This window comes from Mercenaria mercenaria, chromosome 6, assembly GCF_021730395.1.
Source record: "Mercenaria mercenaria strain notata chromosome 6, MADL_Memer_1, whole genome shotgun sequence".
Taxonomy (NCBI): domain Eukaryota; kingdom Metazoa; phylum Mollusca; class Bivalvia; order Venerida; family Veneridae; genus Mercenaria; species Mercenaria mercenaria.
This window is the reverse complement of record NC_069366.1, coordinates 22,291,191-22,355,341: the sequence shown is the minus strand read 5'-3', so window position 1 is coordinate 22,355,341 and position 64,151 is coordinate 22,291,191. Positions and strand designations below refer to the sequence as shown.

The 64,151-nt window shown below is 34.9% G+C and overlaps 2 protein-coding genes across 5 annotated transcripts; one reads left to right on the top strand and one right to left on the bottom strand.

Annotated features, from left to right (window-relative positions):
- Positions 1-14,120: 14,120 nt before the first annotated feature.
- On the bottom strand, positions 14,121-16,523 carry LOC123549432 (acyl-coenzyme A diphosphatase FITM2-like). Its single transcript, XM_053545382.1, has one exon. It carries the CDS (start codon positions 16,514-16,516, stop codon positions 15,587-15,589), a length of 930 nt encoding a protein of 309 aa, XP_053401357.1. The 5' UTR covers positions 16,517-16,523; the 3' UTR covers positions 14,121-15,586.
- A 4,520-nt stretch (positions 16,524-21,043) lies between these two features.
- Positions 21,044-49,056, top strand: LOC123549433 (uncharacterized aarF domain-containing protein kinase 5-like). Of its 4 annotated transcripts, none has more exons than XM_053545380.1 (13): positions 21,044-21,095; positions 23,180-23,544; positions 23,874-24,138; positions 24,887-25,027; positions 26,487-26,600; positions 27,024-27,155; positions 27,782-27,865; positions 28,293-28,374; positions 29,200-29,370; positions 36,002-36,185; positions 38,856-38,930; positions 39,329-39,541; positions 45,816-49,056. In XM_053545380.1, exons 2-13 carry the CDS (start codon positions 23,249-23,251, stop codon positions 45,829-45,831), a joined length of 1,773 nt encoding a protein of 590 aa, XP_053401355.1. In that variant the 5' UTR covers positions 21,044-21,095; positions 23,180-23,248; the 3' UTR covers positions 45,832-49,056. The 4 variants fall into 4 exon arrangements, with proteins under 4 accessions (XP_053401355.1, XP_045193468.2, XP_053401356.1 ...); XM_045337533.2 differs by lacking the exon at positions 36,002-36,185 and adding an exon at positions 30,879-31,089; XM_045337532.2 differs by lacking the exon at positions 36,002-36,185 and adding an exon at positions 30,879-31,089 and having other exon boundaries at positions 21,081-21,218.
- Positions 49,057-64,151: the final 15,095 nt, after the last annotated feature.

Here is a 64,151-nt window from a genome sequence, read left to right as displayed (position 1 = left end):
GAGTTAGAACAGTTGTCGAGTATAATATATTTTTGAACTGTACATATACTGTGTTGTAACTTTAAATGTTTTTGAATTGCAAATGCCTTTGAATTGTAACTGTATAATTTGACAGTGCTAAGAATGGTATTCCTGTATACTGGAATATTATATTAATATGTTTTCATGTAGATTATATAGATATATATTATTTTGTTATATTTTATAAGAATGGGAGTTATGATACACTTACGAAATGGCTTGCTGATCATTAGTCAAAACTATTGACTGAAGTCGAAAGTTTTTGACTGATTGACCGGCAAGCCATTCAACAAGCGGTTTATTACATTTTATCAGATTCTTAATAAGTCATGGAATAAAGTAAAAATAGGGGTTTTTTTGGCTGACAGATTAATGTTGTTTTGATTACTTGAAATCTGCAAACCAGTTGCAGTAAAACCTGCAGAAACTGATCAGCTGTCAAATGTAAGATTTTAACTCTATAAACTGGACTGTTGACTTTTTGATGGCCAAACAAAATTGAAAGCAGGCACTGCTGTGACATTGTTTCGAAGGTTTGATTTCAGAAGCATTTAACACAGTCTACCTCATGAATAAAATGTACAGTCATCAGGAGAGTTAAAGATCTCTTGTCTGAATTGCTTAATATGACATGACCATATTGTTACGTTTTTCTAGTCAGCTGCTTCTGTAGTCTTTACTTTATGAATATAGATCTATTGGATGAATTCTGGATTCAGAAACTGCTTGTTTCTACTTCTGTTAGCACCTATTAAAGCTTTTTTTCACAAAACAATCGGTGACACCACATTTGTGTGTTCGGGTTTAACGTCTTTTTCAACAATTTTTCAGTCATATAAACGATGGTGTCTACTTGTAGCAGTGAGCACAATGCCCAACTTTATAGTGCTGCCTCACTGACACGTGGCATGATACCCCACCCAGTCAAATTATACTGACACCGGGCTGACCAGTCCTAGCACTATCCCCTTAATGCTGAGCACCAAGCGAGGAAGCTGCTAGTACCATTTTTAGCTCACCAGTCACAAAGTGACAAGGTGAGCTTTTGTGATCGTGTGGCATTCGTCGTCAATCCGTCCATAAACTTTTGCTTGTGACCACTCTAGAGGTCACATTTTTTAAGGGATCTTTTTGAAAGTTGGTCAGAATGTTCATCTTGATGATATCTAGGTCAGTTTCAAAACTGGGTCATGTGCGGTCCAAAACTAGGTCAGTAGGTCTAAAAATAGAAAAACCTTGTAACCTCCCTAGAGGCCATTATTTTCAATGGATCTTCATGAAAATTGGTCAGAATGTTCATCTTGATGATATCTAGGTCAAGTTCGAAACTGGGTCATGTGCAGTCTAAAACTAGGTCAGTAGGTCTAAAAATAGAAAATCCTTGTGACCTCCCTAGAGGCCATATTTTTCAATGGATCTTCATGAAAATTAGTCAGAATGTTCATCTTGATGATATCTAGGTCAAGTTTGAAACTGGGTCACGTGCGGTCCAAAACTAGGTCAGTAGGTCTAAAAATAGAAAATCCTTGTGACCTCTCTAGAGGCCATAATTTTCAATGGATCTTCATGAAAATTGGTCAGAATGTTCATCTTGATGATATCTAGGTCAAGTTCGAAACTGGGTCACTTGCGGTCAAAAAATAGGTCAGTAGGTCTGAAAATAGAAAAACATTGTGACCTCTCTAGAGGCCATATTTTTCAATGGATCTTCATGAAAGTTGGTCTGAATGTTCACCTTGATGATATCTAGGTCAAGTTTGAAAGTTGGTCACGTGTGGTCAAAAACTAGGTCAGTAGGTCTAAAAAATGAGAAACCTTGTGACCTCTCTTGAGGCCACAAATTCAATGGATCTTCATGAAAATTGGTCAGAATGTTCATCTTGATGATATCTAGGTCAAGTTTGAAACTGGGTCACGTGCGGTCAAAAACTAGGTCAGTAGGTCTAAAAATAGAAAAACCTTGTGACCTCTTTAGAGGCCATACTTTTCATGAGATCTTCATGAAAATTGTTGAGAATGTTCACCTTGATGATGTCTAGGTCACTTTCGAAACTGGGTCACGTGCCTTCAAAAACTAGGTCATTAGGTCAAATAATAGAAAAACCTTGTGACCTCTGTAGAAGCCATACTTTTCATGAGATCTGCATGAAAATTGGTGAGAATGTTCACCTTGATGATATCTAGGTCAAGTTTGAAACTGATTCACGTGCCTTAAAAAACTAGGTCATTAGGTCAAATAATAGAAAAACCTTGTGACCCCTCTAGAGGCCTTATTTTTCAATGGACCTTCATGAAAATTGGTCAGAATTTTTATCTTGATGATATCTAGGTCAGGTTCAAATCTGGGTCACATGAGCTCAAAAACTAGGTCACTATGTCAAATAATAGAAAAAAACGACGTTATACTTGAAAACTGGGTCATGTTGGGACAGGTGAGCGATTCAGGACCATGATGGTCCTCTTGTTTATGTCTTTGGTATGACGCGGCCGAGGATCGAACCCACAACCTCCTGCACTCGAAGCGGACGCTCTACACTAGGCTACCGAGGCATGTATGTATGTTTTAAGCTCAACAGAGCACAAAGTGCTCAGGGTCACAGAGTCAATGTGATCACTCAGCAACCATCTGTCTGTCCATCCATATTCGTCTGTCTGTTGATGTTTTGTCCAGCTTTTCTTAAAACAACATCTCTAAAACTATGTTTTGGAAATTGATGAAACTTGGCCTGGATGTTCTGTGGGTAGTCCTTTTTCAAAATTGTTCAAGTGGTTCTGCTTGGTTGCTTATAGGGGCAGCTAGACCTACTTCAAACAATATCTCCTAAACCGTTAGTAAGATTTCAGAATAATTTCACACAAGTGGCCCTTCTGTTATCCTGTACCAAGATTATTCATATACTTCTGATTTGTCAAAAAACATGGTCACTTTTCCCTATATGTATGCAGTTGAAACTTACAAAATCTTGTGTGAACTGTAAGCTGGAGTTTATTTGATGGTTGTATTATAAATTCGGCAACATTTTGAAATGCACTTAAGTGCACATTGACTCATTTGCCATTCCATATGTTTAATAGCTTATGAAATATGTTATAATTGACTTGAAAGCAATAAAGGCAAACATTATTTATAATTCACTTTTCAGAATAGATAAGCAGCCCCTTCCCCGCCCACACACCTAGCCAGAAGTATGTGCAATAAATGGATGTGTATCTCTTAAAATGAGCCGTGCCATGAGAAAACCAACATTGGGTTTGCGACCAGCATGGATCCAGACCAGCCTGCGCATCCGCGCAGTCTGGTCAGGATCCATGCGTTCGCTATCAAAGTGGATGCGCAGGCTGGTCTGGATCCATGCTGGTCGCAAACCCACTATGTTGGTTTTCTCATGGCGCGGCTCAAATGTATTATTTTCATACTGTTCCTGATTAATTAAGAATGAAATTTAAGCCAAAAAAGTTGTAACACATACCTCATACATGCAGTTAGTAGATGGGATACGAATTAGACTCCATAATATGATGTAGTCTTTGTTAAGATTAGAATGTATATATCATGTTTTGAATAATTGTTCCGTGTTGATTGTTAAAATTTTAAATATTTAAAATGTGTTATTTTTATTTTACCTGGTCATCAAGGGAATCTAGTGTTCCAGTCCACCTTTCTTTGTTGCCCAACAATTTCCATTTTTTGGTTTGATAAGACGTTTCACTATCCTAATGGTGTGTAATACACATGAAGATTATACGTTTTCTAACACACTATAAGTTAGATCATTAGCTTGTCTGATTTTTAAAAACAAGAGGGTCATGATGACCCTGAATCGCTCACCTGAGTAATATGAGCTACATGTTTCAAAAGCTAAATTGATGCTAAAATATTAAGAAAGTAGGTCATTGGGTCACATTAAAAATTTTATGGTCACTGAAAGTCAGTTTTAAGATCGGTGTGCAAAACTGTACATGTCATCCAAATTTCAAGGCTGTATTTTAAAAAGCAAGAAAGTAGGTCAGTAGGTCAAGGTCATAGTTAAGTGACCCTTATCACTTGGGGTCATCAGGTAATTATAATTAAACAGTCTAGGAAATTTGATCTGATAACTTTTGAAGTATTTTTTCCTATATAACTCGTATAACAAGTGACCCTCAGGGTGGGGCCTCTTTTCACCCCAGGGGCAAAATTTGAACAATCTTGTTAGAAATCAACTAGGCAATGCTACATACCAAATATCAAAGTCCTAGACCTTGAACTTTTTTTCCCCTAAAGTCTATGTAAAACTAGGGACCCCCAGGGCAGGGCCTCTTTTCACTCCAGGGGAATAATTGTACCCCCCCGACAACAAAGTTGTAAGAGGGGGTATACTGGTTTCAGGTTGTCTGTCTGTCTGTCCATCCGTCTGTCTGTCTGTCTGTAGACACAATCTTGTGCGCACCATCTCTCCTCATCCCCTTGACACAGTTCAATGAAACTTCACACAAGTGATCAGTAGCAACAGTAGTTGTGCATGGGGCATGTTAGGTTCTTTCAGAAAAAAAATTTGCAGAGTTACGGGACTTTGTTTTTTGTTACTATACTATATACATAGACACAATCTTGTGCGCACCATCTCTCCTCATCCCCTTGACACAATTTAATGAAACTTCACACAAGTGATCAGTAACAACAGTAGTTGTGCATGGGGCATGTTAGGTTCTTTCAGAAAAAAAAATTGCAGAGTTACGGGACTTTGTTTTTTGTTACTATACTATATACATAGACACAATCTTGTGCGCACCATCTCTTCTCATCCCCTTGACACAATATAATGAAACTTCACACAAGTGATCAGTAACAACAGTACTTGTGCATGGGGCATGTTAGGTTGTTTCAACGACAAAAATGGCAGAGTTATGGGACTTTGTTTCTTGTTCACATACTATGTACATACAGTCTGCATATGCAATCTTGTGCGCGCCTGATCTTCCGAAGCCTTGCACACAATTTAATGAAACTTCACACAAGTGATCAGTACCAACCCTTAGGTTGTGCATGGTGCATGTTACGTTCTTTTAGATAAATATTCTGCATAGTTATGGGACTTTGTTTTTTGTTACTATACTGTATACATACAGTCCACATAATTATGCAATCTTGTGTGCGTCAAATTGCAATGTACTGTGTCAGTGCATGTGGGGGGTACATTCATCACCTTTAGTGATAGCTCTAGTTTGAACAATTTTGGTAGAGAATCACTAGGCAATGCAACATACCAAATATCAAAAGCCTATGCCTTGCAGTTTCAGGCAAGATTTTTAAAAATAATTCCTATATATGTCTATGTAAAACTAGGAATCCCCGGGCTGGGGCCTCTTTTAACCCCAAGATTACAATTTGAACAATCTTGGTAGAGGACCACAAGGCAATGCTACCTACCAAATATCAAAGGCCTAGGTCTAGTGGTTTCAGACAAGAAGATTTTTAAAGTTTTTTCCTATATAAAGTCTATGTAAAACTTGGGGCCCCCAGGGTGGGGCCTCTTTTCACCCCAGGGGCATAATTTGAACAGTTTTCATAGAGGACCATTAGATAATGCCACATGCCAAATATCAAGGCTCTATGCCTTGCGGTTTTGGACAAGATTTTTAAAGTTTTTCCTTTCAGTTGCCATGGCAACTAGAGTTCTGTGTGGAATTCAATTTTTTGAAAAATTTTCAAAGGGGGCCACCCAAGGATTATTCCTGTGAAGTTTGGTGTAAATCTGTCCAGTGGTGTCCAAAAAGAAGATTTTTATGCCCCCCTTCGAAGAAGGAGGGGTATATTGTTTTGCAGATGTTGGTTGGTTGGTATGTAGACCAATCCATTTCCGGATAACTCAAGAACACTTGGGCCTAGGATCATAAAAGTTGATAAGGAGATTGGTCATAACCAGCAGATGACCCCTCCTGATTTTTCAAGGTCACAGTGACCCAGAACAGTTAAACTGTTTCCGGATGATAACTCAAGAATGCTTTGGCCTAGGATCGTGAAAGTTGACAGGAAGGTTGGTCATGACCAGCAGATGACCACTGTTGTCAGTAGATCAAAGGTCAAGGTCACATTGACCCAGAACATTTAAATGGTTTCTGAATGTTAACTTAAGAACGCTTGGGTCTAGGATCATGAAAATTGATAGGGAGGTTGGTCATGACCAGCAGATGACCCCTATTGATTTTGAGATCAGTAGTTCAAAGGTCAAGGTCACAGTGACCCGGAACAGTTAAACGGTTTCCGGATGATAACTTAAGAACGCTTGGGCCTTGGATAACGAAACTTGGTAATGAGGTTGATTATGATCAGCAGATGAATCCTATTGATGTTGAGGTCAGTAGGTCAAAGTCACAGTGACCCAGAACAGTGAAATGGTTTCCGGATGATAACTCAAGGATCATGATGTTGATATAGAGGTTGGTCATGACCAAAAGATAACCCTTATTGATTTTGAGGTCAGTAGGCCAAAAGTCAAGGTCACAGTGACCTGGAACAGTTAAACCATTTGAGAATGCTTGGGACTAGGATCAAGAAACTTAATAGGGAGGTTGATCATGACCAGCAGATGACCTCTATTTATTTTAAGGTCAAAAGGTCAAAGGTCACATTTACCAAGAACAGTAGAACTTTTGTGTACAGTGACCAAATAATTTCTGTTCCTTGTGCAATTACTGAATGCATCAAGAGGGCATTTGGTGTTCTACGAGCTCTTGTTTTAGAAAATGTTGACAGACAGATGACGGACGATGGACATTGAGCGGTCACAAAAGCTCTACATGAGCCTTTGGCTCAAGTAAGCTAAAAATCTACGAGGTATTGCCGTCACTTGATAGTCGGTGTCGGTAATTTTTTTTGTTTAGATCCACCTTTTCTCAAAAACTAGAAAAACAAAGCTGCAGCTTTGAAACTTTGCACACTTGTTTATCATCATTAGGTGACTGTGTAGGCCAAGAACCATAACTCTGATATGTACTTTGTCAAATAATGGCCCTGAGTTTTTTACTTAGAAAATTTGTATTCTTGGTTAAATTTTTGTTTAGGTCCACCTTTTCTCAAAAATGTAAGAGATACAGCTTTGATACTTTACACACTTGTTTATCGTCATTTGTTGACTATATGGGCCAAGAACCATAACTCTGAATTAATACCCTTTTTGTACTTAGAAAATCTGAACTATTAAACTATTTTATTACATATTGTCCAGCACTTGCAGGCAAGCGAAAGCACCTGTAGGCGGTACTCCTTGTTTTGGTCTTGCTTCAGCTTATGCTGTTGTGTTTAAAGTAACACAGTCACCAGTTTTAGTCTAATAACAACTTGCCAAATTCAGTGTCATCATTTAGGGACATAAAAACTAGTAGGCAGAAAAAGCACAAAGTTGAATGGTTTCCTTATATGGGAAAAATGCCTCAACTAGCCTTAAATTGTTATCTGTACTTCTGGTTGAAATTGCTGTTAATGAAACTAGTAACAATTATACCTAATTGGTACTGCAATGCCCTAATCATATCATATGAAGCCAGCAAACTTAACATGTTAATTAGTCTGTATTGTAGAGCACTAACAAAATTTATATGAACCCAGCAATCTTAGGCAGTCGTTATTGCAATGCTCTGATGAAATAGTATGAAGTAAGCAACTGTAAGCACCTAATGGAACTATTATGCCCTCCTTCGAAGGAGAGGGGGAGTATTGCTTTGCTCCTGTCGGTCCCATTGGTCTGTCAGTTGGTAGAATGAATGGTTTCCGCACAATAACTTGAGAACCACTTGAACCAGAACCTTTAAACTTGGTAGCTTGATTGGGTTTATGAGGTAAATGAACCCAACTGTCTTGGGCTCCAGAATGCCAAAGGTCAAGGTCACAGGGACTTGAACCTTGAAGCTGTTTCCGCTCAGTAACTTGAGAACCAACTGACCAAGAATCTTTAAACTTTATAGCATGATTGGGCTTTCAAGGCAGTAAAAAGTCCTGGAGCAAACAGGGTTTTGCAACAGATAGATTGGCAGAACCAAAAACTTTTTTTCCCCCGCCAAATTATGAAGAGATATAAATATGACCAATCATGATCTCCTGTCAGTATAATTTATACTTATAATTTTGTCTTGCAGAAGCATAACAGAAAAGACAACTAAACTTTTCTAGAATAATGCATTTATTGTATAGAGAACAACACAGAAGTGAGCCACAAAATAAAAACATGCCTGAGGAGGACACACAACAATGGATGACTTTAAATAAAAAATTTGGATAACACGCAAACACAAACACTAAACAATAAATCATAAGAAAATCCCAAGCTGAAGTCAAATGATTCACAAACATCAAATATTTCAAAAACAACCACAAATTTCAAATAGACACAATGCTGATCTATGTAAAGTGTTAAAACCCACAAATAAACGAAATAAAAGTAATCTGCACATGATTTTCTTGTAAAGTTATGAGAATTATTTGTACTATTCCCTAACGATGATGCACAGACATTAAGATGCTTCAATTTAATAATAATTGATAAAACAACAATACAAATTATATGTACATTAGTTGGCGAGTAAACATCAGCACTACTTTCATTTAAACTGCCCAATGTGTATATGGCAGAATAGTTCAGTTGGGTAAAGTGCGGATTCCAACTTCTTTTGTATGAGTCTGAGTCCTGAATTTTTTCTTATCATTTTTGTTTGTTTTTCCTTCATTGATAATTTGTGCTTTAATATATTATGTTTTTAGTTAACATATTTTCATTATCCGCTTCCTAGATAACTCTTAGCCTGCTAATTTTCTAAGATGGACTGGTCCATCAATTTGGGCCTTCAATTTGGGCAATACCATTTATCATTCGAAGGGGTATTAACTGACAATTTACTGACTTGATAGCGAACAGTGCAGACCATGATCAGCCTGCACAGATGTCTGCACTGGTTGCAAAGGCAGAATCACTTGCCGCCAGCAGGCAAAAGGTTAAATGTTTACTACATGCATTTAACTAGTACCATATTTGATTTGATACTAAACTTTTTCTCATCTTCCATATTGGCTACATAAATTTCACTACCGTTGTGTTAAAGAAAAAATGTTAAACATTCTAACTACCGGTAATCAAATATTTTTGATACAAAAATAAAAGAAATTAACTGCTGTTGCTAAGTCATGAACCCAAAGCACAAATCTTTTAAACATAATCAGTATGCTATACCTCTCAGCTAATTTATTATTTGTGTGAAAACTAGGAATATTCAGGTTTTGACAAGTAACAAAAAATGTTTCACTCCCTATGCTTATTTACAGACAATGCCTGACTTTGCCTGTATACATCACATTATCATTGGGGAATAGTAGATACAAATAATACCATGAAAGAAACAAGCAGTTCAATACAACAAATAAAAGCATAGTAAACTTTCATACAAAAACAGATACAGTTTATATATTAAATAGTACCTAAATTTCAAATTATGTAATGCTTATAATATGTGACATTTACATGTAAGTCTGAGTGTTGATTTAAGATTTTCTGCAACTTCTTATTCAATTTCCATGTATTCAACCTTGCAGATAGTCCTACCTACCAAGTCATTGATAAATATTTAATCCCCACTTATAACTGGATTATTGCCAGAAGAGCTTATCTCAATGCAGAAATATTGTTAAATACATGCATATTGTATGACATCAGAAAGTCTTTTAAGTTCAAAATTTCACTATTTAAGCTAAAATTTAAATATAATGATATAACAAGAAAAAATCTCTTCAGTATTTATCATGAAAATTGCATTACAATGAAATGACTTATCACTAAAGTTTTTAACTATACAGTTACTCTATTGTTCCTTTTAACTTGTGTCATACAGGTGTATAGATAAATGCAAGGTACTGGTAGGATTATTATTTGTGTCCTTGATTGATCTCTTAGTACTATATCTACTGAGTTTATCTTTAGCCTGCTGGTGGCAACTGATTCTGCCTTTGCAACCAGTGCAGACCAAGATCAGATCACATCTGTGCAGGCTGATCATGGTCTGCACCGTTTGCTATTCAGTCAGTAAATTTTCTGTGTGTGAACACCCCTTCCAATGATAAATGGTACTGCCCAAATTAAATGATGGGCCAGTCCATTTTAGAGCAGGCTAAAGGTTATTGTTTAATCTAGACACTTGTGCAGTAGTCTGGTGTACATCAAAAAGATTCACAGCAAAGAAAAACGTCTATCATAAAATTATAAAATCATTGTGTAAAATACATCTATAGTGCTTCTGTCACGTACTCACAAAGCCTTGATGCTACATAAAGCAAGCAATGATTCTACACAAAGCAAGCCTTGTTGCTACACAAAGCACAGACAGCAACATTTATATTATCCCATCTTTGAGACAATCTCTTAACAGTTCAAGCTGAAACAAAAATATAAAAAACTGTGTGATCAACACTGTTGTGCAAAAAAAACCCTACTTACTATGGTTTCCTGTTTAGAGGCAGAGATGAGAGCCATAAAGCCTCATTACTACATGCAAGTATATAAAGATTTGCTATGTATAAACAGTCAACATGTCAAGAGGGATTTCAAAAGCAATTAAATAGAAGAATGTTACTGGATTAAATTCAATTTTTTTCATTTTACTTTGTCATGGCACACTTTGATATCTGCATGTTTAATGTGTGTACGTCAATAGTTATTGCATGATTATGCTAAAACACATTACACAAAATCTGATATAATTTAAAAAAAAGAAGTTTAAGTCCTGAAGCAATTTAATATTATACTGAAAAAAATACACTGAATTACAATTTAATCTCATATCAAAGGTAAATATACTTTCATTCATAAAGACCCTACATATAACTAGAACATCACTATTTATCGGCATTAATTTTACTAATGAAAAATACAAAAATATTCAAACAGATACTGTAACCCACTCAGACCCCCAAACCCCTGGTGCTGCGCAAAGTGGCACAAACTTCTCTATGCCCAGTCTGGGCCTTGAATATTTAGTCAAATCAGGACAAAATAGATGAACAGAAATATTATGTTGTACACGACTTTAAAGAAGTAAATTAAGAGTATAGCCTTTAACAGCAGCTGGCAGTTTTAATTAGTAGTAAATTATAAAAGAAGGTAACAGAAACATGCACATTCCAGGCCTTGTTTTACAATACCCTGAGGTAGATTTATAGCATCAAATGTTTTCTAATTTAATGTTTCCTTAGAAGAATGGTTATTAACAGTTACCATACACATTTATGTCTAGGCATTTGCCAAATGCTACAAATCCAAAGAACTGGCTACAGATTTTTGAAAGTGGCTACAAGAATTTTATTAAAATGTGGCCAAATTTCAGCAACTCAGCTTCAATTTGGCAGTTTCTCTCAAAAAATGGCTACAACTTTCAGAGGCCCAGTGGAGGCCCTGTTTTACCATAATCAAAATAGAGCTTGTTTATAAATAACAGAACTATTGATGTATTATACACAAGAGGTTCATGACAGTGCTTTTTTTAAATAATATCCTATCTTATGTGATTTGTTTGTTTCTCTCACAAAATAGCTAAAAATTCAGCTCAGAGATGTTCATATGCTGTTATGGATCTCTGATGGACACAACCATCAGAGAATAAAAACAGTGTCAGTAAAGTTATGTCAGCGAGAACTACTCAAAACATTGCATGCTATGTCTGGTTTGTGTTTTTCCCTTGTTCATGAACCCAAATAGCCACTCGCACTTTTTTCATAGCCATTTTAAAAATAGAGAAAAATGACAACCATTCTTTATTCAAGTGAATTCTTCTAATTTTGACATATTTATACTACATTAAATGTAAAACTGCATGTATGATAAATAAATGAAATAAAAGAAATAAGATGAAATCATATCCACATATATACTGTGAAATCATTAATATTCCTGGGGGACTAATTTTCGTGGATTTCGTGGTTGGGTCAATCCATGAAATTTAGTTCCAAAGAACAAGTAAAATTCCTATTCACTTTATGTTCGAAAGTTTTAATCCACGAATTCATATCCCCACGAAACTGCCGTTTTGACCAAAACCACAAAATTTCATGCCCACGAAATTAAAGATTTCACAGTACATAACGCTAATAAGTATATTCTTGTCTAATACTGCAACAAAAGGATGACTATTATCAGCAGTCTATATGTATACACAACTGTCCCAGGATTTGGAAGTACAGATAATGTGGAAATAAAGATAATATCATACAATGCATAAAATGCACAGATCGTTGATTTCATATATTAAAAGCAAAAATGTTAAATGATTGCACATAATTCTGAAGATACAGCTACAGTAGACTGATCCTCCAATACAACAATCAAAACAGTATGTTCAATTACTAAATAAATAGCCCCTCCATTTTACAAATGCTTTTTCTAATAGAAATACATATTTTCAATTTGTATCACAGAGTAATGTTCAATTATTCATGGGAATGACTGAATCTGAGTTTAAACCCTTTATATTATACAAAGCTAGGTATCAAAAACGTGTTAAAACTTAAAAGTGATGAATAATTAAGCAAGAGGGCTAAAATGACCCTAAGTTGCTTTCCTGACCTTGGCTAATCAAAACTTAAGGTATCTGACAATAAAAAATCATTATTACATGATTCATGTTCATATTTAATTGGATACAAAGAATGCTTAAAATCATTATTAAATGTCTATAACTTATTTCATTGTTTATTAAAACTATATTTAAAAAAATCTTTCTCTCTTATACTGGATATAATACACCTACAGCAAACATTAACTATTATCTACAATGTATATCAGCATTTGAAATGCGAGTTTAAAGTCAAAGGCAGTACAAAATTTGACTGAATTTTGCGGAAAAAAATAATTCAAAAACTGATTTATAACCTGCTATGATCTATCTATAATCCACTAAATATACCTTGCAGAATGTTTTAGATGAATTGATATATCTGCACAATCATTTAATATTGTGTCATAAAAATATTGAATAATTTTGTACCATAATCTAATAAACAATATCATTGACCATTCCAATATCATGTTTAAGTTTTATGTAGAATTAATGATGGTTTTTCATCTGACAAATAGCTAAAAATTAAAGACAAAGCTTTGCTATTTAGAAATCTCTATTCAAGGAACTTCAAAAACAATGCGTTTTATAGTAATGGTTAATAAGCGTAATTGCTCAAAAAAGCAAACGAAGGCAGGACACTAACAAAGTTTTATGAAGTAAACAATAGAGACAACAATGTATTATCTAAATGAATTTTTAATTGTTGAACATTATAACTAATTTTAAACTTTAATGATCATAATGAATTCATAAAAGTACAAAGTAATGGCATAATCCAAAATACGTGAAGATAATATGAAAAAAATCTCGATCTGTTGGTATCATACTTGTTAAACAGAAAATATAATAAAAATATTATCTTTTGTAAAGGTTCTTAATCACAATTAACCAGACATCTTGTTTAGGTCAAATGCAGGGACAAAATTCAGGCTAAGAAATTAAAAGAGCCACTATAGACCTTATAATCTTGTCTAGATATCAAATAGTAGATATTATAACATCCATTGTAAACACAATGTCCAGTTTGAAGTCAATAATTGGAATAAAATAATATTACAATATAAATGCATGTTGATTCATATATTAAAACAAAAATGTTATGATTGCACATAAGTTCTGAAGAACAGCTACAGTAACTGATCCTCCATCAACAATCAAAACAGTAGTCAATTATAAATAAATGCCCCCATTTACAAAGTTTTTCTAATAGAAATACAATTTTCAATTGTATCACAGAGTGATATCAATTATCAGGAATGACAGAATCTGATTTAAACCCTTTATTATACAAAGCTAGGTATCAAAACGTGTTAAAACTTAAAAGTGAAGAATAATTAAGCAAGAGGGCTAAATTGACCCTAAGTTGCTTTCCTGACCTTGGCTAATCAAAACTTAAGGTATTTGACAATAAAAAATCATTATTACATGATTCATGTTCATATTTAATTGGATACAAAGAATGCTTAAAATCATTATTAAATGTCTATAAACTTATTTTCATTGTTTATTAAAACTATATTATAAAAAAAATCCTTTCTCTCTTATACTGGATATAATACACCTACAGCAAAAACAATTAACTATTATCTACAATGTATATCAGCATTTGAAATGTGAGTTTTAAAGTCAAAGGCAGGTACCAAAATTTGACTGTGAATTGTTTGCGGAAAAAAATAATTCAGAAAACTGATTTATAACCTGCTATGATCTATCTACAATCCACTAAATCATACCTTGCAGAATGTTTTAGATGAACTGATATATCTGCACAATCATTTAATATTGTGTCATAGAAATATTGAATTAATTTGTGTACCATAATAATAAACAATATTCATTGGACCAGGTTCCAATATCATTTGTTTAATTTACTGTTAAGCAATTAATATGGTTTTCATCAATGACATCATGTTCCTAAAAATTAAAGACAATAGCTTTTGTTACTTTCAGAAATTCTATTCAAGGAATTCAAAAACAATGGTCTGGTTTTATAGTAATGGTTAATAAGCTGTATATTGCTTCTAACAAAAGCAAACGAAGGACAGGACACTAACAAAGTACAATGAAAGTGGAAAACATTCATTAGATGATCAACAAGTGATTATCTAACCTATGTATATTTTAATGTAACCATTAATAACTCTAAATTTTTAAACTTAATGATCTACTTAATGAATTCACTGAAAAGGTACAAAGTAATCTGGCATAATAAACCAATAGTGAGTAAAAAATGAAAAAAATCTCAGCCTCTGGATGATCATACTTGTTAAACAGATACTATATATAATAAAAATATTATCTTTCTGTAATCAGGTTCTTAAATACACAATGTAACCAGACATCTTTGGTTTAGGTTCAAATTTGCAAGTGAGACAAAATCAGGTTATTATTAGAATCTAATTAAGAGACCACTTTTATAGCACCCTTTTATAATCTTGTATAAAAGAACAAATTATGTTAAAGTTTATATATGAAGAAATGATTTGTGTTAACAGACCAATTTCTGCTCTTCTCTTAGTCTTAGATGGTCTAATAATACAAGTTACAGTACTGTATTTCAAAAAGGAATAAGTCATTAAGTGGATAAGAACATACCGAAGGAGATATGCATTAATGTTGATCAATTGGTCAGTCAGTTAGAATAACACCATGTAAAGAAAAAATATAAATAACATAGTTACATACATGATAATTTTACATCCTGAATATATTTTAAAATGATTTGACACAAGGAATTGAATATTCTGTAATACAGGAATTCTCAAAGCTATCTGTACTATTACCTTTCAGGTTTTCACAGTAATGTAAGTATGGTCCATGTGCCATCTTAGATTCTAAATAAAAATATAAGGGAAGGCTTTCAATTTACAAAAAAACATTGGTAAATAAATAAAAATTGGTCTGGCAGTAAGCTTTATGTTTAAATTTGTATTTGCCACAACAAAGTTAGGATATCTGGGAAACTTCAAACAGAGTCTTGATGAAATCATCAGCTTTGTCTTATCTTCATGTAATTTAGAGTACACTGTCCTGGCTGATCTGGAAGGAAAGCTGACTTTGTTTCAAGAGTGATTTGGTATGTAATAAACCAACATCCTACAGCAACAAATGCAGCTGTCACTTTCTGTGTCAGTGTGTGGAACCTATAAACTACAGAAATAATCAGCATAAATTCACAAAATATTGTCCACAATGTCAGCAGCAAAACAGTAATTTTGATGTATGGTGTTAGGCTTTGGTAAGAAATTCTTGCTTGAGAAATTTGCTGTTCAGTCAAATTTCTTTTCACTCCTATATCTTCTTCTTTAAGCAGCAACTCTAAATTTGTCCAAGCTTTAAAACTTTTAGCCTCTTCAGAGATTGTAAGAAGGATGTGAATCAATAAAAATACATGTCCCGAAATATCGAAACCCAACCAAGCCCTTCCTGCTTTTAAGCAATCGTATTTCCTTTTGTAGTTAGAAATTGAGCATACTCCAACAACTGAGTCAACATAACTAAATGTCTTTGTGAGTATAAACCACCATATTGTAGAAATAGCAAGTCGCAGTAAATGTTTGCGTACAACAAGTTTCATGTTCCCACAAGTGTACACAAAGCTTGTCAAAAATATGTATCCTCCAAGCAGTATCAAAGTCCATCCGAATCCGAAAGATACAAACATTCTGTTGAATATGTTCTTCTTGTCCGAGAAGTACGACTTTGGTAATGCAAATATGTCAGAAAATACAGACCCTATCAACACTCCGCATAGATAAACTCCAATTTTTACTGCTGTGTCAATATGAAGGATTTTCTTACACAAAGACATGGTCAAAATAGAGAAGAAATGTCCAACATGAGTTGGATCGGGTAATTTCTTCTTTCCTGCAGTTTTATTTTGCGATTTTTTCGAATTTCTGACATGTGTAGACGCCATTTTGAACGAAAGGGATCATGTGACTTTAGTCTATGTAAATTCCGTCTGCTGGTTGGGCATTAACCGTCTACGACGGGAAAAATATGCAAAATTCTCTTCTTTCCAATAATTTTAGTAAGCGTGACTTTTTTCTGCACCCGTAGAATTCTTGCAAAATTTATCTATCAAACAGACCATTGGTAAGTTTTCCCCCCATATATGTATTCCCCCAACTGTGCCATTTTAGAACTAATCTGTCATGTAATGGTGCTCAAGAGTAAAAGATATTTTGGTTGCTCGTAATCTAGACCCCAAAAATGCACTGGCAGCTATGGTCCATTATTTCTCCGCAGGTCGGGGACCTTTGCGAAAATCAAGTTTTCGAGTGATTTTGGTGACCAGGATAGTTTGCTTGCAATTTATTATTAGACTTTCCAAGAAGATTAAGCACTAACCTTCTTTTTAAAAAAAGTACTGGAAGGGTCTGAAACGGTTACCTTAAAATCGTCACAATTAAAGACTCCTTTCTCCCCAGGCTGGCGACCCTAGTATTTTGCTTGCAGTTCATGCCAGTCCTAAAAGAACGAACACTGACCTTCTTTCAAATATGAGTATATAAATGGCCCGAAACGATACTCTTAGATACCGTCCTTTCTCAGGACAATTCGAGTTTTCGGGTTGTTTTTGGCGACCCTGATATTTAACTTGCAATTCATGCTAGGATGGTCCTAAAAAAAAACACTGACCTACTTTCAAAGGTAAGTACCGAAACTGTCTCTAACGGTAACCTTAAGATTGTTTTTGCAGGTCGAGCTTGTGCGAAATTATAGTTTTCGGGTGATTTTAACAACTTTCTATTCATGCTAGGCGGTATTAGAATATTAAGCATTTACCTACTTTCAAAAACAAGCAAACGATACCCTAATAAATGTCATTTCTTCCCGTATGAAGACATATGCGAAATTCAAGTTGTCAAGTTTTTTTTATGGACCCTTGTATTTTCACGCCAGACAAAGCAGTGTCCTACTTTCAAAAATACTGAAATGGTCCGAAAAGGCGCTATTAGAAATCGTCATTTTCTCACTAAGACGGATTCTGTGCTTAGTTCTAGTTTCGGTTTATTTTGGCGACCGGATATTTTGCAATTCAAGCTAGGACGGCCCTAAAAGACCGATCACTGACCTACTTTCAAAATTAGGAACCTTAACGGCCCGAAACGGTACATTCTGCTTGCCATTCATGCTGAACCAAGCACTGTTCGACCCTCAAAATTATGCACCAAAACAGACCACACCGGTACCCTTATCGTCATTTCTTGGCAGGACTGGACCTGTTCAAAATTGAAGTTTTCGTGTGATTTTCGAAATCCAGATATTTTGCTTGCTATTCATCCTAGGACCCTCCCAGACCTACTTTCAAAAATGAGTACCGAAATGACCCAAAATGTACCCCTAAATGTCGTCATATTTTAGCGACCAGATAGTTTGCTTAAATAATGCTAGGACGTTCCTAGAAAACTACTCACTGACGTATTTTAAAAATGTACGGAAGCGGCCCGAAAGGGTAATCTAGCGCTGCGTCAGCAGATTGAAATGATATATAATGATAAGATACCATTTACATGCATATACGCTTAGGCTATGTTGTTATTCAAACACACCATATGTATCCCTATCTTGAGATATGAGGGGAAACTCGAATAAAAAAATCAATATTGTCAGAAGAAAAAGCATGTCTTACATGATGAAGATAGTGCTAATCAGTGGTCGTGGCATTTTATATAATATTCACTTATTAAATGACAATGGAGCATCGTTAGTGAACCATAACACGACTAAAGCTATATGCACGAGGCCGTAGCCCGAGTACCATGATTATGTTTAGGTGTGTCGAATTTTTGATACCAAGGGACAAGAAAACATAGTTTAGTTTAAACATATTGTATTGATCATTCAGTATTTGTATTATATATAGATAGTACAACAATTATACAGACACACTTACAAAATCAGATGACGTCACTCTCTAGCAGATATAATATGAAACAAACAAAACGATAACAACTTTGAATCCTTGTAAATCGTTAAAGGTGGTTAATAAGCTTCACAATATCCTTTTCGAAGAATTTATCACGTTCGAGCAAAATAATACCAGACTCGTTTTGAAGGAGTCTGCTCTTCAGATGTTGTAAAAAGTGTAGCACTTCTTCTTCTTCTTGGTGTTCTTCTTCAGCACTTCTAAAACCATCTAGCACCGGTTAAAGCGAAATTCTACTTTCAGAGAACATTTAAAGGACACCAAGATTCGAAAAGATCGGATATTATGACGTAATGCCATTACAATAGCTTTTGTCAAGAAATGAGTTGTTTATTATATACAAACATGACTATGGCCACACTTCCGTTATTAGTACCTGACTGTTCCTGTCTGATCTTCGTCCTTAATTTGATATTAATGTTTTACTGGCCAACAGGATCCCAGGATGACTGGTTGCATATTTCCTATTTGTTCAGTCGTCTTGCCAATACATTTTGGAAATAGTAAGGGCATGTAATCTAGCCAAATCCCCACGGTGATTACCTCCCCTAACGCTATAATCGTTTTAACTGCAAGGGAAGATCACTGCGTATGATATTGGTTATGATGCACGGGGTAGTGAATACTTAAAGTTTGATAATAACCATTTGAGCTGTCTTTCTATCTATCTGCATGGATAATATCTTATATGTTTGATTTACATGTTACCATGTTACTTTGTATGAAAATAACTACGTGAAGTCAATTTTCTCTGGTTAAACATGCATTGACTTTAAACACTTTACTGTAATTTAGATACAATATATATGAGAACTTTTTCGAAATTTAATAATTCGATAGAGATCAATTGACCCTGTCATATATAAAAATGATGTAGTCTCATACATTTAAAGCTTGAGAAACGGAAGAAAAATAAATCGGTCATATCGAGTTCTAGACGGTACAGTGCATGTACAATTCGCTAAACTCCGTTTGACTAAAAGTGCCCCAGGGAGACGGAAATGCACGGTGATAATACTGTGTGTGTCGGCCGCAAAATTCGTTGACATGGGATCTGACAAGTGCTTTCTTAAGTTTAACATTGTTTCTATTTATTAAATTTTAATGATAAGAAAAATGTTTAAAAAATAGATTGGATATTATTTAACCAAAGCAGTGCAAAATAAGATTAAAATTCTTGAGGATAATGAAGCTGTATAACATAGCGATTACATACGTAACGGAGATATGAATAAAGTTGAAATTTCTTGAAGATTTGTGGCACCTGATATCTAAGTAAGTATCAATGTTTATATATCATATCGATTAGATAAATACTTAAAACAGTAATTGCTGATTATCTCGGCCTATTTGAAAATTTAATTTTTTTTATATATGTATTACTGTTGAAATTCATATGTCCAGACGTTAGTCCGAATGTTCAGATATACATTCTAGCATAAAAATGCTGTTACTGTCACTTTTTGGGGGTGTTTAATCAAAATAGAAAACATATGTCAACAGAGAGATTCTCGCGCTCACGTTCAGTTATAACACCTTTTATATATGCGCGTTTCATTGCAAAGCGTAAACGTATTACGGCCCCAAAACGTATAATTCAAATGGAAATGACGCCAACATGAGAAAATAACTCAGATATTCTCGCGCATTTCATGGAAATTTAATGACATTGAGGTAGAATGTATTTATTTATTAGTTTTTTTTCGTGTTTTATGCTAGAATAGCGTTAGCGTTTGTACATTTCATGTTATAACATCTTCAGAATCCCTTGGGATACGTTGGTACCCTCGCCTTACGGGCTCGGTCACCAACCAATCCCTCGGGATTCTGCTGACGTTATAACACGAAAAAAACACACGTTATCCCTATAATTATCTGAACGACGATCCGTTGTAAATTGGACAATAAATCAAAAGAAGGTTTTGTCTATTTTCATTCTAACGTGCTTATGCCGTGCAGCAATTTGTCTCGATCATAATGTTCTCTCGCCGGTTCACGCGTCAGCTGTTGTATACCACAACTTTATCAGTTTTCTTTTCCTTCTTTAGTTTAAATGACATCTCATATCAAGTTTGAATAAAGCATTTGCACATTACTATATATACCTAGATGTAACATACGGATAAAAAAAAGAAACAAAAAAAAAAAAACAAACCCAAAAAACCGCAGATAAATCCATTAGAAAGTAAAATATAGTGTAGTGTTGTTGTAGGTAGTCAAAAATATCCTCCGTAGGATATAACATGTTAAATGAGCAAGATTGAATTCATGAGTTTCATGAAAAGGCTGACACCCACCCCCACCCCCTCCACACCACCTCCCCGAAAAAAAAGAAGAAGGAAAGGTAAGTACACACCGCAAAGTGGGTAGCCAGGCAGGAATTGAATCATGTAGGAAAGCGTCTTAGCCATCTCAGCCAATGCGTCCGCTCCAACATTTTTACTCAACAAAAATTCAGGGAAACTGGACCCTATTATATGAAGTCGTGCTACAAGACAAAAAAATTTCATCTAAAAACTCATCGTTAGGTTCGATTTAAACTGGCAAGCAGACATTTCGCAAGGTTAAATTTGTTTTTATTTAGCAAATGTATATGATTTTAAGCAAACGTGGGAATAGTTTGCTAAATTATGGTTAGAATTACGTCTATTTCAAAGGAAATTTTATGATTTTCCATTCAACATTAGTAAGTTAATGTGGCATTACATAATTTGAAAAATGTGTCATTTCGGATGAGTCAATTCGGATGCCTCCACAATCAGAATTCAGAAAAACGCGTTGCCTTTAACTTGATTATCTTTGACTTGATGATGTTATTGCCCTTTTGTTGATTTGATTTATTTCTCTATCAAATATTTTCAAGAGGCATACATGTGTATCCATGACCTTGCTTACATTAAATATGAATGGCAAGATCCCTTTTTCTCTATCTCAGTGTTTCTCCCTTCTCATGTTCTTGATTTTTGGCTTAAAATTGTCAAATTAGGTAATGTTTGTTATCTTGTAGACAGGTATGGTGCTAAACTGACACAGGTAAAAATTCAAGTGATTTGAATGATGAAAATATTTGTAATGTATTGTATAAAATAAAAAAAACCTTGTTTGTCTGGTCGTGTAAACAAAAATTGATTTAAATTATTCACTATGCAAATATTTGTCATATTCCCTGGAGATTAATCTTTGAATTGCAGGGGCTTGCTGTGGTATATCCTACCATTAACTAAAGCAATGTAGTATATATTTAACTTTTGCATTTTTGAACATCTCATTTTTTCATGTTTTCCTGTTCTCATGCCTCTCAGTGATAATCACTTGGAAATGTTGTTGAATAACTAAACTTTGAACTATTACAGCAAAGATACAGCACAGACTTGTATGGTTCAAGTACTGCCTTTCGCTGAAACTCATTGTTAGGGTCTTGGCATAATTTCTGTAAAATGTAGATTGTTTGATGGTTTGAATTACTGATAACTTGAACAAATACTTTGAGCTGGTCCCATTGAGTTCAAGGAAACAAAGTTTGACTGTACAGTAGTTGAATAAACCTGTTTTACTTGATTATTCGAAAAATATGGAGAGCTATATACTACTCATCAGTGTTGGCATTAGCATTGGTTGAAGATTTTATGCAATGGTAATATCTTCTGTACCATCAGTGATATTTACTTCAAACTTGGAACACTTGTTTATTATAACAGTCTCTGCCTGTAGGCAAGAGTTCATAACTGTTGTCAAGTATTTTGGATGAATTATGGCCCTTTTTGGACTTGCAAATTGGTTCAGATTTAGTACAAGTTCATGTTTTGTGTGCAAGTCTATGTTTTTTATAAAAACTATTTGACATGTGGCCTTGAAACTTTGAACACGTGTTATATTCAGTCTCTGCCTGTGGGCAAGAGTACATAACTCTGTCAACTTCTTTTGGACTTGGAAATTGGTACGATTTTCGTACAAGTCCATGTTTTGTAAAAGCTATTTGACATGTAACTTTGAAACTTTGAACACTTGCTTATCATCATGATTTCCATCAGTAGGCAAGAGTACATACTCTGTCATATATTTTGGCTGAATTATGGCCCTTTTTGGACTTGAAAATCAGTTAAATTTTTCATTCCAGTCTATATTTTGTATGACCTGTTTGTCATATGGCTTTGAAACTTTGATCACTTGTTTACTACATAACTAGGACAAGAACTTTAGCTCAATTATGGCCTTTTTTGACATAGAAATTATTTTAAGTTTCGCATAGAAATTATTTTAAGTTTCGCATACTATTCAAACTGTTTGATATATGGCTTTGAAACTTTGAACACTTGCTTACCATCATGGTCATACATTGCTGTATAGTGCAAGACTTATCCAAATCCACAAATACAGGTACATTGTATGTCTTACCTATTTTACTTCTTTTGTCTGAAAATTTCTAGTAACATTTGACCCCATACTTCCATCAATGCTTCGATTAGTCAAGCGCATTGTCAACAGACAGCTTTTGTTTAACATGAAGCACTCAAAGTAGGTCATCAAAAAATAATAAAAAAAAAAACTGGCAAGACTGGTGAGAGGATATGATTTGAGCTAGCCGATCTTAGCATTGAGAATGAGAGGGATGATTAAATGTTACACAGACTGAAATTTATTTTGCAGGGAAAAAGATGTTCTTCACCATCAGAAACTGCCTACAGGAATAAAATATTGTGACGTGTAATTAAAGCAATGGCTACTAGAAGACTATTTGAACTTTTTCCTTTAAATGGAAAACAGTCATTATGTAAACAGTGTCTGTGTCATAGGTCACAGGGATATTTAAATCGTGTGCAGAAACATGTTGTCCAGAGATTTGTACAGACAGAATCTGTTATTTCACAGAAACCTAAACTGTCTAGAAGTAGGAAATTTGCACGTCTTATAGGAATATTATCAGTAGTGTCTGGAGGAACTTACCTATGTTTGAAGGAACAATATAAAAGAAAAGTTAGAGTCACTGCCGGAGGATTTGTAAGATTTCTTAGGTAATTCAATTTTCAACCTTTTCTGATTTATTTTCTTCGTGATAGATAAAACATGTTTTTGGGTTAGTTTATAAAAGCTGTAGATGCATGTAAGATTTATACATTATACATCAAATTCCTTTATAAACAAATCAGGCAATAAAAATTACTTGATCCTTTGTGGTCTAGAACTGATGCGATCTTAAAAGCTGTCAGAATTAAATACAGTGTTATGTATTCAATGATTTTAAAGAGAGATGTTGTTTAAAAAATCTTCATTTTTCTTTGTAAGTAATTATTTGTATTCTGTATGACCAAAAACATAATTTTTTTTTTTTTCAATTTTTCAGGTCTGCTGTTATAGGTTTGTCTATTTCTATAGACTACAAGCTTGCATTGAGAAAACTTGAGGAAGATTCTATAGAATATGATAAAGCCATCAAACTGTGTCATAAACGGTCTGCAGAAAAATTGCTCATGGGTTGCCTAAATAATGGTGGCCTTTATGTAAAACTTGGACAAGGTCTTGTCTCAATGAGTCACGTACTCCCAAAGGAATATGTGGATACTCTAGTCATACTTCAGGATAAGGCATTATCTATGGAACCTCGAGATGTAAGTTCAGACTCAAGAGTTAAGAGATAGTTTTAGAAAGCAGCCCTACTATTGCTTGATTTAACCTTTACCCTAATTCAGTTTGGGCAGTACCACTTTTTATTCAAAGGGAGGTCGCTGAAAATTTACTGGCTGAATAGGAAACAGTGCAGACCATGATCAGACCGCATGGACATGCAGGCTGATCTTTGTCTGCACTGGTTGCAAAGGCAGAATCACTTGCCGCCAGCAAGCTAGTGCCTTAATTCTGCACTTCTAGCATTCTAGTTTTGGAAAGTTATTGATTAAAGTTTCTAAGGATAATTGAGTTGAAAGTTTGGAAATATATCTGTATTTAGAGAAAGATTAATGAGCAATTACTTTGATCTGTTGCACAAAATTTGCTGGTATTACCAGCTATATTGACAACAAAAGTTACAAAACAGGTAATTTTTCCAACCATCTTTGGAAAGTTAGAGGCTAAAAAAAAATGCCATATTGTATAGGAACAATAAGGAGAAAGTCAAATCATGTACTTTAGCCCTGTACAAAAACATTGAAGTCATTTATGTTGCCAGGAAGTTGTTTTAAAGGATAAGATAATATGAAGATGATGAATATAAATGATGAATGTGTGTGTGAAGAAATACATTTTAAATCTAAGTAATAATTATAATATCTTTTAGTTTGAAAAGTTTTAAGTAATGTTGCTACTTGTAAAATTTCTGTGTAATTACATGGTTTAGGTATTTCTTCTTTTAACTTTTAGATGGAGGAATTGTTCGAGGAGGATTTCGGAGCTTCACCTCATACTGTGTTCAAGGAATTTGATGAGGATCCAATAGCTGCAGCTAGTTTAGCTCAGGTACACCGTGCAGTTACACATGATGGCAAGGATGTAGCTGTAAAGGTGAGAAAGATTTCCGCAGTTTATAACCGTAGAGTAGATTTTTTCGTTTCAGTTTGCTATTTTGAAGGACTACAGCCTGGTCAGTGAGAGATGAAATTACACTTTTCAGGTGTTAAAAAGTTCAAATATTATGCTCCGTAACAGTCATGACTGTTGTAAATTTTATTAATTGCAATGATTCAAATGTATGACACAGTTGTTTGTAATCCTTTATGGTGTATTGACCTAAAGTGGTCTGTTTGACCTTTGACACTGACAAAGTTCATTTTAATTTTGAGCAGTGGTCATTTTAAATGTCTTATTCAGTAATTATAAGGTAAAAGCTTGCAGTCTGGGTTGATGGCATGTTTAGAAATTTCTAGACATTTTCTGACCAGGTCAAGCTAAGGTCATTCATAATGTTAGGGGAGTGTTAGGTGGTAAATTTAAGATTTAATCAGTAGTAAAGTTATAATGATCTGTCATTGCTGACTTCAATTTCTGTATAATTTCCTGGTATACATGTTATCATTTTAAGTGCAAATTATATTACAAACTTCTGGCCTGAGGGTCCAACAAGGAGTGGTAATAGTAGCAAGTAATTGACATATAATTTATTAGTAACATTTTAGTTATGTCATTATTGTTTTAAAAATTATATTTTATTGAATATTTTATTATCATATGTCGAATGTCATGTCTCACAGGGGTAAATCTGCCATTCAAAACCTGACTCATTAGCTAAAATTTCATCAAAGTGACTCAAAACTTCTTCATATGGCTCTTAAAATCAGGATATTTTGTTACATAAAATTCTTATTATGTTACATATACATGTATATGTTTTGCACTGGAAGTTCTAAGTCAGTGTCACCCCTTTCTGAATACATCATCACAATTCTGATGAAATATGGCATGTTAAGGGTTTTGATACTGGATAGAACCACTATAAGTCTCCATTTCACAGGAATTCTCTGAATGCTGTATTTAGTCTGGTAAATTTTTCAAGCCTGTTTGACCTATCTCCAGTCTAGCTAGTCTAGATACAGAATGTATTAGACTGCACCAAGTTTTTCTATTGTTATATCATTAGGCTATTAACCTTTAGCCTGCTGGCGGCAAGTGTGTCTGCCTTTGCGATCAGTGCAGACCAAGGTCAGCTTGCACATCCATGCAGGCTGATCATGGTCTGCACTGTTCGCTATTCAGACAGTTAATTTTCAATAAACATCCCTTTGAATAATAAGTGGTACTGCCCAAACTGAATGATGGACCAGTCCATTTTAGAAATTTAGCAGGGTAAAGGTTAAAGAGGAGGTTTAATCAGTAATATTAAAACATGTAGAATGTTAAGTACCCTCTGCTAAAATACTGGTTCAGAGTACTGCAAACAAATAATACTTTAAGGTTACCTAGCCACAATTAAATCATACTTTCCATCTTGGAGTTTTAGAGGATGTCTTTCTATTACATATTCCAGATTCAGTATATAGACTTACAAGACAGGTTCACTGGGGATATCAGAACATGTGAAATTTTATTAAAAGTGATTGGATGGATGCATCCCAAGTTTGAGTTTGCTTGGGTACTACAGGTAAAGATGCCTTTTTTCTTCTCTTTAATGTTTTTTTTTTCTGCATGTTTGTTTCTCTGGAAGTAATATGTGATATCAGATAATTTAGAATAAATATGTATTAATGGCATCTATGATGTTTAACTTACAGATGTAGCCATGTTACTAATACTATATATATCTTTCAAAAGATTAAATATAATAATAAAAAAGTGGATTGTGAAATTATTCAACACAGTCCCAAGATTTGGAGTTCTCTTTAATCGTGGGGAAATATCTTCACATCAAGCATACAGACGGTCACATCTTATTATCTTTACTAGGTTTGAAACTTTAAAAGAGGTTTTAAAGTCATGATACCAATAAAATGTTATTAGGATTTTGATATAACTGAACTATTTTTAGAACAACAGTAAAATTTACAAGACAAATCATTGATTTCAGGATATGAAAGATACTCTTGCACAGGAGCTTGACTTTGTGAATGAAGGATCAAACTCAGAGAGATGTCAGGATGATTTGAAACATTTAGGATACGTGTATGTACCAAAAGTTCACTGGGATAGAACAAGCACGGTAAGTACCAGGGTGTAATAGATTTAGGTTATAAGGGATTTACCACTGGATTAAAACATACTTAACACAAAGAGATGACACCCGCCCACTTAGCTCAGTAGGGAGAGCACCAGTCTACAAATTGCGGGGTCATGAGTTCGATCCTTAGGCAGGCCGTATGGTCTCTGTGACGATTTGATCAAATACATTGTGTCTGAAATCATTCGTCCTCCACCTCTGATTCATGTGGACAAGTTGGCAGCTACTTGTGGAGAACAGGTTTGTACTGGTACAGAATCCAGGAAAATTGGTTAGATTAACTGTCCACCATTACATAACTGAAATACTGTTGAAAAAATGGTATTAAACCCAACAAACGAACAAAGAGAAGTCCTTTATAAAGTTGACATATTTTAGTATACATGTACTTTCTATTTGGCCGATGTCAGCTCTGTATTGATTGTTAGTGCTAATGTCCATGACAGTGTAATAAGAGACGCTGAATTCAGTTTTAGAGAAGGAATTATCAATAGAAAATGGGAAACATGGTGACATTAACATAACTGACCTATATAAAAACTATACTATTTAACCTGTCAAACAAGCATATCATAGAACGAAAAACATTTGTTTTCTCAAAATTATAGAGGGTGTTGACAGCTGAGTACATAGATGGATGTAAAGTTAGTGATACAGAGGGTATCAGGAAGATGGGACTGTCCCTGAATGATGTAAGTATGGCCTTTTTCCCAACCCACATCTAGCTTGATGAACCTGCTCAGATTAATCGGTCAGTAGTATTGTGGTTAATGAGACTAGACCTTGTATAGATGTGCCCAATTTATTCCTCGTCATTTTCAGCAATATTTTGCTTTAAATTTACAAGACTTGTAAGGGACAGTTGCTAGCACCCATGTCTGGATTTGTTGAAAGTAGACCAGCTTGAACTACACACAGTCTTGTTTTTGCTGAAGACTATTTTAAATAGTCTTTTTCCTTGGTCACAGTTGAAGAAGGAGGTGTGTGTATAATTGACTGTAAGAAAGTAATATGGACAGAAAATGAAAAAAAAATGAAAAAAATTGTAAGTACTGTGTAAGTGGTATGTTATATGTAAAAAGTAAAATCACCTTTAAGTATATCTTATTTTCTATACAGGTTGATCAGAAGTTAGTGAGGTGTTTTTCAGACCAAATATTTCTGACAGGCTTTGTCCATGCAGATCCCCACCCAGGAAATGGTTTGTACAAGTCCTTCATATCATGTTCATAATGTAAATCATAAAATGGGGCACATCATAAGTTTTATATGAATTTTATAGCAGTGGAATTTATAGGCCAAGGTTACCAAAAATGTATGTGGCCTCTATGACATAGTTTCTCACTATCAGCAATCAGGGTTTGAAAAGACTGAATTTTGATTTTGACTAGTAATAGTTTCCAGAGATTTTTTTGGTTGTCGATTTTCATTTCCAGCATGTAGATATTAAGGTATAGAAAATTAATATTTGATTTACAGCAGAAATTCCGACTGCAGTTGGTTTTATGCCCCTGGGAGGAAGCATATATAGGAATTGCACTGTATTTTAGCTTGTTCCTCACCAAAAACGTTTGGTGTATCATTTGTAACTTTTAAATGGTTCAAGGGATCCAAATGAAACATTAAACTGTTGATTACGATAAGGAGGTTGTTGCATACAAAAATCATATCTGTATACTCCAAGGTCAAGGTCATGGTAAAGACCCAAACTCTTAACCATAACCCAATGGCAAAGATACTCCACTTTGGGGGTCATCTATCATTTACTATAATTTAGTATTTCTTTACTTAGAAATTTGAACTGTGAAACACTTGACCTTTGATAATTTTATACTTTGAGGTGTGTGGGACACCAGAATTGCAGAATAATTATGCAAGTTACATATGCTGCTTACATGCTTAGAATCTAGAGGAAAACCCTGGTTACTGGTCCCAGTTTACAAAATCTTTATTAGTTATTCTTGAAATTACATAACATGTATCTACAAATCATTCTATCATACCATTTATCAATTTTTTTGTTCAGTATTTGTGAGACAAGGGAAGGATAAGAAAGCAGAGATTGTGCTACTGGACCACGGACTGTATGACCGTTTACAGCCGTCCCACCGTGAATACCTGTGTAACTTGTATAAAGCAATCATAATGAGGAATGAAGATGAGATGGAAAGATACTCGCATTTACTTGGTGTTAAAGGTAGTCTTACAAATTTTTCATAGACTTATAACTACAAGAGAATATTAAACTAAATGGTTAAATCTCTGTAATTTGCTTGCAAGATTAAAAGTCAAGCATGATATGGACTTTAAATGAGCAGTTAGATGTTTATTTACTTGCAAAATTTCAGGCTTTCTTTATGTTGTGTTTATTTTTAAAATACATATAAATTATACCCATTGAGTGAATATTATTTGAAACAATTCTATTAGTTAAGTTTGACCTCTACATCAGATACATGTGCAGAACAACTATTTATTACATAAAAATATGGAATAGGTTTATTTACTGCTCTTTTATAACTAAAATAGTGGTAACATCAATGATTAGATGGTGAATTTCCATTATTTCACACTTTCCATGTATTAAGGAGTTTGCATAAACCTTTCTGTCTCTTTAAAAACTGTCAAGATAAATATTATTTTTAATGAAATACTGAAATTAATTGGAAATAAGTTGACCAGCAAATGTTAAACACTTCAATGCCTTCCTGTTATTTTTATGCCCCATTGAAAAAAAATGGAGGTATGCAATTTTGCAGAGGACCTCCGTGGCTGAGTGGTTAAGGTCTCTGACTTCAAATCACTTGCCCCTCATTGATGTTGGTTCGAGCCTCACTCGGGGCGTTCAATTCTTCGTGCGAAGAAGCCATCCAGCTGACTTACGGAAGGTCGGTGGTTCTACCCAGGTGCCCGCTCGTGATGAAAGCTGGAAAGTCCCCATATGACCTGTCATTGTGTCAGTGTGACGTTAAACCCAACAAAACTAAACAGTACAAATTTGCTCATATCGGTCTGTAGCTCTGTCGGTTGGTCAGTAGATGCTTTGGGCATTCAGTTAATAGCTTTAGGATGATTTACTGTGATCCCATGGTGATAGCATCATCAAACTTAATTGCATGATTAGTTATGACATCTATAGTTTTTGAGGTCATATGCATAAGGTTATGGGCACAGTATACTCAATATACCGAAAATTACATACCAAGTCAGAAATGCACATATCATCATGGGGGATATATAATTGAGCTGTGCCATGAGAAAACCAACATAGTGGGTTTGCGACCAGCATGGATCCAGACCAACCTGCGCATCCGCGCAGTCTGGTCAGGATCCATGCTGTTCGCTTTCAAAGACTATTGTTATTAGAGAAATCATTAGCAAACAGCATGGATCCTGACCAGACTGCGCAAATGCGCAGGCTGGTCTGGATCCATGCTGGTCGCAAACCCACTATGTTGGTTTTCTCATGGCACGGCTCATATATGTTTAACAAACAACTCTATGTTTTAACCTCTTTAAATTTTGCTGTATCATTTTGCCTTGAAAGAGAAAACCTGAAAAAGTTACAGCGTTGACAGCTTATATATTATCTTTCTGATTTCTTTCAGGAGTTGTGTAAAGATAACTTTGTGATGCTTGTTTTTCAACAATACATGCACTCATGTTATTTATGAGCAGATTATTTATGCTATATATACCTTGTAGACTACCAGATATTTGCAAGTCTAGTAAGACAGGGACCAGTGAAGTTTACAAAGGCGCCACCACTTTTTCGTCACAAGCCAGTTGACATGAAGGCTTTCCGTAAGCTCTCTAAACAAATGCAGACAGAAATGAAGGAAGACTTTGAAATTCTACATGATAGAATTTTCAAAGTCATGCGAGATATGCCAAGCTCTCTTCTTTTGATATTTAGGTAAAGACTGGTGATCTCGTTGAGTTTTTGCCATAAGTCAATAAAAATGCACAAAGATATTAGAAAGGATAGTCTATATTCTTTCAGTCATGATAAGACTGATAATTCTATTTTTTTCTGCGAAGACCTCATTTAGTCCTGTAATTATGGTTTAACTGGGTATCTGGAACTATTTTCTTCCACTCAGGCCAAAATTTAATCTTTTTTACCTCATATTTCTAACATACCGGTATGCGATTTTATCTGTTCGACATGGCCAGTAGTTTATGGATTACAGTTGTGTCAATTGAAAACAGCATTCTCTTGAGCTTAAAGAAATATGATGAATAAATCTTGTATATATCGTTTTTTGCTTATGGTGGAAAATATGATATAAGGAATATATGTCTTCCTTTGTTATTTTTGTGCATTTTCTTATTCTCTCAGCTGACATATAGAAGAATTGACAGGAGTCATTTTTTTTAGATTGAAAATAAAAAACATGTTTGAGATTATGTATATGTGTATACATGTACAATGCCTTCAAACTTTCAGTGCCTGAAGTGTATTTTAACACCCGTGTTTATACACTTAGTATAAAGCTTGGATAAAACATGAGTTTCTAAGTATTAGGAATTAATACACATATGAAATGTAAACATCTCTCGTTGTGAAGAAAAAAATAATATTTGATATTTTAAAATTCAATTTTATGTCAGCTGACCTTTATATTGTGGAAGGGTTTTGTAGGACCAACAGTAATTTGCATGCCTTGATGAATTTTCCTCATTTCACCATTCTTGTTTTTGTTCAGGCACATAACATTTCTTGCATGAGTATTATTTTGATAAATATTGTCTTATTTATTTGTCGCTTTATTTGGGTTTAAAGGTTTTGGATATATGTATTTGTCCTGAAAATAGGTTTCATATAAGCAGTGTTCTATGGAACACTGCTTTGGTATTCAAAATGGCTATTTTGTTATAGGAAGCCAGACTGTTGACATATTGCTGTCTGGAAAGAAAAAAGTATTTATGTTAATGTACATTGGACTGCAGAATAAAGGTATCAGATTCTCCATTACCAGTGGTTGATGTTGCTGCCTGCGAATCACTTATCTTCCACCACAGTGGGTTGGTTCCAAACCTTGCTTCATGTGTAGAAATTTCATGTGAAGAAGCTAGGCACCTAGCTTGTATTGAAGGTTAATGGTTCTATCCATGAATGAAACAATGCCCGGAGTGGCAGCTGCGGTTTTCCTCTACCATTAAAAGTCGCCATATGACCTAAATGATGTCATTGTGACTATAAACCCCACAAAAGAAAAAAAAATCACATTACATGTATTTGCAAAATAAGTATAATAGTTCTACAAAGCAAACTAAGAGATGATAACTGGTCATTATTCAGATGTTCATGATAAAATTCTTTTATAGAGTGGATATGTTAGAGATATGATATATATATATACATTGTAGTTTACAGAACTAATAATGCATTTAGTTCACAGATCTCAGGGCTCAACAGATAGTACATTATAGTTATAGGTCTCCATAAAAATACATTGTAGTTAATACAGTAATAAATCTCAAGAAATAATAAATAGTATTTCTTTTATCTCGAGAAATAAAGTTTTATGGTTAAATGAAATTCAGAAAAGTATTCATAATACAAGTAATATAGTTTATAGATCTCCAGGAAAGTACCGGTATGTTCCTTTACACAAAGTACCAGAAATAATATATTGTAATGCATTGTAGTTAATGGGGAAAAAAATGTTGTATTACGCTAAACATCAGGAATAATACATAGTAGTTAAATAGATCTCGAGATCAAATATATGTTGTACATGTAGTTCATATAATACTAGAAATAATACTTTGAAGTTAATAGATGTATTGTAAAAATCATTTGTAGAACACCAATACCAGAAATTATACACTGTACATGTAGTTGTTCTCCAGGTCAAATAGAACACATAATACTAGAAATAATACTTTGAAGTAATAGATCTGTTCAACTTGTAAAAATGCTCTGTAGTACACACATAGTACAGAAATAGTACATAGTAGTTGAATAGTTGAATAAATCTCCAGATCAAATAATATTTGAGACACACCATGAGAAAACGAACATAGTGCATTTGCGACCAGCATGGATCCATACCAGCTTGTGCATCTGCACTGTCTGGTCAGGATCCATGCTGTTCGATAATGGTTTCTCTAATTGCAATAGGCTTTGAAAGCGAACAACATGGATCATGACCAGACTGCGTGGATGTGCAGGCTGGTCTGGATCCATGCTGGTCGCAAATGCTCTATGTTGGTTTTCTGATGGTGCAGCTCATATATTGTATTTCATAATATAAAAGAAGTAATACGTTGAAGTTAATAGATCTGTAGTAAGAATACTTTGTGTATACACATAACACCAGAAATTATACGTAATAGTTACTGGATCTTCAGAAAAAAACATATTTTAGGTCACAGATAACCAGAAATGATACATCTATTGAAACATAAGTGAATTGTTTTGAAGACACTCAGTTTTGAATTGCCACAGTTATTATACAGGACTAAAGCAATGATTAACAGTACATCTTGCCTTTTTATGCCCCCGAAGGGAGGCATATTAGTTTTCAACTGTCCGTCCATTAGTTAGTTCGTTAGTCACAACGTTAACTTTTTGCATGAAGGCTTTTTATTCGCGAACCACTGCACCTAGGACCTTCAAACTTCACATGCTGATAGTACTTACTGAGTACACTACCCCTACTGACTTTGGGGTCACCAGGTCAAAGGTCAAGGTCACAGGGACAACGTTAACTTTTTGCATGAAGGCACTTCACTCGCGAACCACTGCACCCAGGACCTTCAGACTTCACATGCTGATAGTACTTATTGCATACACCGCCCCTTTTGACTTTGGGGTCACCAGGTCAAAGGTCAAGGTCACAGGGGCCAATGTTAACTTTTTGCATGAAGGCACTTTACTCGCGAACCACTGCACCCAGGACCTTCAAACTTCACGTGCTGATAGTACTTATTGAGTACACCACTCCTACTGAATTTGGGGTCACCAGGTCAAAGGTCAAGGTCACAGGGGCCAACGTTAACTTTTTGCATTAAGGCACTTTACTCGCGAACCACTGCACCCAGGGCCTTCAAACTTTACATGCTGATAGTACTTTATGAGTACACCAACCCTACTGACTTTAGGGTCACCAGGTCAAAGGTCAAGGTCACAGGGGCCAACATTAACTTTTTGCATGAAGGCACTTTACATGCAAACCACTTCATTCAGGACCTTCAAACTTCACATGCTGATAGTACTTATTGAGTACACCACCGCTACTGACATTGGGGTCACCAGGTCAAAGGTCAAGGTGCTGCGGGGGCATTTGTCACCATTAGGGACAGCTCTTGTTTCTAGAAATAATTCATTCCAGTTCATGGATCTAAATTTTCTTTTAGTCCTGTTTGGCACCATATAACCAATACAGTGTTGGTGCATCATAAAACCCAAATCGAATCACATCAAATCTTTAATAGTACATTGCAATTAAATTTGTGAAGGCTGTGCCACTGTATCTTGTTTGATGATGGTTGTAGTATCTTTTGAGTTGTCCTCAATTTCGAAGTCATAATTATTTTGTGCTTACTTTCATTTTTGCAGTATTGTGTCTAATTGTTGTAAATACATGCTGTTGTGGTAGCAAGGTTAAGATTATGTTTTCCTGTCATATTGTTACGTTTGTTTTCCTTCAACCCATGTATTCAGTGTGAGATGGTTCTAGTATAAGCTGGTGTGTATGATGATCAGGTTTATACCAAAAATATTTTCAATTTAGGTTAATGAGTTTTTCGTTTTGTTTGAAGTTTTTATAAACCTGATTTGTTCTGTTTGAAATTTTGTTGGCTTTGAGTTTTTGTTCACTACCAGCTGGTATTGCTTCAGTTTCTAAGTTGTTGTATAAGATATGCTTTCAGAACTGGCAACAATGTATATGTAGTGGCTGTAGATATTGGATGAAGTGCTGCATTGTGTGTTTTTGGGAACATTTGTCTAGGTATGATACTGTTACAAAATCCTTCCATGATAGCCCACTTACCATGACATCTTCATTAATAACATCTCTCTTGTTTTCCTAGGTGCTGCTGCTGTTTGGGCTTATTGACTAATGATAGATTCAAGTAACATTAGATTGGGATATATTTGTTCATCATACAGTTACAAATTACAACTGGTCTTCTTAGTCAGAATTTCATAAAAACATTTATGAAATTAAGTTGATTTAGAAAGTCATATTTCAGTCCGATATACGATTATCAATATTTATGCCCCACTTTGATGAAGAGCAGAATATTTTTACCCTAATGTCAGTCAGTCTGAAGATTGCTTAGGCATACAGCTGTTAAATTTAATAGGATGAATGCTTATGGTCTGTACATGACCTCTATTGTTGTTTGAGGTCAGTAGGCCAAACTAAAAGGTCATATAGGTGACCTCGAGACTAAAGATGGTGTCTGATTAGTAGCTTGAAAATTCTTTGGCCTACTGCCATTAAACTTCATATCATGATTGTCTATGATCAATTGATGACCCCTGTTCTTTTTGGGTTATAAGGTCAAAGGTCACTATTTGATGACCCCTTTTCTTTTGGGGTTATAAGGTCAGAAGTCACAGTATACTTTAGTCTGACACTTGTACACTCAGTTTATCTCCTACATGATATCATGGGGCATTACGTGAAAACAGTGATTTACATACAGCATTTTTTCATTTTTGATTGGTTTCGATTTCATTATCAAAATGAAAATGACACAAGTATTTCCCAGTTTAAAATGTTTCTGTTTTTACGCTATTCATTGTTACATATTCTTTGCAACATTACTTTAGAAGTTAGTTTAGAATGTAATGATGTTTTCAACAGAAAGAACTGGTATGTTTTGTGAGATAATTTTACAAAAGCCACTGCTGAATCGACAAACACTGCACATTCCATGTAAACTGTCTGATGAAGAACTTGAACATATGAAGATGATTGCAGCAAAGCATTTTGATGAAATAGTGCACGTGTTACGTGCTATGCCTCGAGAAATGTTGTTAGTGGTCAGGTGTGTAATTCTGGCTCTTCTTTACAGTTTGTATCCTTATTATTGTTCTTTGTTTGCTGTTATAGAAAAGTTGTTCTATCTTGATCTGCTCAGAAAAATACTGTTAAGGTCTGTATGATTTTATCCGTTTTGTGTTTTTTAGCCGATTAGAATTGGGTTTGTTATTATCTTTCTTTGCTTTAATGATCAGCATGCCCCATACATTTGCTTTGTTGCAAAATTTCCCTAAGTTATCATGTTGAGATGTACTTACTTAAAATGTATCCAGATTTAACAATTCAGTTATCAGCCAGTTTCTTTATTCCTAGACTTAGGGCTGTTTTAATGAAATCCCAAATAATTTCAATATGACAAAAAAATTAATTTCTTTGTTCTTTTTGCCTTTGCAAGCTGAACAGTTCTGACCCAAAAAAGCTACAAATATTTTAAAACAATCTTTTTAAGTGGAAAAAAAAACAACAGTCTAATGCATTGAGTATTTCAAAATGCTTATACTTCTAGAATTCTTTTATGAAAATTCATTTATTCCTTCTTACACTTCTGCCATATATGGGGGGCCTCCATAGCCGAGTGGTTAAGGTCGCTGACCTCATATCACTTGCCCCTCACTGATGTGGGTTTGAGCGTCACTCTGGGCGTTGAATCCTTCATGTGAGGAAGCCATCCAGCTGGCTTACAAAAGGACAATGGTTCTACCCAAGTGCCCGTTCGTGATGAAATTGTGCACAGAGGGGCACCTAGGGTCTTCCTCCACCATCAAGGCTGAAAAGTCACCCACCATATGATTTATAATTGTGTCTGTGTGGTGTTAAACCCAACAAAAAATCTTCCATATATGACATATAGCATGCAATTCAGATAAAAAACACCGAACTGAAACTTTGATCTTTAAATTTTTGCCACATCTATGGTATTGGTGAAACTTAAATTTAGTTGTTTATAGCTTACAAGAGCACAGTGTTCTCAGGATGAGCAAATGTGATCACTCACCATCCACTGTCTCTCCATTCTCACTTCTTCAAACATCATCTACTCTGAAGCTGATGAAACTTTGCATTGATGTCCGTCCAAAGTTTTTTCAAACAGTTCTGCTTGGTTGCACATCCCCCAGACTCAAATCAGAAAAGTTTCTTCTCTTCCTAAACCACTAGATAGATTTTAAACTTATTCAACAGAAATGTTCAAATCATTCTGAATTGTTAAAAAAACATGGTCACAAGGGTGTGTGGTCATTTTCCCCTACAAGTATGTAGAAGAAACTTGAAAAATCTTCTTTGCAGAAACTGTAGGCCTGATTTTAAAATAATGTGTATGCAAATGTTCCTGGGTGACCCATATTCAGATACGTCAAAAACATGCCCACCAGATCGAAAAATAAAATAATCTTCAAATGCCTTTGCCTAAACCACTGGTTCGACTTTAAAATAATTTCCTAGAATTGTTCCTTGAGCTTCTGTCAAATTTGTTCATGATATTCTTTTGAATTTCAAAAAATATATGATCACCAGGGCTAAAAACAGAAAAATCTTCAAAAGCCACTGGTCTAATTTTGAAATAATATCTCAGAAATATTCCTTGGGTGACTGTCTACTAAACTTGTGAAAGCCATTTCTATTTGTCAGATAAAAACTTTGCTACCAGGCCAGGTCTAGTTTTGCTCATTTGGCTTTACTGAAAACATTGAAAACCTTCTCTTTATTTGGAGGCCAGTTTTCAAAATACAGTTCCAGAAATGTTTCTAGTTATACGTATTCGAGCTGGGAAATTCTGGTGAGCAATAAAAGGCCATTATGGCCCTCTTGTTTCTTGTAGATTTAATTATTTTCATTGATTCTTTTTTTGGCGAATTGGTTTTTTAATAAATTGCTGGTCTGTAGTTTGTGGTGTATGGTAGAGTTAAATATTAAACACTTGTTTTATGGGGTATTAAGTAAAAGTGACAAATATAAAACTGTAAAAATTAATTTCTGATTTCATGTAGTATAACACTTTTTGAATGGTTTCAGACCTTAGGCAATACTTTTGACTATTTATCAGCAGACCTTTCATTAAGTTATGATCTATTGAAGTTTGTGTACTATATTCCCTTCCGTGGCCGAGTGGTTAAGGTCGCTGACTTCAAATCACTTGCCCCTCATCGATGTGGGTTTGAGCCTCACTCAGGGCATTGAATTTTTCATGTGAGGATGCCATCCAGCTAGCTTACGGAATTTTGTTGGTTTGACCCAGGTGCCTGCTTGTGGTGAAATAACGCACGGAGGGGCACCTGGGGTCTTCCTCCACTATCAAAAGCTGGAAAGCCGCCATATGACCTATAATTGTGTCGCAACAAAATAAATAAATAAAATTATTATGACTTACACTATGCATGCTGATATGAGAGCACCACGATACAGTCTTCCGAAGTTTCCAATACATCTTTTAAAAGTGCTGTAATTTTGCATAACAGCCAGTTAATAAACCAATATACTATCAATATTTATTGGCAGAATTATCAATTCATATTTTTCATGTTAAGAAAACACTACAGGAAATGTTAAACATGAAAATGTAGGTGTGTCTAAAATAAGTCCTGTAGTGCCAAAAATTTCTTCTTGATAGTACAAAATATGACAGAAAGACTGCCATTACTGTATTTACATAGACATGTGATTTGTTGAATATTTTTAGGAATATGAACACTGTTCGAGCTATATTAAGGGAACATGGTAATCCAGTCGACAGATATGGTATCATGGCAAAAAGGTAAGAGTGAAACATTTCTTGTATTCTTTTATCATATATAATCATTGTGTCATTCTTGTAGAAATTGTTCTTGTTTTGGTTTAGCCCTTATCATGTGGGATACCATTGATTCTACTTTTGCGACCAGTGTAGATCATGATCAGCCTGCAAGTCCATGCAGTCTGATCAAGATCTGCACTGTAAGCCATTCAGTCAGTATCTTTTTGGTAAGCACCCCCTTTTAACACTTAATGGTACTGTCCAAGTTGAAAGATGGACAATTTAAATCTAAAGTATGTGAAGAAGCCTTTTCTGACATGTTTAGGGTAAAAAAAAATCCAAGTTTAAACTCCAGTGATATGCAAGTGCTAATCTTTATTAGAAAATGATATAGTAAATATGTCTTGTTTTATTTACAGTGCTATAACTGGCACATATCGTAAAGAAGCTGAAAACATCACTGTGATATCACAAGCCCAGGCCTGGTGGGAAAGGGTTGTATTTGACTACCGGGTGAAGGCCGAAAGTTGGAAACTTTGGTTGGCATTTTTGTACTTACGGCTTCTACAGATGCTTGGCAGAGCACCAGCTATGGAAAAGGTGAAAAGCTTCATGGAAACTGAAGAAAAGAGGTAAACTTTTGTGATATTTATGTTCTATTTGTGTAACTAATAAACCATATTCACAAATGAAAGAGATAGCTTACAAAAAATGGAGCTTTGCTGCACTGATAGAAGGGCATTAAATTAATCATCTGATACTTCATAAAATTTGTGTTTGTTATGCCCCCAGCATCTGCTGATGCCGGAGGCATATAGTGATTGTCCTGTCCGTCCGTCCGTTCGTTCGTCAGTTCGTCCATCCGTCCGTACGAGGTTAACCAAATGGGACCGTTTCGTCTAGCATCAATACCCCTTACTAGAATGACTTGATACTAATGCAGATGTAACCTGTGACCATTCCTCATCTTCAGACATCACCTGACCTCAGTTTGACCTTGACCTCATTTTGGACTTAGGTTGCTTTATATGGGCCATCTCTTGGTTAACCAAATTGGACCGTTTCGTCTAGCATCAATATCCCTTACAAGAATGAATTGATACTAATACAGATGTAAACTGTGACCATTCCTCATCTTCAAACATCACCTGACCTCGGTTTGACCTTGACCTTGTTTTGGACTTAGGTGCAAAATCTATCGACAAGGATGCCACTGGGGGCATCAAGGTTTATTGAACGCAGCTCCTTGTTAGCTCACTGTCACAAAGTGACAAGGTGAGCTTTTGTGATCGCGCGGGTGTCCGTCTTTCCGTCCCGTCCGTCCGTCGTGCGTCCGTATGTCCGTAAACTTTTGTTGTGCCAACTTAGAGGTCACATTTTAGGAATTTTATGAAAGTTGGTCAGAATGTTCATCTTGATGATATGTAGGTCAAGTTCGAAACTGGGTCACGTGCCATCAAAAACTAGGTCAATAGGTCTAAAATGAGAAAACCTTGTGACCTCTCTAGAGGCCATATTTCAAAAATCTTCATGAAACTTGGTCAGAATGTTCACCTGATGATATTCTAGTCAAGTTCGAAACTGGTCACGTGCTTCAAAAAACTAGGTCAGTAGGTCTAAAAATAGAAAACTTGTGACCCTCTAGGGCCATATATTTCACAAGTCTTCATGAAAATTGATACAGAATGTTACCTTGATGATATCTATGGTCAAGTTCGAAACTGGGTCACATGCGCAAAAACTAGGTCGTAGGTCAAATATAGAAAAACCTTGTGACCTCTCTAAGGCCAATATTTTTCATGGGATCTGTATGAAAGTTGGTCTGATGTTCATCTGATGATATCTAGGTCAAGTTCGAAACTGGGTCTGTTGCGTCAAAACTAGGTCAGTAGATCAAAAATAGAAAACACCTTTGTGACTCTCTAGGGCCATAATATTTCACAAGATCTTCATGAAAATTAGTCAGAACGTTCACCTTGATGAATCTAGGTCAGTTCGAAACTGGGTCACATGCCTTCAAAACTATGTCATAGGTCAATAATGAAAAACCTTGTGACCTCTCTAGAGCATAATTTTATGGATCTGTAGAAAGTTGGTCTGAATGTTCTCTTGATGTAATTAGGTCAAGTTCGAAACTGGGTCATGTGCGGTCAAAAACTAGGTCAGTAATCTAAAAATAGAAAATCCTTGTGACTTTAGAGGCCTATATTCATGAGATCTTCATGAAAAATTGGTCAGAAGTTCCCCTTTGTGATATCTAGGTCAAGTTCGAATGTGGAATCACTTTGTGATCAAAACTAGGTCAGTAGGTCAAATAATAGAAAAACTTGTGACCTCTCTAGAGGCCATATTTTCATGGTCTGTATGAAAATTGGTCTGAAGTTCATACTTGATGATATCTAGGTCAGGTTTGAAAGTGGGTCACGTGCCGTCAAAAACTAGGTCAGTGGTCAAATAATAGAAAAAAACCTTGTGACCTCTCTAAAGGCCATATTTTCATGGGATCTGAATGAAAATTGGTCTGATGTTTATCTTCAGATATCTAGGTCAAGTTTGAAACAGGGTCATGTGCGGTCAAAAACTAGGTCATTAGGTCTAAAAATAGAAAAACCTTGTGACCTATCTAGAGACCATACCTTGATGGATCTCCATAAAAATTGGTCAGAATGTTCACCTTGATGATATCTAGGTCAAGTTTGAAACTGGGTCAACTGCAGTCAAAAACTAGGTCAGTAGTCTAAATCATTAAATTTCTTTAAACCTCTCTAGAGACCAAATATTTTCAATGATCTTCATGAAATTGTCAGAATTGTATCTTGATAATATCTAGGTCAGTTCAAAACTGGTCACATGAGCTCAAAACTAGGTCACTATGTCAAATATAGAAAAAAACGACGTCATACTCAAAACTGGGTCATGTGGGAAGAGGTGAGCGATTCAGGACCATCATGGTCCTCTTGTTTTTTTTCTTTTTATACTGTGTGAAATTAGCAATATCTTTTAAGAATTTTTTTTAACTCTGTGGTTAGGTTAGCAGACTAATTTAAGATGAATGAGCTACTTTTGGAAAACAATGTTGAAGCCACAGTCAATGCAAAAGATAACATCTCAACAAACAAATGAAATTCCTGTTTCAAGGTTTTACTATGGTTTTACTATAATAAGAAATTCAGAAGTTTATGTCTGGGTGAAAGCTCTGCTTAGACGGAAACCACAAAATTTTTTGCAGAATAATTAAAATGACTTTTCAAGATATTTTGTCTAGATTTGCTGTGACTTTATTTCTAGTGATATTGCAAGAGTTTCATATTTCAAATTAAGGAGAAATACATAATAAGAAAGGTTTTCTAGTGTTGTTTCTATGTCTGAAAGTAGGATTTATTTTCATTTTAATGTAATTTCAAAATAACCATATATAGATTACAAAGAGCAGTTACTGTTATATAATTTAATTTCGAGGGCATGAAATGTCATGGTTTTGGCAAAAACCGCTATTTCTTGGCCATATAAATTCACAGATTCCAACTTCTGAAGATACAATACATGGGAAATAAAATTGAGCTGCTCCATGAGAAAACCAAAGTGCATTTGCAACCAGCATGGATCCAGACCAGCCTGCGCATCCGCGCAGTCTGTTCAGGATCCATGCCGTTCGCTTTCAAAGCCTTTTGTAATTAGAGAAACCGTTAGCAAACAGCATGGATCCTGACCAGACTGCGCGGATGCACAGGCTGGTCTGGATCCATGCTGGTTACAAATGCACTTTGTGTTTTAATGAGGTTATATATATAATACTAAGATTTCACGTTAATGAAATTCATAGATTTTTTTCTGTTTAAAATGATTCTAACCAATATCTAAAAGATAAAATCACAATTACATAGCCAACTGTAGAATTTTGAAAGTGATTTTTACCTCTTTTTTTATATCCATTTACAGTACAGCATTTTGATATCGGCCCTTTTTATGTGCACAGTAGTTAGTCCTAAGATCTAGAGTGCACATTCTCCTTAGGTAGACCTGTTGTTTATAGCTTAAGTTATACATACATGATATAGCTGTAATAATATAACATAAATGTATTATGAACAAGTCAATAAAGTATATGTTCTGTTCAGTTCTGTTCTTAATATAGCAATAATACTTTGTAGTACTAACTTATCAGTACCAAAAACATTTTATGTTATAGCTAACTTATTCATAACTCACATAATTTATTGTTTTTTGTTTCGTTTTTGTTTTTATGTAACACTTAATAAAAATTAAAAGTGTAAGTTTTCGGTAATATTTTGTTGAAACTGATTTAGCTAACATTAGAAACAAAAATAAATTATTTCAAGATATATTGAGCATGGATTTGTACTTACCATAACATTAAGTCCAGATTTGCACATGAAGATAACTTATCTGTTTCGAAATATTTTTTCAGGAAGTTAAAATTTTTGCCTTTAAGTTCAAAAGTTTGGCAAGAATTGCTTGAAAAATACAGTGAGGAATTATTTATTTGTCTTATTTTGTTTATTGGCAAGGAATTTCTGGTGAAGAGATAAAGAATTAAAGGATTAATTTATTAAATGCTTAATGCCTGTGCTGGGAAAAAATGCATATAAAACTGGTCTTTATGCTTTAAGGAGTCGGACCAAACCTTCTCTACTTTAGTGACATATGTTACCAGCAATAAATTTCTTTTGAATTGTGTTTTACTGGTACTTTGGCCTTTAAAGAGAAATGCAAGTTTTTTTATGCCCCCGAAGGGAGGCATATAGTTTTTGAACCGTCTGTCATTCTGTCGGTCTGTCAGTCTGTCCGCAATTTTCGTGTCCGGTCCATATCTTTGTCATCGATGGATGGATTTTCAAATAACTTGGCATGAATGTGTACCACAGTAAGACGACATGTCGCGCGCAAGACCCAGGTCCGTAGCTCAAAGATCAAGGTCACACTTAGACATTAAAGGATAGTGCATTGATGGGCGTGTCCGGTCCATATCTTTGTCATCGATGGATAGATTTTCAAATAACTTGGCATGAATGTTTACCACAGTAAGACGACGTGTCGCGTGCAAGACCCAGGTCCGTAGCTCAAAGGTCAAGGTCACACTTAGACTTTAAAGGATAGTGCATTAATGGGCGTGTCCGGTCCATATCTTTGTCAACCATGAATGGATTTTCAAATAACTTGGCATGAATGTGTACTACAGTAAGACGACATGTCGCACGCAAGACCCAGGTCCGTAGCTCAAAGGTCAAGGTCACATTTAGACGTTAAAGGTCATTTTTCATGATTGTGCATTGATGGGCGTGTCCGGTCCATATCTTTGTCATTCATGCATGGATTTTAAAATAACTACGCATGAATGTGTGACACAGTAAGACGACGTGTCGCGTGCAAGACCCAGCTCCGTAGGTCAAAGGTCCTAAACTCTCACATCGGCCATAACTACTCATTCAAAGTGCCATCGGGGGCATATGTCATCCTATGGAGACAGCTCGTTTTTTATTGGTTCCCCCTTTTCCTGACAGAAAAAAGCTTGGTCCTTAGTTTTGAATAAATTGTCAGGATACAAAATAAGTGAAATTGAGCATGGATTAAGCAGTGAAAATGACCTCACTGTAAGTACTTTTTCCTGGCACAGTTGCATTATATATGTCCTGAAGTAGCAGAACTCAGCAAACCAAATATGCTTGTAAGATACTGACTTTCACATTTTGTAAGCTTTTCTGATCACTTCACGTCTGCTCAGTCTTTCTCAAAATTGTACTTTATTAAGTATACAGATGAACTTTGTTCTCTCAAACTCGATGGAACAGACAAAATTTGTTTGAGTTATTGGTAGTTTGAGCCATTGAACAATATACATTATATAGGAGTTTTGCCGGGACCTGACGATATCCGAGCTAACGGTAGGGTTCGGTTTATCTGTGTTCGAGAGAACAAAGTTCCACTGTATATAGAAGCTGTTCTATCACTTACCTTATGATGTTCCTTTAGGTTTTGGATCTGAGTTCTGCAGCTACAGTGTCATGTTACTAATATGTTGATATGAAAACTTTGGTGGATATTTCTTTATAGATACTTTTCAGGTCAAGTTCAAATACTAAATTTGTGTATAAGGCATTTTTATTACCACACATTAATCTTTAAAGAAATTTCAGTGCACTTCAAGGTAATGGTGAAATGATAATTAAATACTAACATATTTCAAATGAACAGTTTCTACTAACTCTTGTTAAAATTTGCACATCATTTTCACCTGTCACCGCTAGGGTCAAATATAGAATAAACTGGGTACTGTTGAGTTTTATCTTTGCATGAATATTTGGTTACAAAATAGCATTTTGTTGCAGCAGTGCAAAACTGTTATAACTGCATATCGATAAAGAAGTAGATACAATTGTATTGCATTGAGGTAAAATATCATGAATTTGCAAATTAATTACAACTGACTGACTTTAAGAATAAGAAAGTGCTGAATGATGGATCCTTAAGTTGAGAAAAAAGTAAGAAGAAAAACCCACCATGTATACATTGTGGTTGGATTATCATAATGGTGATCACTAAATGGCAGAATTTGCCCCTTTCACCCAAGTTTTTATTGACATTTTATATCTAATCAAATATGATAATTGGTGAAAATTACAGAGATATTAGTATCAAATATGATACTTGGTGAAAATTACAGAGATACTAGAATCAGATATGATACTTGGTGAAAATTACAGAGATATTAGATACTACCATATTTATTCTATTATATTTCTTGCCTATTTATTAGTTTTTATGTCAGGAAAATACCATTTAGAAATCATATCAGGTTTTGTGTTACTTGAGCTTATAGTCTTAAAAGTAGAGCACAAAACAGGAATGAGATTTTGCAGGAGTTTAAAATGTGAGGATATTTTTCAGGTACGAGACTATGTGAAGAAGAGGTTAACTTATCCAAGCTTGGCCTGTGATAGAACTTTCTGTCTTCCAAGTAACAGTGATATAAGGGGCACCCAGTTAATGCCAGACACAGAAGAGGTCTCGAAAAAGACAGCATGGTTACCATGGTAACAGCATGACTTGCTGTCAGTTGGTGATAAAACTGACAGTTTGTGACTTAAAGATATGTGAATACTGATATTGCGGAAATGAAATGTAAAACAAAAATTACAGAAAAATGAAATATAGCATCTACTGGAAAGAAACCTATTGCCAGATAGGACCATTTGAGAGACAGAAGGAAAAAAATCCAGTGAATGTTGTCCAGACTCTGGTACACCGCCAGTCCAGTTATTTTTAGCTTGACTATTCGAAGAATAGTCTAGCTATTCTACTCACCCTGGCGTCAGCGTTACACCTTGGTTAAAGTTTTGCATGCAAGTACATATGGCTATCATTTAAAGACATATAGCTTTGAAACTTATTTTTTCTTTTCCTAGGTCAATTATCAACCTCACTGGGTCAAGTCCCATAACTCTGACATGTATTTTGGCCAAATTATGCCCCCTTTTGGATATAGAAAATTCTGGTTAAAGTTTTACACGTAATCTCCAAAACTAATGCAGATATTAAATTGAAACTTCACATGTGTCTTTGGGGTTATGAAACTAGGTGATAGCATCAAGTCCTATAACTCTGACATGCAATTCAGTCAAATTATGGCCCCTTTTGGACTTAGAAAATTCTGGTTAAAGTTTTCATGCAAATACATATGGCTATCATTTAAAGGCATATAGCTTTGAAACTTATTTTTTCTTTTCCTAGGTCAATTACCAACCTCACTGGGTCAAGTCCCATAACTCTTGCATGTATTTTGGGCAAATTATGCCCCCTTTTGGACTTAGAAAATTCTGGTTAAAGGGTTGCATGCAAGTTACCATCTGCAAAACAAATGCAGATATTGAATTGAAACTTCACATGTTTCCTTGGGGTTATAAAACTAGTTGATTGCACCAAGTCCCATAACTCAGACATGTATTTTGGGCAAATTATGCCCACTTTTGTACTTAGAAAACTTCTAAAGTTTAGGTTGAAACTCTATTGATATTTTAACATTGGATTAATATTCCTGCTTCTGTGACAACGATTCGAATAGTCAAGCACTGGTTGTCTTATGGACAGCTCTTGTTTTATTTATGTTTAGAAATTCCAATTTTGTTGTTGAATGTTCAAGCAACTAAGCACGTAAATGTATAAAGATATGTTACTAATTTCTGGTTGGCCAGATCAAATGTTAGAAAAACAACTGAACTTGGAAATATTTTTACCATTAATCATGTTGCTATTGGAAAGCCTGGATCATAATATTATAGTAAAAAACAATGATCGTTATAAGATACGAATCCAGGTTTGCTGTCAGGTGCGTTATAATCTCTTGATAAAAATAGCAAACTATATATCAAGACTTTGGTTGTTAGCTAGGAGTTAAAGCAGTGTTGTGTTTCTCTCATTTTTTAAAATAATGACTGAAAATACACTTAATGAATATTGAAATATGATCAGTGCAGTGTAACTATAACCATTAATGCTTTATTTAGTCTTTTACTGGTCTGATCTTAAAAATAAATATTTTACTAAATGCACTTTAAGATAAAGCTCTTCTGACAGGGTCATGAAAGACTTGATCTTATATTTTTAATGAACAGATTTTATTTTTCATATTTTGAAGGAATGTTTTTATGTTTCACCATTTTAAATGATTTTAAGTCTTCTTGAAAATGTGAGCAATTAAGAAAATTTGGACCAGTATCATATTGGTGCTTAATGTTGTTGAACTTTAGATATGAGACAGTTAAATAAAATATATCTTTTTGATATTTTTATTCCATATATTATTTAGATTTATTATTTAGAGTATTTTACTCTTAGTATGATACATGTATTGTTTTAAAGCAATTAAAGTGGCTAGAAATATGAATATTGTTTTTAAGCAGGTATAAATAGTCTAAAATCATAAAGGAAGAAGGTTGTATGAAATTCTGATCATATCTTGTTGTCATGGATACATACAAAAGTACATTTGTATTTCACAAAATGGTCAAGGGAGAAATCTGATATTTACAGTAGTTATGAATGTTCTGCAATTTAATTGTTATTAAACATGTTGATAAAGGTTCGTACATTGATTGTGGTAGGAAATAATAAGTGCTCAAATATCTCTCTGGTGGGTGATTAAATCTGTAACTGATAGAATGTTAGAAAGGAAATGATCTTATATATTGTCTTTAGGGAATTAATTCTGTGTGCAGAAAATAGAAATGTAGCAGGTTAAATGTTCTCTTCTGATTTAAACTAGTTTGAATTTCTTATATATTTGTTCAGTGTTTTATAAGTGTGACTATGTGTAGTTTCACATGTAATATTCCATTTGCACTGCAGTATGAAGTTAGGCATTTTTGTACCCCCCGACAATAAAGTTCAAAAGGAAACAAAACTCTCTTTTGCATTTTACAAAATTATGCCCATTTTTCATCTTTTATATTAATTTAATGGACAAGGCTGTTGAACAGTTGAGCGTTTCTGCCCTCCGAAAGCTCGTGTATCTATACCTAGTACCAGAATGAGCAGATAATATCCAAGTCCTTTGAAAAACCTTTCGTGAGAAAATCACCATTTTGTGAACTTTTCATGAAATAGTTTCCTTTATTGAAACACATGGTAGATAGTTTTCAGTTAGATTGCTATTCTTTTCTATTAGCTTATGATCCAAGTTAAATTGTTTTGCCCTTTCAACAAAACTGGAACAGATCTATAATTATATAGAATGTATTAATGTCTGTTTTTGTTTTACACGTGGTATGTTGTGACATTTTCTGTATGGAAATTGTAATATTCTAAATTGGTTGTTTATACACATGGCAGAGAGTGTGGTTTCCCTTTTAGTGTAATGATCTTTTTGCTCATACCTTTTATCGGAAAAATATCGGTCATTTTTTGTGTTTGTTTATCGAAGCTTATTCAAAGTCAGCACCATAACTCATATTGGTGACTTCTTCCAGATGATACAAGATGATACAGTTGGCATTCTGATGCTTTGTCACTTTTTCAGTGAAAACTGTTTCTCTGTGCTAACACTGTACCATATACAGTTCTGTTCTTGTGGAATTGTGCATGCCAAAAGGTGTACTTTGGATAAAAATATATAAAAACTAGCATTTAGATTCAGGGTTTTTTTTTGGCCGTTTTTATAGCCATTATTCTCAATGCCAAAAAGTATGTATTTTTCCCAAAATGAGTGCAAAAATTCCCAATCTACATTCTGAAAAAATTCATCAAAATTGCACAAACATTGACCAAATTATTGACAATTTTGTAATGGAAGTATGTTAAAGAGGTTGTACGATGTGAAACAAGTGTAAGAGAAAGTGCTTAAACACATCCTTACTATATCCTATGGGACTAAGTATTTCCCAATTTGGAACATTTACGAGTCAAAATTCCCAATTTTGAGGGTATAGGCTTTGTTCCCAAATTAACTAGAAAAACCCCTGAGATTAAAATAGAATTTAGAAAGAAAAAGATGTAAAAACAAAACTGAACCAGACCAGTTTAAAGTTTCATAAGGCATTTAGTTTTATGTTAAAAACAGAGACACAGCTATCTGTTTAGCTGTTATGCATAATAGCATAATCAGAAAAGCACCACTTTCATTATTCCATATGAACATATACAGTTTGAGAGTTAGAGCTATAAAGGGAGGTAATCATAAAACAGTTGCTTTGATTATATTTTAAACTATATTAATCAATATTCAAACCTTTGGCAAATATATGAGAAAACAGTTATTGAGGATAAGATAGGATTTATACAAGAAAAAGACAAGTTTAGTGTTTATAAAAAATGTGCTGGCCACATTTTAAACAAAGGTATTAAGAGCCTTTGAAACTCAAAATCTAAAATCTGGAATGGTTTGTGTCTTGTAGCCATATTTTAATATATTTGTTGCCTGTTTATATGTGTATCTCCTAGATAAAGATTTCATCTGTAAACCCAACATTATACGTGTATGCAGGTGTGCATCTTTCAGTTATAATTTATTAACCCCATAATTTATATAAGTTCCATTTATATATTTTCCTTTAAAAGCATGTATTATCTTAAAATTCTGAAAAAGTGAACTGAAATTAATTAAAACTTTCTAGTACTACTTTTATTTCATCCATTTGTTTTTGTTTTTTTTTTCAGTGGTATTATTTTGAAATCTTGTTTATAATTTGTTTGTATGTAACAAAAAAGAACACATTTTACATATTTATAAGCACATTTCTGTTATTTGAGCTGCACCATGAGAAAACCAACATAGTGCATTTGCTGCCCGCAATGAATCCAGACCAGCCTGTGCATCTGCGCAGTCTGGTCAGGATCCATGCTGTTCGCTAAAGGTTTCTCTACTTGCAATAGGGTTTGAAAGCGAACAGTATGGATCCTGACCAGACTGCACAGATACGCAGGCTGGTCTGGATCCGTGCTGGCCACAGATGCATTATTTTGGTTTTCTTATGGTGCGGCTCATTTCATTTTCATTGTTGCATATTGATGAAGGTTCTGTAAAAAAGAATTTTTTTTAGTAATGTGAAACCAAATGAAGTTAAAATAAATTTATATACAACATTCTAAATGTCATTACCTTTCAAACTACATAAAATTTATAGACCTTTTTGTTTGAAACATCATGGCATGAGTGTGATAAATGTATATTTAGATACTCTTGTTGAAACAGATGCTTCCATAACAAATAGTAGTACATAAAACTAAGCTACTGAACCTTCTTGAGTCCGAACTTTCTTTGGTATCATTTGTATTTTCTGCCTTTTCTCCTTCAGAATGCATGATAAACAGGGGCATTAATTATTCTCATTCAACTTCTGTAGCTTTCCTTATTGTGGTTCTAAAAACATACGGAAAGCAGCGGACACAAAAATTTGGGACAACAGTTCAGTTTGATCTGTTATGTCTTGATGTAAATAATTCTAGATTTTTAGCTCACCTGTCACAAAGTGACAAGGTGAGCTTTTGTGACCGCGCGGTGTCCGTCGATGGTGCGTGCGTCCGTAAACTTTTGCTTGTGACCACTCTAGAGGTCACATTTTTTGTGGGATCTTTATGAAAGTTGGTCAGAATGTTCATCTTGATGATATCTAGGTCAAGTTCGAAACTGGGCCACGTGCCATCAAAAACTAGGTCAGTAGGTCTAAAAATAGAAAAACCTTGTGACCTCTGTAGAGGCCATATATTTCACAAGATCTTCATGAAAATTGGTCAGAAGGCTCACCTTGATGATATCTAGGTCAGGTTTGAAACTGGGTCACGTGCCTTCAAAAACTAGGTCAGAAGGTCAAATAATAGAAAAACCTTGTGACCTCTCTAAAGGCCATATTTTTCATGGGATCTGTATTAAAGTTGGTGTGAATGTTCATCTTGTTGATATCTTAGTCACATTCGAAACTGGGTCACGTGCAGTCAAAAACTAGGTCAGTAGGTCTAAAAATAGAAAAACCTTGTGACCTCTCTAGAGGCCATATATTTCATGAGATCTTCATGAAAATTGGTCAGAATGTTCACCTTGATGATATCTAGGTCAAGTTTGAAAGTGGGTCACGTGTGATCAAAAGCTAGGTCAGTAGGTCAAATAATAGAAAAACCTTGTGACCTCTCTAGAGGCCATATTTTTCATGGGATCTGTATGAAAGTTGGTCTGAATGTTCATCTTGATGATATCTAGGTCAAGTTCGAAACTGGGTCACATGCCATCAAAAACTAGGTCAGTAGGTCAAATAATAGAAAAACCTTGTGACCTCTCTAAAGGCCATATTTTTCATGGGATCTGTATGAAAGTTGGTCTGATTGTTCATCTTGATGATATCTAGGTCAAGTTCGAAACAGGATCATGTGCGGTCAAAAACTAGGTCTTTAGGTCTTAAAATAGAAAAACCTTGTGACCTCTCTAGAGGCCATACTTGTGAATGGATCTCCATAAAAATTGGTCAGAATGTTCATCTTGATGATATCTAGGTCAAGTTCGAAAGTGGGTCATGTGCCTTCAGAACGTAGGTCAGTAGGTCAAATAATAAAAAACGTTGTGACCTCTCTAGAGGCCATATTTTTCATGGGATCTGTATGAAAGTAGATCTGAATGTTTATCTTGATGATATATAGATCAGGTTTGAAACTGGGTCAACTGCGATCAAAAACTAGGTCAGTAGGTCTTGAAATAGAAAAACCTCTCTAGAGGCCATACCCTTGAATGGATCTTCATGAAAATTGGTCAGAATGTTCACCTTGATGATATCTAGGTCAAGTTTGAAACTGGATCATGTGCCATAAAAAACTAGATCAGTAGGTCAAGTAATAGAAAAACCTTGTGACCTCTCTAGAGGCCATACTTTTCATGGGATCTGTATGAAATTTTGTCTGAATGTTCATCTTGATGATATCTAGATCAGTTTGAAACTGGGTCACGTGCGGTCAAAAACTAGGTCAGTAGGTCTAAAATTAGAAAAATCTTTTGACCTCTCTAGAGGCCATATTTTTCAATGGATCTTCATGAAAATTGATCTGAATGTTCACCTTGATGATATCTAGGTCAGTTTCGAAACTGGGTCATGTGCAGTCAAAAACTAGGCCAGTAGGTATAAAAATAGAAAAACCTTGTGACCTCTCTAGAGGCCATATTTTTCATGAGATCTTCATGAAAATTAGTGAGAATGTTCACCTTGATGATATCTAGGTAAAGTTCAACACAGGGTCGCGTACCTTCGAAAACTAGGTCAATAGGTCCAATAATATAAAAACCTTGTGACCTCTCTAGAGACCATATTTTTCAATGGATCTTCATGAAAATTGGTCAGAATTTTTATCTTGATAATATCTAGGTCAAGTTCAAAACTGGGTCACATGAGCTCAAAAACTTGGTCACTATTTTAAATAATAGAAAAAACGACGTCATACTCAAAACTGGGTCATGTGGGAAGAGGTGAGCGATTCAGGACCATCATGGTCCTCTTGTTAATCATAGCATGACACTAAGAAATTTTATGTTATATTTATCATTTAATATTTGAGCCACACCATGAGAAAATCAACATAATGCATTTGCGATCAGCATGGATCCAGGTCAGGATCCATGCTGTTCACTTTCAAAGCCTATTGCAATTAGAGAAACCATTAGCGAACAGCATAGATCCCGGACAGATGCAGATGCGCAGGCTGGTCTGGATCCATTCTGGTCGCAAATGCACTATGTTGGTTTTCTCATGGTGGGGCTCATTTAATATTTATTGAAGCATGTTTCATTTGAATGTAAATTGCATCAGACTGGAGTCTGCTGGATCTACCTTATGAATTGATATGTTTTATTAAGCATGTGTTGTATTTAGTCAGGTCTATTTATTCGAATCATTATTATTAATAAAACCTCATTAATTTTAGTTGTTAGTCAAAGTGATATAGTATTATATTGATGATTTTATTTATGTGGAATTGTATTACAGCATGATTTGGTTGTATCAGATTCAAAAAGGCATTATACAATTTAACCCTTACCCCGCTAATTTCTATAATGAACTTGCCCATCTTTCAATTTGGACAGTACCATTTACTGTTAAAAAGGGTGCATACCAAAATGATACAGACTGAATAGGGAACTGTGCAGATTTTGATCAGACTGCATGGATGTGCAGGCTGATCAAGATCTACACTGGTCGCAAAGGCAGAATCAAGCCTGTCCAGCATGATAAGGGTTAAGAAGGTCTGTTGCAGTTGTATTTATTTCTTGACAGAACTTTAGCAGTCGATAATCGTTACTTATTGAATTATTTATTGTTGTACATCAATTCATGTTAAATTTGTATATAAAAATATTGAAGGTACCAAACTGTTGTGTTTCATTCTTATTTCAGTCTTCTTTGGTCAAGAATTAGCCATGTACATGATTGTCATACAAGCCTCTTTTAATATATACATAAAAGGAACCACATATAGGAATCATGTACATGTATTTCTAATTATTGTAGATAGACATCATGTTATAGGTATTACATTAGAGTCATATAATTACCACATAAAAATTATATGTATCTTTTGTCACTTAAGGATCTTACAGTTGTATTCGTAAAGAAAGTCAATCAACATATTTCAAGGTCAATAATTACTGTACTTTAAACTGAAGTGAAAAATGGAAATGTATAATTTTCATGTGATAACAATCATGTTTCTGGGTATTTTGGCATATTTACATGATGTTCTAGTCATTGGACTGGAAGAGTTATTGCCCCTTTGAATTGCAAGTACTGTTCCATTGAAATGAGGCTATGATTACAGCTGCTCTTTTTTCAAAACATTGTAATATGTTATGTACTGAAATTTGGATAAGGTAACTTGATATGATGAAGGAAGAAGAGTAAATACAAAAAAAAAAGAAAATCACATTTGTACACATCAGGGAAATCTCCTTTTCCAATGGCAGTGAAACAAGCTTTCTGAAAACAGGCACGCCTGTTTCACTAAAGCCATATTCAAGAACTCCATAGTTATAAACGCCAAGTTGGACACTAGTTACATTACTTGTGTAATTTAATATAATTAATGAGAAATTTTAAAACAGATTCATTGTCGGAATACATACACTTCTAATATGTGATGTTGCAAACTGACAACAGCAAATATGGGAGATTTTTTTATGTAATGACGCACCGACATTGGTAACCAAGTCAACGCCAATGTCCATATCACACAATGTGTAGCCTACTTGCTAAAGAAGATGGTCTTGTGATAAGTCACTGTTTCATACATGCAGCAAGCATCTAATACATGTGTATGCATCTAGATTTTAAGAGTCTCAATGTCGTTCATTGGAATTACCGAGCTGTTGTCTGATGGAACATATTTTGGGCCATATATGGTTCTGTGGGAACGTGGTTAACGTCTCTTCGATAGAGGCTTTATGTAGGGAAACTCCCCAGTTTTATTCTTTGTTGGACTGTGAATTTTTTGCCTATTCAGATGACGTACTGATGGTTTGTAATACAATGTACTTATATTTAATGAAAATGTTAATTTTAATACTTAAAATTAAACAACAAATAGCCCAAGTCGAATACCATTTAGCAATACACGCCAAACTGATTGCGTAATTCTTACTCTCCAGTGCCGCAGTTTGATCACCGGACATATTTGGCCCATTTTAGCAATATCTTTGCTCTACAAGTAAAGCAAAGAAGTATAAAATACATTTATTTTTATAGCTCTTTGAGTAAAGTAAATACGATGAAAGTATTGATGATTTGTTTTTGTATATCTTCCTTTGGAATGAATAGTCGGGCAAGAAAATAACATTTATGTTCTGCATTTTGTTTGCAATAGGCAATGTTTGATAAAACTGCCTGCAGAATTCGTTATACCTCACTTGTTCGTTCACTACATGAAGATATTTTAGTTCAAGAAGATATTTTCTAGGAAAATGTTTAGTTTATATACAGGTCTAACTACGAAGCTTGAGAAAAAAATAAACAGATTAATACAAACACAAATGAAACCACTTAGCGGCACCTTGAATTGTTCACAGGAGGTGCAGCAGTTCTATTGAAGCGGAACACTGCTGGTCGCTTAGCAGTCGTGTGATGTAGGATGGTAGTAGTTATTTGACATTTCCATCATCTATATAAATCTCGGTTCCTTTCGAAAACTGGCCAGATCCCATCATGGGTTCCAGAGTAATGGCTCCTTAAAGGGCCAAAATTTGCTATTTTGGCTTGTGAACACGATAGAGACCACATTTTGCAATCAGTTTTAATCAAACTTGCACACAACTTGTATTTGCATATCTCGGTTTCTTTCGAAAACTGGCCAGATCCCATCATGGGTTCCAGAGTTATGGCCCCTTAAAGGGCCAAAAATTGCTATTTTGGCTTTGCAGCCATATAAAGACTTCATTTATGGTTTGATTCGATACAAACTTGCAAGATCTTTAACAACAATAGATCTTGGATTCCATGATGAATCCGTCAGATTCATTCATAGGTTTCAGAGTAACGGCCCCTGTGATGGGAAAAATTTGTAAATTTTTACTTTGTGAACACGACAGAAGTGACATTTTATATTTGATTTTAACCACACCTACACACAACTTGGGTCACAGTAGGATCTCGGTCCCTTTCGAAAACCGGTTAGATTCCATCATGGGTTCTAGAGTTACTGCCCCTGAGATGGGCAAAATTTTCTATTTTGGCTCTTTCAGCCATATAGAGGTTTCATTTATGCTTTGATTTGATACAAACTTGCACAGAATTGTTATCTTTATGATCTCTAGGTCAAGTTAGAAACTGGGTCATGTAGGGTCAAAAACCAGGTCAAATCAAAGGAAAAGCTTGTACCCTAGAGGCCACATTTATGACCCTGTCTTCATGAAACTTGGTCAGAATGTTTTTCTTGATGATTCGTGTGTCAATTTCAAAACTGGGTCATGTGGGGTCAGGGGTCAAAATCTAGGTCACCTGGTCAAATCAAAGGAAAAGCTTGTTAACACTTGAGGCCACATTTATGACCCTATCTTCATGAAACTTGGTCAGAATGTTTATCTTGAGGATTCCTAAGCCAACTTTGAAACTGGGCCATGTGGGTTCAAAAACTAGGTCACCCAGTCAAATCAAAGAAAAAGCTTGTTAACACTCTAGAGGCCATATTTATGACCCTATCTTCATGAAACTTGGTAAGAATGTTTATCTTGATGATTCATAGGCCAAGTTCGAAACTGGGTAATGTGGGGTAAAAAACTAGGTCACCACTAAAATCAAAGAAAAAGCTTGTAAACACTCTTGAGGCCACATTTATGACCCTATCTTCATGAAATTTGGTCAGAGTGTTTATCTTGATGATTCCTAGGCCAAGTTCGAAATTAGGTTATGTGGGGTCAAAAACTAGTTTTTTAGAGGGGGGGGGGGCACTTAGAGATGCCCTTGTCCATCTGCCCGTCCGAATTTGTGTCGTGCATATCTGGAAAAGTATTTGTCTCAGATTCACCAGACCTCACAAGATTATTCAGCACAGAAAGTTGTGCACCTGATGTTTCAATTTGGATCTCACACCAGACCAGAGGTATGGCCCGTGACTTTGCACGTAGCTCAAAAAATATTTGACCCAGGATCATGAAACATAACAGAAAAATTATCCAGCATGTGAAGTTGTACACCTGGGGTTTTGTTAGAGATATCACTCAGCCAGACCAGAGATATGGCCCTTGACTAATTCAAAAATATGTATAAAAAGGGCATAAAGGTTTGTGTTGCTCATATCTCAAAAATAATTATTTTCTAGGGTCATGAAACATCATAGGAATATTATTCAGCATGTGAAGTTGTGCATCTGGATTTTGTCTGATATAGACCCGAGCTATGGCCCTGGGTTGTCAAATATATGCATGAAGGGCATACAAGTTTGTTAAAAAACTTTAGAGGATTGTTATATAGCATGTAACACATTACAAAATACAATGTGCAAGAAAAAATAATCTACCACCGGTTGTAGATGCAGATGGGAATGGTTATTGTTTGGGCGGAAACGGGACAGAGCTTCGAACCGGATCTTCAATTGCAGGTTCTTACGTAGTGCTCTCAAATATTTGGCTCCCGGCCGCGGGTTACTGTTTAGGCGGTGACGAGGCTCTGTCGAGTTACCGCAAAACAGTTACTCGAGAGCCTGGTATTTCCATCTGCATATTCAACTGGTGAGATTCTTTTTCTTGCATGCCATATTCTTCAGTTAATAGAAAAAGATAATTACCCTTTTTTCAAGCACTATTTTTTTTTTTACTCATAAGTTACAAAACTTGAATCATCCTACACCCCGTGGTGTATTACGACGAGATTTTCTAGCACCGGCAAAAATTTGGAAAATCCTCTCTGGCATGCAAGAAAATCGCTGCTGGGAGTTGGCTAAACTAGTGACAGATTATTATATTCTATCTGGTGAACTTAATGCTCTGATCTTAAATACAACTAAATGTATGCAGTTTATAAAGGGAAAACTAACATTTTTAACACATGGAAAGGAAATATAATGTAATGTATGAAGAAATTAGAGTTTATGAAAAATGCGCATTAACGACATGATATGATCGGCAAATTAACCATAAATTGCTAGGGCAATTCCTGGATTTTCCGATCATATTCTGTCGTTCTTTTCGCATTAACTTGAACTGCTTCATATCAAACCACATTGTCATTTTCGTCTTTCTTCTTGAAAAGAAATATCGGATAATTTACGGTTCGATTGCTTTTCCAATCCTTAAATCAATTAGCGTGAAACAGTTCTATGTACAGATGTTTTCCCTTGTCTGTAGGCTGTAAGTTACAATTATACGTGACAAAGGGTATCTTTATACTCTATTTTGGTAGGAAAATGTCTGCGGATTTTATTTAGTATAATAACCTTGTTGCATAAATGTGCAACATAACATCTTTTAATGTGTTGTCCAATAAGAATGGCATTATATGAAGGAATAGTTTTTTATGAGCCTCGGTATTTATTTGACTTTATACAACAATTTTCTCCTCAAATTCCCCTTTTATTATGCAGTTGCTCTATATTTGGTTTGAAATATTAAACCAAAGAACAATATCTAACCATTTGTGCGGATCTGATTGAAGAATCTGAGACCGTAATATGGTTTTGTTTCAGTTTCCTGAACTTATATCTCCCGAAGAAACTAAACTGAAAAATATCTTTTTAATATGACTGCTTTTTAAAACATGTTTACAGAAATATAAAACCGATTTTACATTATTGCATGACAACATTTCTTCAAATAACAGAGTGTTGCTGGAAATTTGAAAATAACAAATAACAAGAATATTGCCAAGCAATAAAAATCCCCTTTGTCATACATTTGTATTTGTTGCTTGCCACAAGAATCGCACTTTTTATACTGCAACTGTATATTCACTCCGCCTCCTCCCAATCCAAACAAGACGTATCTTTAAAAAAGATACACGGCCGCATTAGCCAATGCACACTTTAAGCTATGAAACCTGCATGCACTCTGCACTTTTACATATGATCGGATATTAAAAGCAAAGTAAAATTTTCAGGTTTTTTTTATGTAGACCATTTTTACAGAACACATATTTTGCGTCATAATTATATTAATCATAATCTAGGAAACTTTGACAAAAATAATCTTTACTAAAAAGGAGGGGTTGAAATCGTCAAGGGATACGAAATGACCAAAATGGGGACGAGCTGACTGGGGTATGAGTTAACTAGGGGACGAGTTGACTTTAAATCGTTTACGGGAGATCACTCCGTATCAAAAGGTTTGTAGAAAGGATTCAGGTTTATTACAGACGGGTAAATGGACAAAACGAAATAATCTGTATATTTTATTTTAACATTGACTGATGTCCTATTTTCATGTTCTTTGATAGTTATAACAGAATACACGATATTTTACTATTAAACAGATGGACAGGCAGATGGACGAATAGACGGACGAACAGAGAAATTATCAGAACATGAATGTTCTTCACATTGCCGTCTACCTACTTACTGCATTTTATAAAAGAACCTCTTGTATATCTTAAGTTATCCCATACGCAGCTTTTTGTCATATTTGTTGGATTACCTATTGCCATAGAAATCAAATTTGTTGCCATAGCAACAAAAGAAAAGACGATCTTATTCTCTATATTGCCATCGACATCGATCCATATATAAATTTTTATGAAAAGTCTCGTGTACATTTTAAATTATCAAAGAATATGTTTTTTTGATAATTTGTTGCCAAAGTAATCGCATCTGTTGCCTTAGCAACACAATAAAAAGACAAACATATTTTCCACAATGCCATCTATCCATATGCACATAGTTTCATTAAAAATGTCTTGCACTTTAAAGTTATCTCAGGATCCCACTATGCCACTTTTTGTCGTATCTTGTTAATTTTTGTAGCCATAGCAACCGAATTTTTGATTTGATTTCTCAAATTTAACAAGTCAGAACAAAATATCATGTTCAGTAACTTTTAAAATAGGTAAATGTTGGCATACATAACAACCAAATCAAACACTCAAGACAAAATTCTTCTAAGGAATTGACCTCCAGGACGTGCAAACAAAGTAAGAAGAAAAAAGAAAAAAAAGTACGATATCAGGAAATTATTGCTTTAGGGAGTCAGTAGCGCAGTGGTTAGCAGGTTGAATCACAACGCCAGAGATCCAGATTCGATTCCTGGTCGTGGCTGATATTCCGTTTAGTTATTCGTGCTGGGTGACTTACTTAAATTGGAACTGTTTCCACTCTTTAAAATATCAGTGTAATTATTTTAATTTGCATGATACACTGTAGATATATAAGAACTAATGTTGGATTTACCAATTATTTTTTTATATGTAAGTAAGCTATACTTTCTAATGAAAACTAAGACATTTTTGAGTAGCTGAAAATATCAAACAGTGGAATGTGCAGACAGAGGGCGTCTAGTCATTCACCTTCATTCATGCAGCTCTTAATATATTTCTAAAAAACAAACATGCTCATTGCTGCACATATATAGTATAATTTTTTTTGTTTGATGTATAAATTGCAACTTGGAGACAACATAAAAACTATTGATATACTATTTTTACTTTTGCATTTTTGAGGAAAAAATAAAATGGTAAATAACATTTTTCTGCGTTTTAAATTTGTCTAAGCAACTAACGAGGTAGGTTTTTAAGATTCTAAGCATTTCATTGAAATCAACTGATTTACTTCGTTTTAGAGAGTATAATACGATGTCATTTATGTGTCCTATATTCTGGTGACTACTACACTTACAATAATGGCGGCCTCGGAATGACCCGTAATCGACAACTTACGTATTGTCCATGTTTGATTTCAGCATTTTCCGGTTGTTTCAGAAAGTTATATGCGCAGGCTGGGCTTCTTTACGACCGGAGGATGTCGAATTGCCTTACGATATGAAACACACGGAAGTTGCCGATTGTCATTTCGGCCCACTATCTTAGAGTTCCTGGATACAAACAACGTCACGGCCTGTAAACACTGGCTTCTTCTCTTTTTTGAGGTGAGTAGAAAAAAGAGCCTCTGATACTTCCGAGGCGGCGCAAATGACCGGAACTATACGGGAAATGTAAACAAAGAAAGTGTTAATAAAAATAACCCTAATGAAACAATTTGGCGGCCAAAAACCGCCATCGCGCACCCAATTTAAGACAAAATAACAGTAAAGATAATGTAACAAATTTTTAATTTGACGGATTAATAATAAATACAATACACTATATTAACAATTTGATTTTACGTTATGTAATGTAATTCTTATACTGTGTAATTGTATGGCATTTTGAATAAATGCCCATTTTCATTCAAAAGCAGTACGTGTTTTGTTTTCCCTATTCCCATACGAGTTCGACCTAACTTGTGATCTAACCCCAACCTTTGCAATAGTCAAACAAAATGAAACTTGCACTTTGGTTTGCTTGAATTAGGAGTCACGTCGGGACAATTTTGGTCATATAGTGACTTTTCCAGCTTTTGATGGCGGAGGAAGACACCCACCTGAGCATTGAGGCTGAACACCACTAAATCCGGCTGTTCTTTATTTCATATAAAATCCACTCACTTCATAACGGTGTTTCGACATTTTCTAGCATATCAGATTTTCAGAGACTTATATTCCCATAAAGAACTAGATCGCTACTTTAGAAAAACAAAAAGAAAAGGGGGTGTTAACTTTTATATAAGAAAACTACAGTTCGTTAAATACAACCCGCTGATTTTACTACTTTTCGCTTCTTTCAATTTCTCTTTTCGTGACATTAAATTCTTACGCCGCCATTTTTATCTAGCAGCCAATAGGAACATGCCGATTTCATTAGAATGCAAAGTGATACATACTGAAACGCGGTAGGGTAAAAGTAAGCACGTTGCTGCCGAGAAAATGCACTAGGAAAGGAAAAAAGATTAGTACTATTTATATTTGGACTACTTGTGACTAGACCTGCGGAGGCTTACATTCTATTTGGTAGTGATCAGCCATTGAAACTACAATGACGAAAGTCGAAAGCAAGATGATGAAAACACGAAATGAAATAGCGTTTTCATCATCGTTGTTTCTTGAAATCGACTTTCACCATCGTAGTTTCGAGTTCAGTTCAACCATCGTGATTTCGACTTTCACCATCGTGTTTTCGGCTTTCATTATTCTAGTTTCGTGATTTTGACTTTCGAGATATGGGTTTCAGAAATGAAAGTATTGATGGTGTAAACAGAACACCATACTTTTCAGTTACCTCGAAGTAAATGGATATCGAGTTAGTTTAGATACCGAATTTCAAATGTATTTATTAAAACATGAAAGCAAGCAAAAAGTTACAGGGAACTCGGCTCTTGTTAGATAATGAAATATTCCACACTCCTCTCGCTCGCACCCTAGCACCGACTAAAACAGATTATTAGTGATACAGACACTAGTATATTAAACGGATTCCATGATCTCAAATGACAGCAAAAACAGCAACACTAAATCAAAGAAAGGGGTAATTGAGCACTCTGACAGCATTTTAATACCAGTTATGTTCACTAGCCATCACGTTAAATACACAGGCCACCCTTCAAAAGTCAGAAAATGCAATTAAAACCAAAGAATGATATATGAAACACAATTATAAACGTAAATGAACTTGCCTAGAGAAGATATATTTCTTTCGTAACATAGCAATAGTTACCGCCGGCAAATAAATATTCCGTTTATCAGATTTATATTAGAACAAAAAGCAAATGTGTTTCAGCGAATGCCGTTATCAAATTTTAATTTGTTCGAACTTTATATTTTGTCTCATGTGTTTCGTATGGCTGAAAGGCTGAGAAATTCATTAATTTACAATAGAGATACTTTTCCACGAAAATAACGTGGATTTGCCGGTACCCCATGTGCTGTATCACTCTTAGGTGGACGATATTTTTTTTTCTTTTTGGAATGCATATGACGATTATTTTTGCCGTATCAACGAGTGAAACCCGTGTGTTGTTTTCCTGAACATAACGGTGTTTTGTGTGTAACATGGCTTTGTAGGTCTTTGTTTTGTATTGTTTTGTTTTTGTTGGGAAGAAAAAGGAACATTATCAGATTATATAATTTTTAAAAAAATCGTTTCTGTCTGTGACATGTGGCATTTCAAAGTTTCAAACTTGCATAACTGTCTGTGACATTTGTTCTGAACTAATTAATATATTTAATTTGCCATTCACAATCTAACTTGAACACAGCACACCTGAGCCAACGACAGTAAATTATTACGCAGTTATAAAGTTTCCGAAAGAAATTCGTTATCGTTGTGTTGTTAAGTGTTAAGACTCTTAGAGTATATCAACAATATAACGATTTTGAAGATTTGTTTGTTTGTGGTTTCACGCCGTTTTTTTTTCAATAATATTTATGTGACAGCAGACAGTTAACCTAGCCAATGTTCCTGATTCTGTACCACTACAAACTTGAAGAATATACATTGAAAAGAAGTTAAACAACTATTCTGCTGAATGCCAAACAGAATTGTAAAAAGTAAGAAAGAAAACAAAAGAAAAATAAACAGGCATAAGTTCCATTTTTTTCAGTTGCCGCTAAACTGCCACCACCGCCACAAGTTTCCGGTAAGTGAATTTGTAAGGTGAACTCAAATTTTATTTATTTGAAACTTTTCCTCTAAGTAAGTTCTATTTGCTCTGGGATTCTTTTAACGTATCAAAATCAAGCAATAATTTCCTTGTGTAAAGAGGAAGAAAGGGTCTGTAGTATTTATAAACGGTGTTCGCCCTTGGAGGATGTATCTTTTGTAGGTAAATAGAAATACTTGAAGCGTTTTCAATCTTTCACAGGACGGACTCGGAATGAGATACTTATTATACAAGTGATAATTAACCCTCAGCCTGCTAAATTACTAAAATGGACTGGTCCATCATTCAATTTGGGCAATACCATTTATTATTCGAAGGGGAGTTTACTGAAAATGTACTGACTGAATAGCGAACAGTGCAGACCATGATCAGCCAGCTCGGATGTGCAGACTGATCTTGGTCTGCACTAGTCGCCAAGGCAGAATCACTTGCCGCCAGCAGGTTGAAAATATTTCACCTTTTGTAAAAAAGTAAAGAAGTATTGGCAGTTGCAGTAATTCTTTCAGTCAACATAATGATTCCAAAGAAGATCATTCCAAAGTTGTAATAATGCTCATTGGTTTCTGTATTTGAACATTACAAGTAATTTGT

What these genes read in the sequence shown, in the direction of transcription:
- LOC123549432 (XM_053545382.1), bottom strand. Translation starts at nt 16,516, where the DNA reads ATGGCGTCTACACATGTCAGAAATTCGAAAAAATCGCAAAATAAAACT.
- LOC123549433 (XM_045337533.2), top strand. Translation starts at nt 23,249, where the DNA reads ATGGCTACTAGAAGACTATTTGAACTTTTTCCTTTAAATGGAAAACAG. An exon ending in TGGGACTGTCCCTGAATGAT is followed by an intron (nt 27,866 to 28,292) that starts GTAAGTATGGCC and finishes TTTTCTATACAG; the next exon opens with GTTGATCAGAAGTTAGTGAG. An exon ending in AGATCCCCACCCAGGAAATG is followed by an intron (nt 28,375 to 29,199) that starts GTTTGTACAAGT and finishes TTTTTTGTTCAG; the next exon opens with TATTTGTGAGACAAGGGAAG.